Source organism: Corylus avellana, chromosome 2 (genome assembly GCF_965113065.1).
Source record: "Corylus avellana chromosome 2, dhCorAvel1.hap1.2, whole genome shotgun sequence".
Classification (NCBI taxonomy): domain Eukaryota; kingdom Viridiplantae; phylum Streptophyta; class Magnoliopsida; order Fagales; family Betulaceae; genus Corylus; species Corylus avellana.
Window position 1 is genome coordinate 42,368,340 of NC_142491.1, and position 70,356 is coordinate 42,438,695.

The window sequence follows — 70,356 nt, forward strand, 5'->3', positions numbered from 1 at the left end:
TTTTTTTAATAATTTTATCATTACCCTATATATATATATATATATATATATATATATATATATAATCATGCACGCCAATGTTATGTTTATGAGTCGTGATTCAGAGCACGCCGTGCAAATTTTTTTTTTTTTTAATATATTAATGAAAAAAAAAAATTGCGGGCGTGTTCGGCTATTTTACTTCACCCTATGTTTATTATTACCCTATATATATATATATATATATTAAGCACAAAACGAAAGGAAGACCTAGCTAGCTACCTACCCACTGAACACCTAACAAAGCAACCCTTCAAAGTCTCCGAAAAACAACACCTAATTCAACTTTGTTTGCTTGAGGGTTGAGGGGTTTGATATTTACACGTGCTTTATGCAATGAGCAGAAATTGTAGGCTACCTACCTCTACCTCTACCTCCTCAGCCCCCAAACGAGGCCTTATTAAAAGAATATGCAAATTGTGCTGGCGGCTTAAAACAAGAATATGCTCTTAAGAGAACTGTTGCGTACGACGGAAATTGACTTGATAATGATGACTTTCTAGGCTGTTATTAAACTGACTGTTTTTAGTAATTAGTTGAGTAGAGAAATTCATATAAATTATTATATATTTTAAGCCAATGATTAAGCTTGAATTAGTAATGACGCATTTATCTTAAACGTTACAAATTTACTGTTGTTAACGAACAGTGTGTATAACTAAGAAATCAAGGGCTTTATTCAGGCCAAAAAAAAAAAACTCAACCAATAAGAAGAAAAGAAATCCCAATAAAAGGGAAAATAGGGAAAGGAAAAAAAGTTATAAATATGCACTTTAAACGCACGGAAACAGGAGATTTTTACGTGTAAATAAATACACTTTAGAGATGAGATTGTGTGAATCTCAATGGATCCTTAACGAGATCGGAGAATTTTTTTAGACTATATATATATATAATTTTTTTTGGATTACACTTATCATATCAAAATTCTTGGATTATCATTATTTGACCGCAATTTTGCGAAGAAAAAAGCTTGGGCAAGTTGAGGCCCAGGAAAATTCAAGTGGGCTTAAGTCAATCAAACGAAACAAGGGCCTAAAGAGTGGGAGCTACACTTGTGTCATGTAGCTCTACATCAATGGGTTGAATTTGAATAGATGCGGCGGCACAATAAGTTAAACACAAGGGAAAATCATTTACCTTTTTTAATTATTAAACAATTTGTAATATCCGTCTAAACTTTTAATTTGTACCTAAATTATTATTAGGATTCTAATGTTTCTCTTTTGCGCCAAAAATTACAAAATTTTTCCTGTCCAAAAAAAAAAAAAAAACACTTAGAAAAACAATTAAAAAGACAAAGTTCAGAAAAGCCTCTTTTTTTTTTTTTTTTTTTTTTGTGTGTAAAAAGGACATTATTATCTCGACATTCCACAAATTAAATGTTCTCTCTTTTAAAGTAATTTCAAGCATGTGAAATTCTAGGTTTTTTTTTTTTTTTTTTTGACATGTCCACACAAGAGAGAAAAGAAAAATTCGAACTATTGACCTCCACTTCATTAGGCGTGGTTCTTGAGGACACGTGAAATTCTAGTTTAGTACTCCTCTAGTAACAAATTCTGATTCAAAAAATAACATTCCCTCAAATAAAATACTAGGTGAACGTGAACTGTCATCAAGAGGTAGCTCAATCAACTAGGACCACATCTAATGAAGCGGGGGTCACTAGTTCGAATCTCCCTCCCCCCTCTTGTGTGGACGTGTCAAAAAAAAAAAAAAAAAAAAAAAAAAATACTAGGTGAACTGCAAAATTCTTGTATGGGATCAATTTTCTGTACCTGACTTGGCCTAGTTCTAGTTTTTTTTTTTTTTTTTTTTTCTAGATAAATGGCCTAGTTCTTGTTGGAATTACATCCATTGACGGGTGTATTTGTAAGATTACTACTATCAAGATGGCATCTTAAGGTCCGCTAAATTTGAGGTTTCAAAAACGTGCATGCAATTTGAAAACATGATGTTTAGAACATTTCTTATGCTCTTAACCGCCACGAAAGTATGGATCTATGAATTTCAGAGTAACATCCAACTGGGTTTATTTGCTAATTTGATAGAACCTATATCAACGAATCAGGTTGTCAGTTGTTACAACATTTCTATTATGGCATGCTTGGCTTCCTTAAACTCTCATACAAGCTTTAAAGAATATGAATTTATTGAGACAATCAGCAATACACTGCACTTTCTAAGAGCTAAAAGAAAGTGACCGTAATTTAATAGATAGTAAAGTTCAATCAACAGAGAAATTAACTCACTCTAAATGTTGAGATAGCAATCCATCAAGATAGAAGTAAATACATACTAGCATAAGCCAGAAATATCTTAATAACTAGACACATAAGAGGAACTTAAAGCAGATCTACTCATCAGACTCCTGGTATTGCTTGAGAATCTCAGCACAGCCAGACAAGGCCTCGTCCTTCATGAAGCCCATTGCATTGGCAAAACGATTGTCGGATGCAATCCCGTTGTAGCGGGTGAGGATGACACGGGTGCGTTCACGCCCTGGGGACATTGCTGCACAGTCATGCTGAGGGCTGCTAACAAGCATAGCATCACAAAGCTGGTCCTCATGGTCCTCATTGATGAACATATTATAGGTTCCATACGAGTCGGTTGTTGCCTCCTTGCTGTATACGAGTTGCATTGTGTTCCTGTTTTTGCATTCCACTTTAACCCTGGCACCTGCAGAGCACATTAACAATGGAGAAGGATTGAAAATGAAATTCTCAAAATTTTAATCAAATAGTTTAAATTTTTTCAATAAAAGATCCTTAATTTTATCTTAAAAACCTGCAGCCAACCCTCTTTCATGTTATACCTGATACCATTTACTTGGATAAAAACGGCAGCAAACACGATTGTGGAATACAGGGCATCCTAAATATTCTATAAATATACAGAACCTCTTCCGATGAACAATAGGTTGTGGTCAATGTTGACACCACACTAATGACCACCTATGTCACTCAACCATATGTTATTACATCTACAAAATAGCCGGCAAATATGTTCTTTGACGATGTTAAAAACAAATTCTAAATCCCTTTTTGACTTTTCCCATGGCAACGAGCAATTCCACTCTTCAAAACAATTTCTTGAAGATCATTTCTAGATGTTACGGAGTCGGAGCGCAGCTTCCATAACGAATTAATTTATCATTTGTTGAAGACCCATTATACAAATTGCAATTTTTTATTTTGAATTATGTCGTTTGGTCTTGATTTTATTAAAACATTACTTTAGACATACTGCACACGCAATGTCGGGCATATGGTATCCATTTTTCTACCACCATGACAAACAAATATATGATTAAACATTCTCTAAGCACAGATCGTCGCTGAAATGAAACCATTACAGCATCTAACTACAAAACCAGTCAGATCCCGTCAATCATCCACCCAAAACAGCAACCAAAAAGAAACCCATCACAGAGACAAAGTCATAGTTCCTTAGATTCGCTAAGCAAATCTCAGATCTAACAAACAGGACCCATTTCATGATTTGAACCCTCCAACAAACTGAGAAAACTAAAAAAGGAGATAAATGTAGAGTGTTACCAGCGATGTAGGTAGTGGCCGAGGTCTCGAATCCGGCGCGGCAGGTGTCACAGTACACTCGCCCTTTCACTATAAAGGGGTTTCTCGCTGGGCGGCTGGCGCTAACCAACAGCGCGGGGAGGAGCACACACAGCGCAACTAACAACACCCTTCTAGCCATTCTTGCTTCTTCGCCTTTGGGTATTCCGGATTTCAGAGAGATTTAAGAGAATGCGAGTCTGAGAGGGAAGTGATGGGGAGATAAATGGGGAAAGTGTGAGAAGAGTGTAGTTGAGTAAAGTTGCGGAGAGATTTTAGGGGTGGCATCAAAAGCGCGTCAGAGATGGGTCGCTGTGTGAAGCGCGCACCGAAAACTGAAAATGTGTCGTTTCGTTGCTTTGCAATATCAGTAACGCACCACGTGATGATGGGTGGGGAGTTGGGGTGAGGTAGACGGAGATGGGGAGGACACGTAGGCGAGTGCAGAAAAGGTGCGGGGCGGACGGGTGTAGTGGAGACAACACGGCTTGTGATTGTATCATTTGTATGCAGCTGGCGGTGTCGGTGTCGGTGCTCACATGGGGGAATCGAGTGAAAGAGGTTGGAAAAGAAGTAAAGCAATCATCAATTGTCCTCCAGCCTATCTTTTTGCAGATTAATTAGAATACTGGGCGCCGTTTGCGCGTTAAAAAATAAATAAATAAAAGGCTTTGAAAAAGGGAAAAGCCCGGTTGGGACTTGGGAGAGAAAGCCCAAGTCAAGTAAATGTGTCGAAAATGAATGAATTAATTATTATTATTATTTTTAATAAAAGAAAAACAAACGGGCTTAGAATTCTGTAAAGAAGGCCTACTGAAATTTTGACTTGGGCTTTGGGTTAAAAATAAAATAAGGATCCATAATAGTTTTTGCATAGATCCGATGGGCTTACACATAATCCCTGATACTACTGTGCTATTTAGTATTTTCTATGCTTGTATTATGCATATTTACTTTGCTCGTTGGGGACAGGAATTCCTTTCGATCGACAAGGAATGGATTTGGACATATTATCCAAATTGTTAACTCCGGTTATAATACGTTGAAATTCAAATAATTATGTGGATTGGTATGAATTTGTGACAAATGCAAGTTTCGAGTATAGCTCATCTTATAATATTTCTAGCGTCTTTTTTATATAAGACTTTTTATTTATCTTTACAAAATTTGAACTTTCGAAATTTATTTATTAAAAGTGTTCCTAATAAAATTATTGGAGAAAAAAAAAAATAAATGTGATACATGATTGCTCGTCAAATGTTATAAAATATAGTATAGATATTGAAATTGTTCCATATTTCAAAGTTTTTTACACTACTGGCCTGTTTGGTTTGTGGAATAAACCATTGGAATTGAATGATTATTCCTATGGAATAGTCATTCTTTTGTTTGGTATGGATCTATTCCTAAGAATAATTATTCTCATGAAAATAATTAGTCTCATACACACAGGAATAGTTATTCCTCTCATTTTTTTAGAGGAACAGCTATTCCTTATAGAATTGAATAGATTTTTCAAAAAAAAATTCTTATAATTTTTTATTTTATTTTAAACTAAAAAATAATAATACGAAAATTAAAGGGGGTGACCAACCACCCCCACAAAAGAGGCGGGGGTGGTTGCACCACCCCCGGACGCCTTGCGGGACCACCCCCGAGGTGTCGTGGCATCTAGGGGTGGCTACAGCCACCCCTGATGCTCATTGGGGGTGGCCATAGTCAACCGCGGCCACCCCTGGAGCTCCTCTGGGGTGGGGTGGCCGCGGGCTCTGGGGGTGGTGTGACCACCCCCGGAACACTTTGTGGGTCCATCATGAAGCGACCACCCCCGGCCGGTTCTGTGGGTGGCCGACCACCCTTTTTTTAGATTTTTTTTTTTTCTAATATGAATTGAAAAAATAAAATAAAATAATGTGAAATTTTTTAGTAATTTTGATTCAATTCTAATTAGACCATTTGTATTATTATCAAAGTAAAGAATTTGAATAATTATTTCATTCCAACATCTTCTATTCCTAGTAATACCTATTCATTTTTCTAATAAAATACCCATTCCGCAAACCAAATAGAGTCTACAACTTGAGTACTGATTGGGAGCACGCGTAGTGCGTGGCACGCCCACGCGTGCTATATTACATTATCCCTACAACTTTATTCAAAAGTTGGAGTGAATAAATTGACAATCAACCCTAGAGGTGGCAAATTAGAAGAAGAAGAAGAAAAAAAAAAAAAAGGCCCTAGAGGACCGGAGGTGGCAGAGGGATGGGCGGCTGTAGCATTGGGTCCAACCTACGACATGTTTGAAAGTGAATAAATTGACAAACAACCCTATAAATCTTAGGGAAAATATAGGGTAAAAATCTTATATTTTTAAGATTTTAATTAATGGCTAAGCAATCAAATCAATGGCCTATAAATCTTATATTTTTTCAGATTTTTTCCTAAGATTTATACAAGAGTTAGAAAAATCTAATGCGCAGAGATTAAACTTTTCATTACATCAATGGACGTAAGAGTCTAGGTGCTGCATTGCATCATTTTTACACAACACAGAAGTCATAGCCTCCAAATTATACGATGCTTGTAACTTTGCTGGCTTCTTTCACGCCATTAACGGGCAATCTTTTCAACTTTTTTACCCCCTAGTGCTCCCCCCACTCTATTCGTTGCCCATGTGATGTGATACCCTTACACCTACTCAACTGTACAGCAAAGGGATAGAAGAAAGGAGTTCAATTCAACCTTTGATTCCTCTGATGTGAGTTGTCAGCAAATGTATTTTTTAACGGATTTATGAATGAATCTTCGGACAAATTAGCACTAGAGTTTGGGGTTAATTGCCTAAACATTTATATATTAGATAGGCAATCATGTGGTGTTTATCTTGGACCTCCACTTAGAAACAAAGAAGTGGGCGGCACTGGGTTTTCTCCACTAATTCCATAACCTTTTGTTTGTGGGGGTAGGGCTGCGGGAGTGCAACTCGAATTTCATTTTTTGATTTTAAATCTTACTTTTAGGTAAATGTCACTACCATCAATTGATGGTATATATATATTTTGAACAAAAATATGAAGATTTCATTGATTAAAGATATAAAGTTTTTAGCAAAAAACTCTTACAGTATAAAGCATAAAGTTCTGCCAAAATCATAGTCACATGCTATGAGAAAAAAAGTAATACTGGAGTGGACCGAAAGTTTAGGGATGTTCAATCGGTTATAACCGTCGGTTATTGACTATAACTGGTAACTGCAATCGACTTGGTTGGTTATCGGTTTTTAATAAGCGCAACCGCAACTACCTAGGCGGTTATCGGTTATTCAATCCAATAACCAACCGGTTATAACCATTTTTTTTTATTATTTATTTGGACTTTAGGTATTTTTGGCCTTTAATTGGCTATTTTTGGGCTTATTTTAATCATTTGAGGCCAAAATATTTCTAAAAAGATGAAAAACGAGAAAATGAGGGCACCGTGGAATGAGAGAATAAGGGATTGAGAGGCAGGGGGACTAGGAGAATAAGATGAAACCCTGTCCCTATGGGTTCATCTTATTCTCCCTCCAAAACGACGTAGTTTTGGATGTTTTATTTAATAGTTTATTAATATAAATATTTAATAGATATTTATATTATTATTATTATTATTATATAGTCGGTTATCCGTCATATCCGCTTTACCCTACTCCTAAAACAACTAACTGCAACCGCCTTAGCCGGTTAGCTGTTTTTAATAACCGACTACCAAATCGGTTAACGGTTATCGGTTGGCGGGTCGGTCGGTTATAACTGACCCGCTTGAACACCCCTAACTAACTGTAACAGATTTGATCAAAAAATAAGAATGTTTTGTTAAAAAAAAAAAAAATTGTAGTGAGTTTTTTATTTGAATATGAGTAAAAAATGATTGATGTGATGTAAAAAGTAAGAATATTACAATTAATTTTGAGATGAATTTTTGGATCTTTGGGTCCAGTCCCTTGACAAACATGCCCAGACTAAAAGTAAATGGTGAAGATGAAAACACAGCGTTGTGGTGGGGAGAGGAGGTAGAAGCTCTTCCCTCCTTCCTGACTTAGATATGGAAGGGGGGAGGTTTTTTAAATTTGAGGGGTTTAATAATTGACTGGAATCATTCCTTCTAGATTGATCAATTCAAACTGAAAACACAGAAAATGTGGAAAAATGCGGCCGGAGACCTTGCAAGCATTTCTTTTTATACATTATAATAAACATATTCTAGTATATGATTTTATTTTATGCCTTCTGGCATTGAATTTCCTGCATATTGTCTGTAATCATTCACATGATGTTTACGTTTTGTTGGCGGCCGGATAAGAAGACGAGAAAGAAAAAGCACAACTTGAGAGACTAATGGATTTGTCACTTGATTTATTGGAAACCAGAAGCCTTCGCTGTCTATACCACCCATATATACATACCCTTTTGCTCGCTTAATTTCCAGAAATCATTCTAGAACTATAATGCTATGGCTGGAGTCAGCTTTGATGTGGTGTTATTTGAACCAATAATTCGGTGGTATAATGAACAGATGCCTCTTGCCTTGACCAGTTAATTTAACTATTAAGAATTCCCGTACGCACCAATTATATCCACAAAATGTACGACTCTAATTGGTCAGAGTTTCTAGATTTTGACTTCTCTATATATTCTTTCATTGATCCTTATATATATATATATACGTCTTAAACACACAGAAGCCAGCATCTGGTATAAGAAACAGAGGAAAAGAAAACAAATGGGGATGAATTCAAGAATATTGCTACTAAGCATAGTTGTTGTTGTTTTTGGTATGTTACCTTTTTCTCATGGGAGGACAGATCCGAGCTTTCGGGTAAAAGCTGTTAATCTGGGAGGTTGGCTTGTTACAGAAGGATGGATTAAGCCTTCTCTCTTTGATGGCATTCCCAACAAGGATTTCTTGGTTTGTACATCAAAATGGTTGTCTTTTTTTACTCAAGTTTTTTTATTTTTACTTCTATTTATTTTTGGGATTTTGTCAGGATGGAACCGCACTTCAGTTCAAATCAGTAACAACTGGGAAATATCTCTGCGCTGAGAGTGGAGGAGGAAACATCATAGTTGCAAACAGAACATCTGCTTCAGGGTGGGAGACATTTAGAGTAAGTTAAAACGGTCAAAGGGTTGTGATTCTTGAGTGTAAAAAACGTTGTTTGATTTAACTGACATATGCTGTGTTCTTTGTTTTGTGTAGTTGTGGAGGATAAATGAGAGAACTTTCAATTTCAGGGTGTTTAATAAGCAGTTCGTGGGGCTGGGCAGCAATGGGAAGGGGATTAATGCAGTAGCTGTTTCAAGCACTCCTGGTGCTTCTGAGAGATTCGAGATTGTAAGAAAATCAGATGATTTGAGCCGTGTTCGTATCAAGGCACCCAATGGGTTCTTCCTGCAGGTAATTTCTACAATTTCTTCCTGAGTGTTAGAGGAAAAAAAAAAAAAACAAAAAAAAAAGGGAAGATTTTGATGATTATGAATTTGTGCAGGCGAAAACAGAGGAACTGGTGACTGCAGATTATGCAGGAAATAGCGGATGGGGAGACAATAATCCATCAGTTTTTGTTATCACCACTGCTGGAAAACTAGAGGGGGAATTTCAAGTCACCAATGGGTATGGCCCAAAAAAGGCCCCACAAGTTATGAGGGTAAGCACTTGAAAACGCACTCATGAACTGACACAAGTCTAATTGGCTCCCTTCTGTCTTTTCATATATTAAATGACATCAGAAGAACCTTTCCCTTCCATAAATGATAAAACTTCATCGTCATCCGTAGAATTATCAACCTTAAATGGTTTTTTTTTTTCACAAATGATGCCAGAAATCTCATTATTTGCCCATTTTTTTTGGTTGACATTGTCAAGAAGTAATGCCCACCAGCTTTAAAGCGGTCTACGGCTTCAAATGCTGCGGCCGCTGGCCTGCGTTTTGATAGTTTGACATCCCGGATTGGTTGACTTTTTAATTGACTTGTGTATTTTGACAATCCCGAAAGAATGGAACTGATCAAAGAGAGACTTTGAATATCTCCAGCTATTACTTTTTTATGTCAATGTTTGAAAATCAAAATAAGAAATTGATTGGAATACAACTCTTATTTTAATTCCCTTGCAAACTCAAAAGAATTAAGTAATAAAATCGATAGATAAATTTAATTATTTAATAACAAATTACAAATACATGTACTAATATGTCAAATGCTCTAGCTGCACTCATCAAAATAACATGGTGATTCCTTTCAATTTTCCACAAAATCCTATTTCTGCCATTGATTATGCCACACAAAACTTTATTACACATGTACATAATTCAGATTTGTGTGTGACAAATATAACGGTATGAATCTTAGGAGCATTGGAACACATTCATTGTAGAAGATGACTTCAAGTTCATATCAGCAAACGGATTAAATGCGGTGAGAATTCCTGTTGGTTGGTGGATCGCAAGCGATCCAAAGCCCCCAAAGCCCTATGTCGGCGGATCCTTGAAAGCACTGGACAATGCCTTCTTGTGGGCCAAGTATGTATAATCAAAAGTCCTCGACTAGAAATGCTAGGAGTATCAAATCTTTTACCTGCATCATTTCATCTTGTAAAAGATTTGGTACTCCTAATGTTTCTTCTCGACTAAACCATGTGGCTTTCCCTATCAAATTCTCAATTCCAAGAATTCTCAGTACCTAATTATACTATTATGTGTACAGGAAATATGGAGTAAAGGTTATAATTGACCTACATGCTGCTCCCGGGTCCCAAAATGGCTGGGAGCACAGCTCTTCCAGAGATGGCTCTCAGGAATGGGGCAAGACAGATGAAAATATTCAACAGACAGTTGCTGTCATAGACTTCCTGACTGCTAGGTATACAAAGAACCCAAGCCTTTATGCAGTTGAACTCATCAATGAGCCTCTGGCACCAGGAGCATCTCTTGAGAGCATAACCAAATACTACAAGGCCGGTTACGATGCTGTCCGCAAGCGCTCCCCCAAGACGTATGTGATCATGTCTAACCGGCTAGGACAAAGTGACGCGAGGGAGCTCTTCCCTCTTGCCAGTGGCTTGACAGGGTCGGTCATAGATTTCCATTATTACAACCTTTTCTCGAGTCGATTTGACAACTTGACCGTCCAACAGAACATTGATTACATCAACGTAAACAGGACCTCGGAGTTGAACCATGTCACTACATCAAATGGCCCCCTTACTTTTGTGGGTATGTTTGGAAACAAAAAAAAAAAAAAAAAAAAAAGCCTATACTATTCTTCAACTATTGTGAATGGGATATGGATTATGAGGTAATTGTCTTTTTTTGCAGGTGAATGGGTTGCTGAGTGGCAAGTTAATGGAGCAACAAAAGAGGAGTATCAACGATTTGCCAAGGCCCAGCTAAATGTTTATGGGAGAGCAACATTTGGATGGGCTTATTGGACCCTTAGAAATGTGAACAACCATTGGAGTTTGGAGTGGATGATCAAGAATGGTTACATCAACCTTTAGTCAGCATCAACTTGCTTATTTTACATTTTTGGATTTGCTCCTTAGCTTAGCCCTAGCTTTGACTATCTGGGGTCCTTTATTACTCATTTGTATTGTAATAAGTAATAAGATTGCTGCAGAAGGGTTTGAATTTCCAGTTTTATTATTTTTCAATAGAATCATAGAAACCATATGATAGCTTAAAGCAGGGGCACAAGTGGGATAGTCAATGCCATGATCTGGGAAATATTAACTGGATTGGTTGATGAGTTTAAAGATATTTTCAATATCTAGTCTCCCATTTAGCTCCTGAACAAATTGGTTACTGTTGGAGGGCCCGAGAGACATTGAAGCTCACCACAGAATGATGAGAGAAGTTTTGGTGCTTCCAATTATGGGCTTGCTTGATGTCTCTCCACCTACCATTTGCCCCACTGATGACACTCAAGCAACAAACTCAAGTTGAGTCCACGGGAAAGGAATTGGTAGTATATATACATATCCTTTATGAAGACATCATCAAGTTTTGCCCATGCTTATGCTGCTGGGAAACATCAATTATTTCTGCAGAAATTAAATTAAAATTAAAACCCAGCCCCCTTTTTCTTACTCGTCGTTCAACATCATAATGAGATCAAATTGCAAGAGTTGCCAACATCAGGAAAAATTCAAACCCTTTGACCCAACCAAGACCTCTTCGTCGACCGAGCTAGCCGGGTATCCGTTAAGTCGGATTTGGTGAATCAAATTTCACAAGACATTTTATTGTTACTTTAGAAAGTGTTATTCTAGAGTAACATTTTAGACTTCGAAAAACAAAATACGTCGTTTCGTTGGATAAACTTGTGAATTCATTGAGAGAGATGTAAAAGATCTTGCAGTACCAAAACACAGCTGATCACTCAAAGCCCGACCATATTATAAACACAAAAATTAGAAATGGGAAATATCATGATCCCCACACAAGACAGCCTTTGCTCCAATAGGTTGAGAAAATGAAGGGAGATTGGTAGGGTTGTGAGTGTGAGTGGTCATTGTAGTAGAAGCGACTTCTCTTCCCACTTGTAGTTGTGGGTATTTGAAGCTCCTAAGCAACCACTTTGCTTGTCATTTTATTGGGAAAATTATTGACAAGTAATTAAACAAGTTGCAGCATGTGGACATCTCATCTTCAAGTGAGCTGTTCACATGTGTAGATTCCAAAGCCCTAAAATGGACCGCTATTTACAAGGGGTCCCATTCAGGACTAATGAGGCCTCCTAAGTTCCAAGCTGTTGCTATTTTTGGCAATCATTATTGCGTATCAAGTGGGGCACATTAAAATTATAAATACAAAATTAGAATAAAAAATGGGGCACATAAAGCCCACTAGTATTATTATCCCTCAAAAGTATCACCCCAAAAAAATATATTTATATGATGGAGTAGAGGTTTCAACCTATCATTTGATTCCCAAATTTCTAAGATGATGGAAGCAAAACAATTAAAAATGAGAATAAAGAGCCAAAAAAACACAATAATATTATTTTGAAGTTAATAAAATGAGTTTTCATCAAATATAGCATATAGACTGGTCATTCCCATTCTTGATCCAGATGAAAGAGAGAATGGAAGATGACCTGTCAAAAATGCTTTCGAACATTAGGTTAGAAGCGACTCATCGAGCTATAATTTGCACTCTTAGAGACTTTATATAGCATATCGAGGAGAGTATATGGTTTACTTCAAATTGCATGGCAGTTCATCATGAATACCATACTTTGAATATATAAAAGAACACCATGCCACTTGGTGGAATATATGCAGATTTATGAGATTCTATAAGATTTTGTTCGCATCATGTACTGGTTTCTCTAATGGAGCTCATATCCCTGGGATTTACTTTTTGATTAGATATCTTCCAATGTCAGGTAGCTTCACCTAAGGCAAATGTAGCCGTACAGGTAAGGTTAGAGCATTATTCTTCCATAAAGTATGCCGACTTTAATTGTTTCTTTGTTGGCCTGAGAGAGGCACGAAGGACATGGAAAGTTGATGAAAAAACATAAAAGAATCACCTACATGCAACAAGATGCAATCTAGATGTGCTCACCCTAATACAGAAAAGTGTCCTAATCACCTCATAAGTGATATATATATATATATATATATATATATATATATATATTATCTTCGAGTTAAAAGCAAGTGTAGGCACTCGTAGTATGTGATCGTGTACTTGTACGAGGTAATTAAGTTCAGATTAATAAGTTAATATGGGATTCTGGTCGACAAGGTGGCTCGTGCATAGCAAGTATAAATTAAAGGTGTATTCTTCAACTTTTAACTTCTAAGATCACCCAGTCAAAACTGATCCACCAACTTTCAATGGAAACTTTCGTATTGAATGAAGTTTCATTGATTGGCTTTTTTTTTTTTTTTTTTGAAGTAAAGGGAGGTACAAACGAGTCGAGTTTAATCAGCCACAGTTAAAGTGGTTGATCAGTATAGTAACAGCGTACCAAAGACAGCACAACTAAAAAACATGAGAAGCTTTGAAAGATTTCTCAGTACTTTCTAAACTCTCATAACAGTAATTTAAAGAGGGCATTGACTGAAGCTGAAATGAAGTCACTGACAAACTATACCAATACAGTGTCCAAAAAACACCACATAATGATATGCAATCAAATATGAAGAACACGGCAAAAAAAAAAAAAAAAAACCATATTTATAGTGTTTTCAAATACCCATTTCATAATTATTTTCTTCCCAAGTAATCTATAATTATTACCCAAAAAAATCAAGGATAATGAGTACCATACTATAAAATTACCCAAGTGGCATGGTGTTCTTTTATATATTCAAAGTATGGTATTCATGATGCTGATTTTCAAAGACCCATTTCACTATAAAATTTTAATCAAGTTGGAAAAAGACTAGTCAACAAGCAATATTATTAGTCGATGCTGATGGTAGAAAAAGAGAAAAATAAAATAAAAAACAACAAATTAAGAAGGCTGCCGTTGAAATCTAAGTGGTGACAATCGATCGACAAGGGACCACAACCTTTTCCCAATCAATGTCTATATATATGCATGTATGATAACTATAGGCCCGTTTGGTTTTTGATACAGCTTTTTTCACGTTAATAAAAACAGAAAATGGTGTAAATATAATATGTTATCAAATACAAAATTGTTTTATGATAATAGGCCAAATTCTCACTACTGGCCAAGTTTTTCAACTTCAATCCAATTTACGATTGGTGCCAACAAATGATCATTACCTAAGAAATTAAATAGTATATATATTATTATTGTTAAAGTAATAATTAAGTGATTAAATTTACTTCTTCTTAATTTGAGCCCACACGTAAGAGGGAGTGTTAAAGTAATAATTAAGTGATTAAATTTATCTCTTTCTATAAGCTTAAGCTTGTGAGACAACTGGTAGTTTAAGAATTACATAATCAATATATCGTACCAATCAAAATCATGACCAAATATATATATTTTCATTTCAAGAATTCTCTCTCTTAATTAAGAAACATCTCGCAATGTTAATATATACATATATATGACCGTAGTAATTAATTTTTATAATAATTTAAATCAATTTTTAAATTAATCATTATTCAAAATATATATTTTAAAAAAATTAAAATTAATTAGATGTGTCATATCAGCTTTGTTGAATAATATTAAGGATTTGGACGTGCATGGAAGTCATTATCCTTGATTTTTTTGGGTAATAATTATAGATTACTTGGGAAGAAAAATGATTATGAAATGGGTGTTTGAAAATTTCCAAATAGTGAATTAGATTATAGTGCAAGTGGGCAGACCAGGGGGTTGAGCCTGGCCTGTGAATAATTGATGCACATAGTGGACGCAAGCTCTGAGAGAGACTCCTCACAACGACCAAACCCACTTGTCCTCTTCCTTAAATTGACAGCCTTCAGCCGGAAATACGTTTCTTACCAAAATCACTTTACAGTTTGTAGGAGATAGGAGAGGATCAGCTAAATCACTTTTACCAAAATAATTATTTTTAAAAAAATTAAACAGGTTTGAATTTTATCATCTTCACATTTATTATTTTAAAGAGAGAGAAATTCAATATCTCTCTTAATTGTGATAAAATGTTAATTAAGATAATTACTAAACTTTTCAGAACTCAATCATAGAGTTATCTTAAGGAATCAGAAGACCCTGATTCGTTTAATCTCAATAATTATCCATGATATATATACAAGAGATATCTTATTATACGGATCAATAATTTGTTTTGTTGACTAAAGTGTACGTTAGATACTGTTAGGCCATATATATGCATCAGATATTACATTTACAAAAAGAAGTTTTCTTCTTTATTTTTCCAATTGACTAAAAGAAAATTATGATCATCATATTGCTTAGCAAATAATAATAATAATAATAATAAATTATGCAAAATGTCATGTACATATCAATTTCTCTTATGAGAGACCAGAACCTTGTTATATATAAACTAAATTTTTATCTCACAACGTCACAACCATCTTTTGGATCAATCCTTATTAAATAAAAAATAAAAAATTTAAGGGTTGGACGTTTGGAATCTTGAGATTGTCACGTCAAGATAAAAATATAATATATATAGCATGTATCTGAATAATATTCATTTATCCTACCAAACCTTGTTTTGTTTCACATCATATACTTTTGATTATACAATAAGTAGGAATATTAATTACTAAACTTGAAGGTAATTGGTTAAATTAAATGATACATATTTATTGCAAAAACTAATTAATTATAATTATTATTATTTTGAGTAGATAATAACTAATTAATTATGAGTAATGTACTTCACACTTAATTATCACACGTATTTTAAATGCTTACCAAAAAAATAAAAGAAAATCTACTTAAAATACATTAAAGAGTAGCATTATTCATTAACTATTAATTATAATTTTCTACTAGTAATTATAATGAAAACAGAAGATTGTAAATGCTGTAGCTTTGGGAACTTTTGAATGAGTGACCAGTGTACCCCGCTGCCAATGGAGACTCGAGAGTATCCAAAGCTCCCATTCACCACAAAAAAAAAGGTTAAAGAAAGAAAAACAACAAAAATGGGAAAGGATGACGTGGAGAGATTTCTTATTGCATGCGAAATCACTCACCGCTCACCAGCTTCAAATCGACGGTCCACATTTACTCCTCGATTTCTGGCTCCTCTTTTATATATATATCCTTTCCAAACACCAGTTGGTCCTTCCACTTTCTCCTCTCCCCTGATTCTCATTTTTCTCACAGCCTTTTAGAGGAGACTTGGGGAGTATCTGGCAGAGGGAGTAGCAGCAGAAGATCAGAGAAAGATGATGCTGGGGAAGAGGCCACGCGTCCCAATGAAAAGAACGACGAGCATGTCGGAGATCACCTTTGATCTTAACGCCAACGTCGACACTGCTGTCCCACCGTCCGATCCTCATAACCAGAACCCCTTCAGCCGCCAGAATCAGCCTGGTGGTGGGGTTGATGGGTTAGGTCATCAGCGGTTCCTTCAGGCCATGGTCTCACCCAAAAACCATAGGCGCACTTCAGCTGATTTTTCCGAGACCACCACGGCTCCTCACTTCTTGAGGTCTTGCTCCCTCTGCAAACGCCGCCTTGTTCCTGGTCGTGACATCTACATGTATAGGTAATTCTCTTCATGTCTTTTTTTGGGTTCTTAGTTTCTTTAATTCTGTTTTTCTTTCCTTAAATGGGTTCTTTCCAATTTTACAATCAGAATTTCTGTTTAGGAATTAAGAACTTTTCATAATTTGTCGGGATTTTCTGTTGATCGTGTTATATCAATATTAAGTAACTGTTTTTATATTACGGCTTTAGAGGTTAATTAGCATATGTTAATTGATCCAAGCATAAAAGTTGCGCATCTATTAATTAACAATTTCCTTTTCCTTTTCTAGGGGTGACAGTGCTTTCTGCAGTCTAGAGTGCCGGCAGCAACAGATGAACAGAGACGAGAGAATGGACAACTGTTCATTGGCTTCCAAGAGAGAAGGCTCCGGCTCTTCCACCGCCGGCGCAGCCCAAGTCCCCAGCAAAGGCGAGACTGTTGCGGCCTTGTAGCCCTTCATCGACCTTCCACAACCCTTGCCTCTAACATTTTATATATAAAAAGCTAGAACTAGAATTATGAATATGTCTTTGGGTTGGAGCAGGGGAGTGCAGATATATGTTTTTTTTTTGTGGTGGTATATGGTGGGTGTGGAGTTTTGGGCTGGAGCTGTTATTTTTGTTTGGATCCAAACGTATACAACCATTAGCCTGTAATTCTTCTTAGTTTAATTTCTTCCCGTCCTGTTTTGCTTCTGCTATGAGCTCTTTCAATGGATTAATTATGGAAGAAATTTGCGTATTTTCACGACTTCGATCGATCGAGTCTCTCTTTTACGTGAATGATGATGCTTTCTTTTCTTCTTCATTTTGGTGAGAAAATATCGATGGCCATCCATGTTTGGGTGGGCTGGTAGTATTGGTTTCTAAGAGATTCCCATCGTTTTCTCATGTCACCACCTGCCTTTTGGTTTTATTCATGAGATGCCAATATGGGGAGGGCGAAGAAAATAAATGATGCAACAAATATTTTCAAAATACTTTAATTTCCTACATCGAGTAATCATACATGTCTCACAAATATCTCATAAATATTTCACAAATTTAATATTACTGAATATATTTAGTAATTTTTAGATCAGTCCATATTACAAAATACAAAATTGGCCCTTTTAATTAGTTTTGATGTGTACCAAATATCTCACTGGGTTTTCAAAAGTGATAAAATTAATCTTTTCGTCTATTTATGTTAGTGAGCCGTTTGCTTAATGTTAAAAAACAAAAGTCAATTGGTCTAATCACGTCTCCATCTGGTCCTTGGAACCGCGTTAGATCCGCCAAGTCATCAAAACAAATTGCACACACTACACAGCCAAATTCCACACCATCCTCACACCAAAAAACCACCTTCTTTCAAACCTATGAAAATTTCCATCGATATTCGACGAAGTGCAGCAATTGCTTCTAACCCATAAAAACCACCGTTGTTCGAGCGTGCAATGGCATAGTGCTTTCTTTGTTCGAATACGAAGGGTTTGTTTGATATCTTTAACCGTTTATGTTTGAGTATCTTGCATATATATGACAAACATCACACTAATAGAAGTGGTCCAAGTGGACGGAATGGTTGATTTTACACTATCAAAAAGACACGAATTAATTTTACTTATTTGATATACACTAAAAGCACACCGACCAATTTTATATTTAACCCTTTTTTTAAAAAAAATTTTTTTGAATACCCTATTAATGTGAATATTAAGACATAAAGAATTAAAGAGAAAATATAGATTTTTAAAGATAATAAATATTACGATACTAAACTTTAAATAATTTAATTTAAAAATAATAATTAGTATTTTATGAAATTTTATTGTAAAATAATTATTGTAAATTTTTTATTATCTGTTGGTAAATAAAAATGGTAAAAAAAATGTTTACAAACCAGGAGAGAGAGAAACAAAATTGAATAGGGTTAAGAAAGAAATGAGAAATGTTAAGGGTCAATAAGTTTATCATATTTAATCCATATTTTCTTACAATCAATCATTAGATTTGTAGACTTGTGTATATCTCACATAAGCAAATGATGGACCTCATAAATTCAATGGTTGATTGTAAGAGAATATGGGGTAAATATGGAGAACTGAGTAATTTTAAGAGGCATACTTATATCCTACTTATGTCCTATTAAGAATGATGTGGCTATTAAAATTATCATTGGGCTTGTGATTGATCATTATTAAGTTTTGATCTAAAGTGATTTTAATAGTCACATCATTCTTAGTAGGACACAAGTAAGACACAAATAGGCCATTTAGAATTACTCATGGAGAACTTATTAAACCCTATGAGTAATTCTAGAAGGCCTACTTATGCCTTACTTGTATCCTATTAAAAATAATGTGATTATTAAAATCACTATTCGATTTATGATTAATCATTATTAAATCTTGATCAAATGATAATTTTAATAATCACATAATTTTAATATGACACAAATAAAATAAAAATAAGACTTCTAAAATTACTGATAGTAGTTCTCGAGAAGAAATAGGGATCACAGGGTGAAGAAGGAATCCGTCGGCCGTGGCCTAGTCATCTTTGCATAGAATGGGTCCCACTTCCCACAATGCAAGAAAAAGAAATGCCAAAAAGATTCATTTATTATTAGTTTATTTTTTTCTTTTTCTTTTTTTAATTATTTGGTAAGCTATTCGGGTGCTTGGTACGTTGGGACCACTGATATGAAACCAAGGCCAAGGGCCCCACTCTTTTTGTCACGCAGGCCCACCGGTTGGCTTGGCTCCACATGATTATGATTTATTTTGTGATATGACTCTCGGTGCGCGAGTGGAGTGAAGGAGATCTCTCCGTGTATTCGCGGTACTTTGAAACGTGTATGTGAATGAGTGGGCGACAACGAGGTTTGAGCTCTATGGCCCCTATAGTTCCCCACTTTCTGTGGGGACCAGAAGACAGCTGTTTAACGTGGCGCAAGAGCCAAGAGGCCCGGCATGCTTTACCAGATCTTTCATAGCCATTGATGTTCTATATTATATATAGATTACAGCTCGAATATTTTCCTTCAAAATTATGTGCAATTTTTTTTTACTGAAGTTAATTCTTTCTTAAAAATGTTGTGTTTGAAATTAGTTTTTATATTGTCTATAAAATCATGTTGAAAAATTAAGGAATACGTGTTGAAAAATGTTATGAGTCAATTTTTTTTTTTATATTTGATTCATATTCTTTTACAATCAATTATTAGATTTGTGGACTTATGTAAATAAATCACACATAAGTCAATTATGGACCCTATAAATCTAATGGTTGATCTATTGAATTTATAGAAGAATATGAGTCAAATATGAAAAACTTATTAACTCCTAGTATTTCTCAATACGTGGTACAAATTCCTCTGGATTTTGTGTAATGAGATTTTTTTTTTTTCGAAAGGGAAAAATTATAATAAAGTAAAAAACGAAGACGACATAGCCGCCCTTAAAATAATTGGGAACAAATAAATTACTTGGCCCACCAAAAGAGTTGGTACCATTAAAGAAGGCGATAAATATAGGCAAAGTTTCATAAACAGAACATTTTATGGATCAACAGGAAGTAGGAATGGACATAACTATCTCGAGACCCTTCAATCACATCTAGATCCTCAAAGCAAGAGATACAAACAGACCAGCATGACCCTCAAAATACCCTTCAACCATACTCTAACCCATGTTAGGAAAACAACATGACCATTGGTAGTCATTTGAGAGGAATGTAATTCTATCAAAAAAATTACAAAAGGCCAGCACAAAAAATACATAGAATAGACAATGAGATTGTGAGAGAATATTTGAGTCTTACTTATTCGACAAGTATTTAGACAGTTTGAACAAATGGAATCGAACTGTCTAAACACCTAGTCAAGTAGAGTGGGATCCCAATGCCCTCTCATATAAGACCATCATTTTACACATGCAATAAGCAATTTCATTGGACCCGATCCTCTCAACACTTGCCATTTTTGCTGATTGGGTATTTTGCCACACTAATCAAATTCTGGCTTCGAGTAAATTAAAAACTCTAAGGTGAAAAAGTAAGCTCCATAATTTTTAGCTAACTAATGTCTCCTAGACACATGTTCTGACTTTTGATTATTGATTTTTTTTTCCCCTTAATGTTGATGTAATGTTAATCAAATTCCAATTTTCAATAAAAATCGTAAGTGAAAGATAAAAAATAAAACTATTTTGTTAAACATGAACCAAACTCGACACGCGGAGATGCATACAATGTAGTAGGAATAGAATAATTAAGCTCAATATATATATATATATATGTGTGTGTGTGTGTGAATTTAAAATAGTATAATATGGACACATATAGTATAATCTCATTATTCTCAACCACATACAATATACCTTCCGTGATTTATTTTGGACAACTGTAGGGACGGTACTAACGGGGTTCCAATAATGAAAAATGTCTTCCACGTAATTTTCATTTGTTTTCTATTGCCTTGTTCACATAAAACAATTTGTCCTTAGGCATATGGCCTAAAGCATGCCAACTTGTACTCATAATGTTTTTAATTATTTATTTATTTGTTGCTTTTCAATGTTTTATGTTTGTTAATCACTTTGTTTTTAATCTTTTGCTTTATTTTCTCACGTCAAAAACATTAACAAACAACTTAAAACACAAAATATTATTCAAACATAAAAAGTATTGTTTTCATGGATCTTTACGTTACATTAACAAACATATTCTCAATATGTGCACCAATGTAGGCGTAAAATGCATGCGCAAGCTTACGCCTACAAATTTACAAGGATAAATGTTATGAGTATCAAGTCTTTACCGAGAAATAAATGTCAAAATGATGTGAAACTTATTTACAGATACCCGTTTGATCATCTTTAGTAAAAAAGATTTAATACCCTTTATCATTTCTCATCTGTAGTGTAGATACTTAGATTGATATACGTGGAAGCCATGAGATCGATGAGATGATCATCAATTGGAAAATGGAGGGGTAGCTTTTGGATTTGCTTTCAAGGGGTTGCAGTGGGGTGCTACAGCCAACGGGTGCCAACAAATTGCACATTCCAGTTTGCCGAGCATCAGGAAACCATAGGAACGATAATGGGTTAAGACCTGTCTGTACTCATAATCCATCAAAACTACTTTTTCTTTTCTTTTCCCAAAGAGCCCTGAAAGTTACTTTATTCATTTCTTACATTAAATAAAGAAAAGAAAACAATCTTTATATATATATATATATATATATATATAATATCAAAACTAATTAATTAAAGGCAATTTGGGCTAGTGGGCGTGTGTCTGAATCAAATGCTAATAAATAAATAAATTAAACTTTAGTGTTGAGATCAACGGTAGCTTTTCAATGAAGAAAATATCAGGTGTACGTACCTTGTCGCTGACTCCACAGATTCTTAATATATTATTATATATACCATGGCGACATAAACCTTGAACAGTTGAACTTCATCAATGTTTTTTTTTTTTTTTTAATTTTTTTTTTGTCTACCCTACTTGCAGCTGTCTTGCACTTAAACCTCTATATATCATTGAAAAATATTGTAATTATGTGTCTTTCCTATTCGGGATTAGGGTTTTTTTTTTCTTCTATATATATTTTATACCTATTTAAGCTTAAATAATTAAGCTACTACCAATCACTAGACGATGAGGATCACAATACATCATTCAATGGAGGCTTCAATAATGGCAAGGTTCCATTATTGTCTTTCGATGCTTAAACCGAGTTATTTGGCGAATAGTTTTTAAGGAGTAATTTAATCGGCTGAAGATTACGCCTTATAAAACGAATGACCGAAGGCAATGACGAAGTTGGAGGGTGGTCAATGTAGGCCATGGCCCCACAACACAAGGAGAAAAAAAAATTGTAAGGTAAATTTTTTTTTTGCCTATTGGTCCCTACCCACTAAATTTTTTGCCCCTTGACCCTTACCCATACCAAACTCTGCCTCCGTCTGTAACTGGATATTACTAATTCGATTTTCTTCTTCCTTTTCCTTTTCCTTTGTACAAACATGTTAACCAAAAAAAGAAGAAGTTATTCGACGATTTTAACAACAGTAGTACTTTAGCAAAGAGATCTCTCGTGGTTCCACTTTTGATGTAGACCAAGCTGGCTAATTACAAGAACAGCACCAACTAATGTTTGTCTTTTGTCTTAATGCAACCACTAATTTGTTCATCTTTTGGCTAAAAACAGGAACTAATAATGAATGCTCGTGGCCTACCTACATGTTTAAAACATTTCTTTCCTGATATTAAAAATGTCATTGAGTATCCGTGATCATGCTTTTCACATCAAGTGAGGTGGAATGAGAGTACCATTTAGCAAAACACAGGTCTGTTATATATATATATATATAAATCACGGAGTTTTTGATATTATATAATATTAAGAGAAATACTATATATTATATTTTCATATCTGGGTTGGCGTTATAGCTAGTATCGATAAGCCCTTAAATATTTTGTTTATTAAACAAATGTTGACATACAGAAATAAGGATGCAAAATATATAATCGAAATTTATCCATTGTTTAATACCAAAGATGGCAATGAAAATATTAAAAAAAGCATCAAACTCATATAATGACAGCCAATGAATCCATTAGGAGACAATACAGTGAGAAGAGGTAGATTAATATTTGATTAGCAGATGGGCTTAATTAAACAGTTGCAACTTGAATAAAATATTAATCTAGTTCAAGGCCAGCCATTGATCCAGCCACCTGGAGGGCAAAAACGTCACAGACACACTACTACGTCAAGTTCCATTATAGATCATATATATGTCAGCAAAATTGATTTATTTTGAATAAAACCCACTTCTCGATCCACTACGTGGGTCTATTATTTCTTCAAAGGAATTCACGATTTGCACCCCCGAACTAATTTTAATTAATTTTTAATAGTCTGTATTCTCAAGTAATATTGAAAACAAAACTTGAAATTAGGGCTGATAAAATAGGTACCTGTTTATCCTATGTATGCAATTATTTTTTATGACGCCTAGATGAATCTTATTATAAAAAAACATGCATAAAATAACGGGTCATATCAAGTACTGTTCTGCCAGCCCTACTTGAAATGGTAGGGCCCATTGGGCCTTGTCAATGACAATCGTTTTATGAATTAGGATTCTCTCTAGTTAGTTATATATATTTGAATTATGTGAAGAATATTTTTTATCCTTAAAAAATAAATATAACTAACTAAATTTGAATTAAAGAGGATTATGGTCTCCGTTTTATAGCTTTACACTTAAAGCACCGCATTTGCTAGAACCACTGGTTTTATTTTTTTGGATACGGCCCACCTTCTTCTCGCCTTTCATTTCGACCAGAAAAACCTTCAAAAGGGTAAGGGAAAAGCTTCTCTTTTACAGTACTCCCCACGTCACTATTTCTTTTTTGATCAACATCAGAATCCATTTGTTAATGTGAGGAGGTCACCTATACTTTGGTTCCTTATATTGGAGTTCGGGTTGGGTTGAAGGGCTTATGAGGGTCATATTTTTATTTGCATCCTCTATTTTGGTGTATGTATCGTTTTATGTGGCTTTTTTCTTTGCTTTTGTTCAAAATATAAAAGACCAAGTCGTTTGTAGTCCATTTGAGAATATTTATGGACCTATTTCTAATTTTTCTGGTTTTAGTTTTAACACCGTTTATTTCGCTTTGATTTGTTATTGAGAGTTCACCCTTCTTCAATTTTTGTTTCTTTTGTCACCCTTCTCCATTTTCATATAATGTATTAAAAAAAAAACCCTATACTTTGGCCCAAGATGAAAAGAGGCTTCTATATAATTTTCTCGATGAATACTACACTTCTTAAAAAAAAATAATAATAATAAAAATTTGCTCCCCAAATAATGTGTCACAGTCCCATGAGATGGTAACACATTTTTCAAAATAATAAATTGCATAAGATTGTGACACGGGGAGCAAATTTTGGAAATTTTTTTTGAGAAAGTGTAACAATTCTCAATTTTATTTTATTTATTTTTTTGGTCCTGGTAGTTACTTGGATTTTGGGCTTCAAAAATTATATTATAGGAAACCTGCAAAATGTTCAGAAGGTAAATAATGGGCCTGAACGACCAGGGCCGAGGGACAAAGATGAATTCTGCTTTGTTGTCCTCCGTCGCCGACGTAAAACAAGTTGTAAGCCTTCGGTTGTCAAACTGAGATATGCAAAACTAACAATAAGGCTAGCACCCAACTTCCGTCTAATTTTTTTACGAAAATCAAATTATGGCACCCATAATGAAAATTATATAAGTATAAATATGTTAAAAATAATAAAATAATAAATTTTTTTTAAAAAAAAACTGTAGCATGCAGTTATCGATTTTAAATGAGATTTACGTGAGAAACACGTGCAGTTAAACATGCCAGCCACCTAGGTAAAAGCGAGACTACATTTTTATTGATTTATTTGATTGTGTTATTTGAATAATTTTAAATATAAACAAATCCCTTAAATTAAGTAAACAAATCATACTTTATAACAGAAAATTTCTATCCGTATCTTAACAGGACAAAACAGAAAAATAACAAATTAGTGATATGATCACTAGATTTCTTTTTTAAAAGGTGAATAATTTGACTGTATAGACTAAATTGTTTTTTTTTTTTTTTTTTGCATACTTCGGGAACTTTTAAGTTCATTTTAATACCACAAAAAGTTAATTGTAAATCAGGTAAACCATAAGGACTAATTTTTCATTTTTCCCATGTTTAAATTTACAAGGAGATTGGAGATTGTTGGTAATCTTTGCTAAATTAAATGAGTATCAATGTATTAAATAAATTAAAAAAATTCTTTTTTTTTTTTGGTTAAATACTTAATACCCCCTGGGGTTTGGAAACTTTATTTTTATCCTCCTGGGGTTTCATTTTTATCACCGGACTTCCCGGGGTTTAGATAAAGGACCAAGTTAGTCTATCCGTTAGTTGACCATTATGACTGACATGTGTACCAATCAGATGTTGACACGTGGCACCTATTTAATTTTTTTTTCTTTTTTTAAAAAAAAGAAAAAAAATTAGGGGTGGTTCTTGGGCACTACCCCCTAGGAGCCCAAGGGGGTGGCCGAGCCACCCCTAGTGGGTACTGGGGGTGGTTTCGGCCACCCCCTGGTGCCCAAGGGGTGGCCGAGCCACCCCTATTCGGCCAGATGGAGGTGGCCTGAGGCCACCCCCAAATGGCCAAGAGCCACCCCCAATTTTTTTCCTTTTTTAATTTTTATTTTTTACCCCCAAATGGCCAAGAGCCACTCCCAATTTTTTTCCTTTTTTAATTTTTATTTTTTACCCCCAAATGGCCAAGAGTCACCCCCAATTTTTTATTTTTTATTTTTTTTAAAAAAATTAAATATGTGCCACGTGTCAACATCTGATTGGTCCACGTGTCAGTCCTAACGGTCAACTAACGGATGAACTAACTTGGTCCTTTATCTAAACCCCATGAAGGTCCTGTGATAAAAATGAAACCTCAGAGGGGTAAAAATAAAGTTTTCGAACCCCAAAGAGGTATTAAGTATTTAACTTTTTTTTCTTTTTTTTTTTAATAAAAAAAGAGATTTACAGTTAAAACTCAATAGTGTTAAATTATAAAATTGTAATTCGACGGGGAGAGATAAAAAAAGGTTGAACACCTTTATTTTTTAATTTCCTCGAATATTTTATTTAACCCTTGAGATAGCAGTCTCTTTTGACCTATTATTATCACAATATTCATGCTATTGAGCATGTAACTTAATACTCATACAAATTTGGTGAAGCTCAATTCTTGTGACTGTACTTACATTTATGGCCCTATAAGATTCGGTGACAAAGCAAGACATTTTCATTCTTTTTTTTTCTTCTTCTTTATTTAATCCCTTAAATTAAATAAACAAATCACATTTTATAACAGAAAATTTCTATCCATATATATATATATAAAGAAATCTAGTGATATCACTATTTTGTTATTTTTCTGTTTTATATTGTGTTGGTTAAGATACGGATAGAAATTTTCTGTTATAAAATGTGATTTGTTTACTTAATTTAAGGGATTAAATAAAGAAAGAAAGAAAGAAAAAAAAAATGAAAATGTCTTGCTTTGTCACCGAATCGTTTAGGGCCATAAATGTAAGTACAGTCACAAGAATTGAGCTTCATTAAATTTGTATGAGTATTACGTTACATGCTCAATAGCATGAATATTGTGATAATAATAGGCCAAAAGAGACTGTTATCTCAAGGGTTAAATAAAATATTCGAGAAAAATTAAAAAATAAAGGTGTTCAACCTTAATTTTTTCTTCTCTCCCCGTCCAATTACAATTTTATAACTTGATGTATGCTTGATTAATTTAACACTATCGAGTTTTAACTGTAAATCTCTCTCTCTCTCTCTCTCTTAATAAAAAAAAATAGAATTTTTTAATTTATTTAATACATTGATACTCATTTAATTTAGCAAAGATTCCTTGTAAATTTAAATATAGGAAAAAATGAAAAATTAGTTATTGTGGTTTACCTAATTTACAATTAACTCCTTGTAGTATCAAAATGATCGAACTCAAAGGTCCCCGAAGTATGCAAAAAAAATAATTTAGTCCTTACTGTCAAATTTAGTACACTAATTTAACAAATTTTGTTAGTGTTACACTAACTTAAATATGACAAATATCATAATTTTATTGATTATAACATTTCATGTTATCATAATCTGTTAAGTCAGTGAACAGAATTTGACCGTAAGGACTAAAATATTTTTTTGGCATACCTTAAGGACCTTTGAATTCATTTTAATATATACTACAAAGAGTTAATTGCAAATCAAGTAAACTAGAAGGACTGATTTTACATTTTTTCCTTTCAACATTTAAACATAAACGTCTATATAAAGGTAAATTTAAACAGAATGATATCTAAAAGATAAACTGGCATTGAAAAAACTTTCAATATTTCTCTAGTTTTCCTTCACCACCATCAACAGAGATGACAAGAAAATTAATTATAGCTTGTATCTTCTTTAGATTTCTTATTATTGCCAAATTTAACATTGTGTCTTCAGTTTCAATGTCATCATCGTCACCTGCTTCGGATTGCAATAGTTTGACGTATGATATAGTGGATTGTGCACCTTTCCTGCTGAGCGATGAGAGTGAGAAAACAATGCCAGACAATTCATGTTGCTCAGGGTTTGAAACGGTGCTAAAAACAAATACCAAGTGCATTTGTGAAGCCATGAAGAGCAGCGCTCATCAGTTTGGCATCCATCTCAATATGAAGCAGATGATGGCTCTTCCTTCTGCTTGTGGGTTGGCTACTGATTCTCCCTTAAGTCATTGTGACAGTGAGGATTTAATTCATCTCTCTAATTAAGCTCGATCTCATTTTTCATAACTATATTGTTAATTCGAATTTACAAGTATTTGATTAATTGTTGAACGTTAATGGGTTGTATGGATTAATTTATTTGTTGCATGCAGTTTCAGTGCTAAATGATCATGAGGCAGCAGCTCTTGGTATGTTTTAATTGTGTTCCCCGCAATTTCTTATATATATTACGTTTAAATTTTCTTTCACCAATTAATAATTTACATTTTTGCAATGTCATGCAGCTTATAACCCTCCTCCTCCAAAACCAGCCCCAAAGATTGCTCTTCAGAAAGCATTTCCACCAAACAGTGCTCTACAAGAACTTTCACCAAAGAGTGCTCTACAAGAACTTTCACCAGAGAGTTCTCTACAAAAACTTTCACCAAAGAGTTCTCTACAAGAACTTTCACAAGAGAGTTATCTACAAGAACTTTCACCAAAGAGTTCTCTACAAGAATTGTCACCAAAAAGTGCACTACAAGAAATGTCACCAACAAGTACTAGTGCTTGGCCAAAACCTTCACCACCAAGTTCTAAGGTTCAAGCTTCTGCATCCTCAAACAAAATTGGAGCCGAATCCGTTCTTCTCATTAGTATTCTTGTTGCTTCATTCTCTTGTATCGTAATTTAGGATTTGGTTCTAATTTTTTATTTTATTATTATTTTATCTTGTTATCTCTCGTAGAAGAGTAGGTTTACGTTATATGTTCAAGTTCTGTTCTTGCGTTGCAGATAGGATTTGGTTCTGATTTTTGTGTTATTATTATTTGGTTATGTTGTTGCTGGCCTATTGTGATGGCTTCACAATTACTTCTTTCTTCCATTGGGCGTGGCTATACGGTCATTTTGTTTTAAAAATAAAATAAAATAAAATGAGTCAGCTTTACTCAGGCAGTTGTGGGCTTAGATCATCTTATTGACTTGGGTCGGCCCATGGAAGATATACCAACCTTTAACTAACGGCAAATGGGTGATGGCCACCCAGGCCTCCACTTGGTTCCAAAGAAATCATGAAGAAGCTTGAAGAATGTAGCCGATGAAGTTGACTAAGAAGATTTAATGGCAGCACGTTTTGGGCCCACTTTGTTTTTTGTGGCGGCTTTGACTTTTTACAAAGATCTTTTCATCACAATATTTAGATATCTTGGCGGTTCATTTGTAATGCGCAGCTATAAAGTATGTTTTTAAAATTTTTAAAAATTATTAAAAGACTTAGAAAAATGGATGGGTAGCCAAAGCCACCCCTTTTGAAGTGGCTGGACACCTATCAACTCTTTTTGGCAATAGAGTGGTAAACTACCCCGAAGGGATTGATTGAGGTAGTTGATCACCTCATACGTACAAGTGTACAACCCTATATTACCGTTAGAGCAATAAATTGGGAGGCCGATCACCCCAAATGAGGCCACCCTCAAACATTGTTTTGGGTAGCCGACCAATTCATCAACAATTTTTGAGTGGTTAGTCATCTCATTGACTATTTTAGGGTAGTTAGTCATCATATTCGTTGTTTTTAAGATGGTGATTAGTGGTCGACCATCCTCATTAACTATTTTGAAAATTGACAATTCTTAGGGGTGATCATGTAGTTGCGGTTAGCAGTTAGTGGTTAAAACCGCTAACCGCAACCGCTTAAGTGGTTAGTATGTTTTACTAACCACTTCCGCTAACCATTAGACAGTTAATCGCATTTTTGTGCTTTGTTTGGGCTTTCTTTTGGGCCGAATTTGAGAATTAGACATTTTTTGGGCTCACTTTAAATGTTTTTTTTTCACCTTTTTTTTAAATTATTTTTTTAAAATTTTTCTGGTCCAATTTTCAATTTTGGGCTTATTTTCCTTTTTGGCATCAAAATATGCACTATTTAACAAGTATTTAGGTGCGATATACCACATTGGGCTTGCTCCAAAATGAGCCCATATAAAAAAAATAATAATAATAATTAAAAAAAAAAATTGAAGGATACCTAAAAAACCTAAATGCTATCAGCAAAAAAATTAAATAATAATAATAATAATAATAATAATAAAAACATAGTTATATGAAAATCATCAGGATGATCAAATTCCTAATGCAAAGTAATACAATTATGAAAATCAAGGAAAACCCAGTTGTTAAAAAGCCTTAGAGTAGATATCCCAAACAAGAAATACAAACATAAACATATTCAATACACCATAATAAAAATATAATATTATATTAAAAAAGCGGATAGTGCAGTTAGTGGTTAATAAAAGCCGCATGAACACCCCTAACCATTCTCGTTAGTTTCTTCAAGTAACTGGATGCTCTCCAGCACAAATATTTTCTTTAGGTAACTGGATACTTTCCAGTTCAAATTTAAATATAACTAACTAAATATTCTTTTATTTAAATAAATTTGAGAGGATCATAATTCCTTCTTTAGGGGCGTTTGACCATGGCAATTGCAACCAATAAGGGTGGTCGATCACCCTAATAATTGTTTTGGGGTGGCTGACCACTCCCATTGGTTGCATTAAGGTGGTCAATCACTCATTATATATATATATATATTCTTTTCCTTTATTCTTTATTCATTTCTCTCTTTTTTCTTTTTTCTTTTTTCTTTTCTCTTTTATTTATTTTTTAATTTTTTCTTCCTAATTATTTTTAGGGTTAATAACTTTTTTGGTACTTAGGTTTTAATGTTTTTATTTTCCCCCTAGGTTTTAAAACATGACAAATCTAGTACTTCACATATGGGAAAAGACATAATCACCATCTCCGTTAATTTTCGTCAGTCCCCCACTAACGGAAGTCCACGTCATTGCCACGAAATCATGTTATATCGCGACACATGTCCACCATTAATTTTTTTTTTTTTTTTTTTAAAAAAACTAAACGGTAAATCCACATCAGTATAACATTAAACAAAAAGTGAAAAAATTTGACATTTTCCCCCTTTATCCCATTTTTCTTGTTCGTCATCGGCCTAGGGTTCAGACTAACCAGTTTTTCCCCAAATTTCCTGCTATTGCGATTTAGGGTTGTTCGATTCTCGTGTCGGTCCAAGTTTGGCTTTCGATTGGAAGTAGTCTGGGTTTGAGTTTGAGTTTGGGTGTAGGTTTAGGTAGTATCGGATTTGTGTATCTGCGTTTGGGTTGGAGTTTGTGAATTATCGTGGGTGGAGTGGGTCGATTTTGGGCAGGAAATCGACCTTGCGGACGTGGTTTGGGCTATTGTTTGAGTATTTGTTGAATCGCAATGGGTGGCCTGATTTGAGCACGTTGGCAGAGACCTTGTACGCGGGAAGAGTAAAATGAGAGCACCTCGGAGAAATTGGAGAGCTGGAGGTATGTACTTTTGCATAATGTTAGAGAATGATACTTTTGCTTTGCTAAACTAAATCCCTGACCAGTGAGGTGTTTTTTTTAATACTATTTAGCATATGTAATTGTGAAGTTGCATTCACTTTTATGGCTGCCTATTTTTTCAGTTGTCGTTTAGTGTAGTGCTTTTTTCACATTGGAAACTGGTTGTTGTGTTGGTTGTCAATGGGCTATTGTTTGAGTTTATCTGCTTTTGAAGATTTCTTTATTGTTATGGGGTTGTTTGGTGGGTAGGGGCCAATGTGCATGGTAGATGGAGTTGGTACGTAGGTATGTATGTGTCTCACATGACCAATATTTTGATCATGCAGGATCACCACTGACAAGATAGATTGATCTCGTTATTCATCATCATGGTTCATTTTGTAGACCATGTATGGAGTATGTAGGGGGGAAGTGACGAATTTTTCTGATTTAGATATTTCTGTGTTAGGCTACTCAGATACTACAACCCTAATGGAAGTGTACCTTAGTTATCAGTATGGTAAGGTGCCTCCTCTCTATTACAAGGGTGATGATAATGACGAAATTTGTGGATTTACGAGGAGAAATCATTTCCAAGAGATGTTTAGGGTGATTGAGTATGAGTTGAAAAACTTTCATGTATTTGTAGATCATGGAGATGCATAAGTTGGTGAAAAAGAAGGAGATGTACATTTTAAAGATGGAGTTGGAGAAGTTGAATAAAAAAAAATGAAGTTGGAGAAGTTGAAGAAAATACAAATGGAGTTGTAGAAGAAGATGGAGTTCTAGTTGGTGAACATAGTTGGGCCATTGTTTGAAATTCTAAATAGTGAAAAAGATGGAGTTTGAGATGTTGAAGAAAAAACTAATGGAGTTGTAGAAAAAGATGGAGTTCGAGCTGATGAACATAGTTGGGCTATTGTTGAAGTTCTAGATGGTTGTAGAAATAGTTATAAAGAAGAAGGATATGAAGATGGATTTGTGTATTATGGGGATAATAATGGGTATGAAGAGGTGCTTATGAAGGAGATAAAAATGGAGAAAGTTAGGCAAACTGTCAAGGAGATAAAATTAAAATTAAAAAAAAAAAAAAAAATCAAACACAAAAGAAGCAGCAAAAAAAGGTTGAGCAAATTGCCAAGGAGAAGATGCAGTCCACGGCCAAGCAGTCCACAGCCAGGCAGTCCAAAACCAAGCAGTCAAAATCCAGGCAGTCTACACACAGGCAGCCTCCATGTCATGGAGATGAAGAAGATGAAAATGATGAAGTAGAGATTTCTCTTCCATTAAGTGATTTTGAAGTGACTAATGGAGGGGAGGAGGACATTTATGTCAGAAAAAAGAAAGAAATTCTAAAGGCGGCTAGGGAGGTTGCATCGAAGTGGTTTCAGTCATGGGGTGTATCATCATCAGCTGATAAGGAGGTTAACACTGGAAATGGTAAATTCAAACAACCGAATGAAGAGGGTGTGTGGAAAGTCCAGAATTGTGCAGCTTAGAAAGTGAAGATGAGGATGATGAAGGTACAACCAAAAGAAAAAGAAGGAAATATCTAGAATGACATGGATTGAATGACCTTCAAGCGAAGGTAAAAATATTTGTAGGACAGTTATTTGCAAACCCATCGGAGTTTAAAGAGGTACTACATCTGGATGCAGTACAGAATTCATTCGATTACACAGACATGCATAACGAGAAACAGCGCGTTTCAACCTATTGTAAGAAAAAATGTGGATGGAGAGTATATGCGTCATGGAAGAGTAGTACAAAATACTTTCAAATCAATACATTATTTAATGTTCATAACTGTGGTAGTCATTACTACAATAAAAGAGCATCAATCAAGTGGGCAGCACACCGATACATTAATAGCTTCAGAGATCAAGCTAATTGGAAGGCAAGTACTTTGAAAGTGGCGATTCGAAGGGATTACAATGTAGAGATGACTTTGCTTGCTTGCCACCATGCCAAAAGAATGGCATTGAAGTTGTTAACTGGGTCACATGATGAGCAGTACAAACTTACAAGAGTATATTGTAGTGCAATACGTAAGTGGAACCTTGGTAACTCAGCTTACATACAAAGAGATATGGTATTCTTCCAAAGGATGTATGTTTTCGTAGCTGCTTGTAAGTAGGGTTTCTTGGCTGGATGTAGGCTGATGATATGTGTGGACGTCTGCTTTATGAAAGGTCAGCATAGTGGGCAGCTATATGTTGCCATTGCACGGGGTGGGAATGATGACATCTTCCCAATAGCATATGCTATATGTGAGACTGAAAGTAGAGATATATGGACATGGTTTTTAAACACTTTGTTGGAGGATACTGAGAATTCAAGGGAGCACACATGGTTATTTATGTCTGACAGACAAAAGGTAATAACCTAACATCCTAATTGAATAAATATTATTCATTTATGAGAACATTAATATTTAACATGTGTTAATTAAATTGTGATCTTCTTACACAGGGATTGATGGAAGCCATAGAGTATCTGATGCATGATGTTTAGCACAGGTTATGTGTTAAACATTTGCATGTGAACTTCAAGAACAAGGGTTACAAGTGCAAGGCATACAAGGATACTTTGTGGGGTACAGCTCGAGCAGCAAATGCAAATCAATTAAAGTACTACATGTTTGTGATAAAAGGAATGAATACTGCAGCTCATGCTTACATCAAGAAGGTGAACCCAAAGATGTGGTCAAGATATGCTTTCAAGGAGTACAGTTGCAATGACATACTTCTGAATAATACAGATGAGGGTTTCAATGCATGGGTATTTGAAGCTGGAGATCAATCCACTCTTACTGGCATGGAGATGATAAGACGATAACTGATGAATTGGATTATCCAAAAAATAAATGGTGCAGCAATGTCAACCAATGCTATTTGCCCTAAGATTGTGAAAAAGTTAGATAGGAACAAGTCAAAGGCTCGGAATTACATCTTCCACTGAAGTAACGACTTGACATTTGAGGTTGACCACAATCATGATGCTAGGAGGGTTGTCAATCTGAAATCAGAAACCTGTGGATGTGCTCGCTGGCAGTTGAATGGGATTCTATACCCTCATGCTTGTTGTGCAATTTACGCAAATAGAAAAACTCCCGAGAAGTATGTAAGTCAATAGTACTAAATGGATACATATAAGAAGTCATACACATATAGTATTGAGTTGATGTCTAGCCCTAAAGATTGGGCTATTCCCAATGATGAAGAACCCACACTTCCACTATTACTCAAAAAACAACGAGGTAGGCCGAAAAAGGTGAGAACAAGAGGAACTGATGAAAACGAGCATGATGAAAGTGTTAAGGTTAGTCGAAAGGGGTATGATGTACGGTGTGGAAACTACAATCAGCTAGGCCACAACGCTAAGGGTTGCACCCAACCACATAATCCAAATAGGAAGATATGGCCAAAGAAGGTTAAGAAGACAAAGCCGAACATTGACACTGAGGTGAGTTTGTACATAATATTTTAGGGTAGTTTGACATTTGATATTTTTAATGTTTTCCATATTATTATTTTTTTTTAATGGGAAAATGTATAACAAATCCTTGAGTCAACCCTTCAAAATTTTAATATCCTTCAGTTTTTTTTTTTTTTTTTCGAAAATTTAGTTCTTGACTCAATTGAAAGGACAATAAAATCTCTGCCGTTACAATTTTTTAACAGATGTTTGGAAAACTTAAAATGCACCGTTTTACTCCATTAAAATATTAAATTTTTATTAATTTAATTTAAAAAATTAAATCTAAAAAAAAAAAATTGAAGGTGGCCAGGGGTGGCAGCCACCACCCAACCCCTATGGGGTGGCTTGCGGCCACCCCATGGGTAGCTTGGGGTGGCCTACGGGTGGTTTGGGGTGGCCCCCTAACCTCATGGGGGTGGCCGTAAGCCACCCCAGGGGTGGGTGGTGGCCAGGGGTGGCGTTGAATTTTTTTTTTTTTTAGATTTAATTTTTTTAATTAAATTAATAAAAAATTAATATTTTAATTGAGTAAAATGGTGCGTTTTTAGTTTCCCAAACGTCTGTTAAAAAATTTTAACGGCAGAGATTTTATTGTCCTTTCAATTGAGTCAGGGATTAAATTTTCGGAAAAAAAAAACTTAAGGATATTAAAATTTTGAAGGGTTGACTCAAGTATTTGTTATACATTTTCTCTTTTTTTATTATATGGTATGACAATGAGGTACCTCACAGACAACTCATCCAACTGACATACCCCAACAAGCTGCCATCCTAAGTGGACAAAGTAAGAGTTCCATCAAAATGGAAAGTAGAAGGTCAGCTAGGCTACAATTAATGGTGATTTCCTCAAGTTTGTTTGTTGTGTAGTAGATTGGACTGTCATATAAGGCTAATTTGTGTGCATAGTGTTAATTGTATTTCCTATGTTGATGCAGATTAGGCCATCACAGCTAGTGGGGCAACACCAACCTCATCCACAGCCAACACAATTCAGGGCAACACAATAGAGATTTTATGAATATGACAATTGTGTAATTTTTGTACAAAATAAGTGATGTCCAACATGTTAAAACTTTTTTAGCACAAATATGCCCCACTATAGTTTTTTGTGACAATGTGGGTTAATGGACGTTTGTACCATAGTTGTTTTGTTGGAATTTATGGTATATTTGGATGTTTGATGTTGGAATGTACATGATATGGTCCAGATTCTAAACGTACTTATTTAGTTGGAATGTACATGATATGGTCCAACTTGGTTAATAGACTAATAAAAGTACTTCTCTAGTTGGAATTTATGGCATATTTGAATTTTTTTTGTTGGCCATTTATTTTTTGTTGTTTGTATTGGATGGAGTACATGTACAGTTGTGACAATTGTGACAATTATGCATTAGGACATATTTGTGGAAAAATTATATATTTTCAACTCTTTTTGTAGGTATGCAAAATGGTCCAAATTGGTATACCAACATATTGTACAATATTAACAAAACATTTAGTTGATTAGTGCAATAACACACAAGTCTATAACTAATCACTTACATAAATACAACATTACAAAACACTCATTTATTTAGTGCAATCATGTCAATCAACACTATTATCAACCATAACAACAATAAACCAAACATGAAAAATTTCTCTCTTGCCTTATACATATCTTTCTCATTTTCTACATAGGCAGATATTTTTAATTGTCTATCATCATCATTCTCTAGCTGATTTACCCTTGCAATGTACTCATCACGTTCAGTTTGAAGGTCATCATGTTCAATCTCAAGGTCTTTCACCATTGCCAAAAGATGAACATTTTCATTATCACTACAAAAATAACAATTTTTTTTTTACTAGAGATTTCTGACGTTTTCTAGTGTCTGACCCGTCAGAAAAATTTTCTGACGGGTCGTTTCTGACGGGTGTCGATTGTCAGAAGCGTTGGTGTCAGGAAAAAAATTTTCCTGACGCGTCAGTGGGTAGAACGTTAGAAAATTCTAACGTTTTACTGTCTCACATGTCAGAAAATTTTCTGACGTGGTAGTTCTGACGCACATCATAAAATTAAAAAATTAAATAAAAAATTATTATTATTATTATTATTTTCTATATTTTTTTTTTCAATTAAAAAATTTATTAATTTAAATTATTTTTTATTTTGTAATTTATCTACACCGGTGGTGCAGAGAAACGGTGTAGAGATACGAATTTCTCTGCACCGCTCGACCAAGAAAAAAGTTTGGAGAAAATTTTTTCGTTTCTGCACTGTGGGCTCTCTTCTTTTCTCAATTTTTTCTTTCTCTCTCTTCTTTTCTCCGGCCAGGTCTCACTTTTCTCCATCTTCTTCTTCTCTTCTCTTCTCCTTTTTTTTTTTTTTTTTTTTTTTTTTTTTTCTTCTGCTTCGATCTCTTCTTCTTCTCTTCTCCCTTTCTTTTTCTTCTTCTTCTTCTGTTTCTTCCATCTGCCGTGGAGAGAGGAGAGAGAGAGTGTGTAGGGAAAATGAATGAGGAGGGAAGAATAAAAAGAGGAAAAAAGTTAGAGGGAAAATAAGAAGAGAAAAAAATTTCAAAAAAAAGGGCGGACTCTTTTTATTTTTTATTTTTTTCTAATGCACCAAACTAGTGCGTCAGAAATTTATGACGCGCCAATTTGGTGCGTCAGAATTTTCTGACGTGCTAAAAAATAGTACGTCAAAAAATTCTGACGCATCAAATTGGTGCGTCAGAAAATTCTGACGCACCATACTAGTGCGTCAGAAAAGATTTTCTGACGTGACAAAAATAATGTACTGTTTGCCACGTCAGAAAATACCAATTTTTTTGTAGTGTCTCCTACTCTTTTATCTTAGCCAACAATGCATGAATAACTTTCATACCCCTTTTACAAACTGGTTTGTCCATCCATTTGAAAAATCGACATGCTACTTTTCTCTACATATACATAAAATATCAATCAAACCAGTACACACACCTTCTAGATGGTTATTAACACTTCAAGTTTGAAAAATTTCATGTGTTTGATGTAAAACATGTCTAGATTTGTAGTGCAATGAAACTACTCACGTTAGAATCATAGGTACCACAATCCCAAAATCTTCTTGCAGGGTTTTCTGAAGTCCAGGATATCTTCAAAGGTGTAGGTAACGAGCAATAACAAACCCAGGATATCTGATTACAGTCCATGGAAGTAGACCAAAATCCAGATGATGACTTCATCTGCCGCTCCTAAGGAAAATAGCATGAACCCTAGCTTAATTTGGGTACCGTAATCACCAAAAAAAAACAAACATGAAATTTGGTTTAAGTATGAGTAGATACCTTATCCAAGTCGAGAGAAGATTCATTTCCTTTCCTTTTCATTTTCTTCTCCGCGCCTTCTAGTGTGAGTTCTCACTGTCAACGAATGGAAAGCAGATCGAGATCCCTTGCACATGTGTCCGCAAACCAGATTGAAGCTCAATTTGGGGACAAACAACTTAAGCTCGATTCTAGGGTTTAGGTCATTTGGGGATAATTGGGTGTGTAGCTTTGGGTTGAAGAAGAAGAAGAAAAGGAACGGAAGGAACGACAGCTCAACATTCCCGTACCTATGCGTGAGTCTGATTTTAGATTGATTCGAGTGATAACGAAGAACTGACTGTGGAGCTCGTGGTTTAAGGTTCATGCGATTTAGGGGTAAATGGAGAAGGAAGCTTCGGTTTGAAGAAGAAGGAGATCAAATTTTATTTTATTTTTCACTTTTTGTTTAATGTTATACCGACGTGGATTTATAGTTTTGTTTAGTTTTTTAATTTAATGGTGGACACGTGTTGCGATATAACGTGATTACGTGGCGATGACGTGGGCTTCCGTCAGTGGGGGACTGATGGAAATTAATGCAGGTGGTGATTCCGTCTTTTCCCATATGTAAGGTACTAGATTTGTCATGTTTTAAAACTTAAAAAAAAAAAAAAAAAAAAAAAAAAACATTAAAACCCAGACAAAAAAAAAGTTATTAACCCTTATTTTTAAATCCAAGTTAGTCCACTAATTGAAATCTATTTCCATAAATGTCCACATGCTTCTTTAAATTCCTCTAAAATTATTATATTGCCCATAAAATATTATAATATGGTCCTAATTTCAAAGAGTAATTCTATAACCCACATTTTAATTTACAGCTATCTTATAACGCTAACGTAACAGTTTCAACTAACCTTTGAATGAATCATTGTTTTTTTTTTTTAAAAAAAATCAACGGTTAGTGAAACTACTATATTATTATTGTGAGATAAAAATGTGTTATATAACATTATTCAATTTCCAAATTAAAATTTGAGGTTCTACAATCTCTGCCTCAAATTGACTTGGTTGCAAGCCTTGTTGCTTCGGTACTAACCTTCAATCCATCATATTGATGTGAGTATTGAGTTTGACTCTTCTATCACACATTCCATGTAAGTTATATGGGCTCTTTGTGCAAACATTCACATTGAATGTTGTTACCATAAAAAAAACTCACTACAAACATATGAAACTCACAAGTATGGGTAGAATTAGCCTTTGGAGTTTTGGGGGCAAAATTAAAAAAATATAGGGGTAAAATTTTAAAGATTTTTTTTTTGGCACTACATGGTCTCTTGGGGGGTTGGACCCCCCAAAGGGACCATGTAGTTCCGCCCTGCTCACAAGCAGAAATGCAGTGGCCTCTCTAGCAGCATTATGTATTTTACCTAATGAAAAAGTACAACTTCTTACTTTATTTTTTTATTTTTTTTACAACTTCTTACTTTAACTATTGCTTTTTCATTACACACTTTAACAGATTCTGATTCTCTATGATATTGTCTACTTGCTTTAAAATATTATTTCTCATTATTTTTTTATTATATTATTACCAACACTTAATTAAAGAGAAAAACAAACATGTATATAGAAATCATTCATAAAAACAAAAATAAACACGTATGAGGAACATTCATCACACATGCAGTACTAATTTCATATTAAAAAAAACATAAATATAGGCATATTAGGGTTAGATAATAACCCAATAGAGTAGGGACACATGAACATTAAAAAAAGAAGCTTTGATCTGTACAAAGACATAACGAAAAAAATAATAATAATAATAACGAAAAAAAACTTTAATATGTACAAATGAAATGGAGGATCCTCCGTACTCAACAAACCTAACGAAAAAAGAAAATGATAACTTGACAAAGAGTCAAAGAAAAACCTGTCCCACAAAAGAAAAAAATTTGTATAGAGGAGCCAAAAGATATTTGCAGAAGAAAACAAATAAACCATAAAGAATCATTTTGTTTGGGGCAAAAAAATTTTGTATTTGGGAGAGAGACGTAGCAGATGTGAAGAGGTGTTTAAAAGAAATAAAAGATGTTGAGTGAAAAGAGGTGAAATAAAGAAACAATAAACAAAAGAAAAGTAAACAATATTTTATTCATCTAGTGTCCTACAGTGAATGAGTAATAGTAGGGTCCATCTTTTTATTCTCCTAAAGCTGATGTGGCTTTTAAAATCACCATTAAATTTTAAATGAATCATACTTGAATTTTGATCTGATGGTGATTTTGAAAGTCACATCAGCTTTAGGAGGATAAAAATATGATTCTTAGCATTATTCAAAGTACCAAATTGCTATTCACTGTAGCAATATAGCTATTTTGACAACCTACACTGTTAGAGTTAAAAAAAAGAGCAATAACAACTAAATGTAGCTCCCCCCCCAAAAAAAAAAAAAAAAAAAAAACTAAATGTAGCTAATATTACTCTTTTAGTTAAGTTGCTGGAGATGCTCTGATTATATTCTTCAAATTTGAAAGGATTGCACCTTAAATTTACTCTCCATCCGATTTTTATTTTTCCCATCCTTCATTTTAAAGGATATATTATATGAAGGATCATGGTTCATCCTTTATATCATATTTTATTGATTTATCTTTTCTTTAACCTAATAAAAAACTAAATTCATCCAATCTCTCTATGATTTCCCATTATGTGGGACCTATTCTCCAAAATAAAGGAAGAATGAAAAACTAGTCATTAATGTAAATAGAGACTGTTTTTCAAAATTGGTTGTTTAAATTAAAAAAAGTGAAATTATTCTTCAAATTTTGAAGAAATTTATTTAAAATCTATTGCGAATGCTCTTACCAATGTTTAATGTGCATAAATTCCACTTTTGGTATCAGTCAATAAAGATTAAGGCAAGAGCGATACAAGGGGGACGACATTGACCTGGAGTAATTAGAGAATCTCTAGCTTTTGATGATTTCTTGGCATTTTGGCTGGAATTTGGAAATGCATATATGGTATAAATTTCCTACAAGAACAAAGCATTAGTTAGGGAAGAACGCATTAAAAAAGAAAGAAAGAAAGACAAAACACCAGTCAATTAATCATAAAAAAACGTAGTTAGTGTGTAATACAATATTCCATTCACAAAGAAGAATGATATAAACATGATTCTCTCTTGATTTTTATCAATCTAACAAATCTAAAGGTTGATTATAGGTGATAGACAAGTGAATGATTTCTATTATTTTCTTTTTATTTAATATTACATGTTGATCATTCTTAGAAATCTTTATTGATCATCATTTAATTCCATATTTTTTATTTCTTAATTAGACGTTGATTATTGTTTATCTTTCTTTATTTACATCACTTGAAAAACAAAATAACAAAAGACATTTATAAGGAATATTAGATTTTGACCTGGATTTAGCTTAGGTACTGTAAATAGAAAATTATAGTAGTTTTTTAAGGGTTCAAATTTAATTTCACTTGCTCTATTTTTCTTATGGAACACTTGAAATTAAATCTGGACCCTTAAAAAAAACTACAAGCTGTAAATTTTATTTATTTATTTTTTTTACAGCCTACTAAAAGTTCATCTTACAGCACCTTTAAGGTAATTAACGCTTTTGCGATTATTAATTAAAAAAAACATTACTTTTAAAGGTCTTTATTTTGCGGCTACTTTTCAAATGTTAGTTTTTAGAAGGTTTAACTTTTGAGAAAAGAGTCTTCTAATTTCATTTAATGGTAAAGATTTAAAGTTGATAAATCTAACGGTGTATATGATATTCCATTATTAACAATTTTTTAAAAGATGTGCCAACATTAATTGCTAAATTTTGAAGGTTTTTGGGCGCTTTAATTGCCTAACCTTCTAGTAAGTTCTACTCATAATGAATCAATTGATTTTGTAAAAGTCTCATACACATTACTAAAATAGATTACAATTCTTATTAATGTTGAAGAAGATTCAAATGAACATATAAAGACTCATTTGTATCATCTCTCAATGCAATATACGTAGAAAAAGTGTGTTTCTTTGTTGGTATTAGAGAAATCCATGATGCCTTCAACGTATAGAGTTGGATTGCTTTGTAATGGGGGGAGTGGCACTTTAGTGAAGCCCCTACATCGACTGAGGTATTTCAGAGGATGTTCTTCTGTGGTGACACGAAATGTCTTGCAAAGAACAAGATATCCATGCTTTAGGTAAGTCATGTGTAGGTTATGTCTGTTTCTTGGTTTTTTTGTAATTTTACTTTGTTCATCTTCGCTCGTCTATATATATATATTTTTGAATTTGTTTTCTAAACTATGTAACCAATATTGATCCAAATCCAGCAATTTTCCGTTGCTAGTAATTCAAGTAAAAAAAATATAAAAAAGTTTATATGCTGCCTTTTTGTTTCGTTAAGTAGGCTGTTTGAGTAGATGGGTTATATAGAAGCTCTTTTATATTTGCTGTCTGAATTGTTAACAATTTGAACGACAAAATGATTAGAAATATCGATTCGGATGATATCCAATTAATTATATTAGAATTGTATTTTTGTTTTTTTCAACTGAATATTATCCGGTTTGGGATCCTAATTCGATTCTTTTGTTAGGATATGAAATGTGTGTGTTTTGTTGAGCCCAAAAAAGCTGACTTTTCTTAAGCCACTTTGCCAAAACTCTGAAAGGGACCCCAATTCCTTGCATCATCCAATGGAAGCCATCTTATATGACTGGTGTAAAACATTCAACGTGGGTCTTGCAGAATTCTTTCCTTTTCATTAATAAAATAAAAATGTTAAAAATGAGGGCATAGCAAAGGTGAGGCTGGCGCTCATAAACCTAACCTCCAACCATAACCCAACCCCAACCAAAATTTAATGTCCCTCTGTTTCCTTATTTAATCATAACTCCACCTACTCATCCCATCCCAATCAATAAATGATTTATTGTGCCCAAACAACACCTACTACTTCGACCAACAAAGCTGAAAAGTTTAGTATCATTTTCGCTAATTTGACTGAAATAATATTCAGTTCGTTATATTAAAATGATATTTTTATTTTTTTAAAAAGTAAAAAGACAAAAATATCTTTGAAATATAACTAGGTTGATACTCTCCGGTTAAAATGAAGTAGAGATGATCCGGTTCCTCTTTTAAAATAGAAAAACTGTTTGACATTTTCCCATTAAAATATAGAATGTAAGTGTGGTTTATAGTAATTATTTATTTATTTATAATAAAAACAAGTGAGGGAAGAGAGGTAGAGCTTGATACGTGACTCGTCTAATAAGGAGGAGGAAGGGTTGGTCGACTACACCAGCCAAACACACGGTCAAGCCCACACCAACCCCCCTAGAAAATTGATACATTCCCGATAATGAGTGGTTTTTTTGCATTTTGTTATTGTTTTGGGGAGTGCCCGAATTGGGATTTTAAGAGTCACAGAAAGAGGGAAAAAGGACTACCTTTGAGTCTTTCGTCTGAGAGAGAGAGAGTGGGTAGCTGGGAACTACTACAGGGAGAAATGACAAGAGGGGTGTGGCGGGGGCAGTGGAAGTGGGCAGGTGCCACGTGCACTTCTCATTCTCATTAAAGTCGTTAGAACTCCAGCCTTGTCCAAAACCAAACCTACCCCCTTCTGCTATTCCTTGGGTCACTAATGCATGATCAAATTTAAACGTTCAAACCCAACAATTCCCAGCCGGTGTTTGTTCACAATTCTGTTTCTTCACTCGCGATGCTTCATACCCAGAAGGCAAATTGAATAAATTTGATCCCAGCTCCTGTTTTACTTTTTTCAGAGGTCTGTGACCCCGTTTCTTCTTTGTTTCCTGTACGAATTTGCAGGTGATTAGTTGTATTTGTATATTTCTTGTCTAATTTGGGTTTTTTTTTTTTTTAAATATTAGTGTTTGGGCAGAGGAAGGTAGGTGGTTATAGTTTGGAATTGGTTGTGGACCTTTGGAGGTTGTTGTTGTTGTCATTTTTTTTTTTTTTTTTTTGTGGGGACTTAATTTGGTGCGATTTTTGGAATCTAATTTCTACCTTTTTGAGGTTTTTATGATGTTGGGAAGACGTGTTCTGTCTTTTGGATAGTGCCCTTTTCGCTGCAATTGATGTTTATTCGATTCTATATCTGAGGAACTGTAGTCTTAGGCTGTGTTTGGTTGCTCATAAGTGGAACCAGATTTTACACTTCATGGACCTATGGATTTTGGGATTGAACGTAACCTTTTTGCGTTTTAAGTTTACTGAAACAGCTAACAGTGAAAGGAGGAGTATCTATTGCAAAGAATTGGAAACTCCATTTCACTCCAATTATCTGCAACCAAACGCAACCTTAGTTCTCATATGTGTATTTGTTTATGCTAATCTCTGCTGTTAAATTGGACTTAGTTTATAATGTTTTGACTTGGTTTATGTTTGGTCACTTGAGTTTAATTTTCTGAAAGAATCATGAAAATATGGAAGGACTTGTTATGATTGGTGTAGCTTTCTTCAAAATTTATCTGCATAAGTTTGTTGAAGAATAAAGTGAGAAACTCAACTTATTTGTTGAACTTTCGGTCCCCTGAACCGTTGCTAAATATAATCTCTGGCAGGGCAGCATGTCTGAATCTCAAAGGAGTTCCGCGACGGCCAGTGTAGGGCGTGGGGACGGCTACATAAATGGGGTGGTTTCTATTAGGAGTGCTGCTACAATATCTGCAGTCGATGAGTTCTGCTATGCTCTTGGAGGAAAGAGGCCAATCCATAGTATTTTAATTGCAAACAATGGAATGGCGGCAGTCAAATTTATGCGTAGTGTTAGGACATGGGCTTATGAAACATTTGGAACAGAGAAGGCAATCCTGTTGGTGGCCATGGCTACTCCAGAGGACATGAGAATCAATGCAGAACATATTAGAATTGCTGATAAGTTTGTGGAAGTTCCTGGTGGGACAAATAATAATAACTATGCCAATGTGCAGCTCATTGTAGAGGTGTGAATCATAAACCCTGGCTTCCCTGAAAATTACAGTTAGTTAAATAATTCACGAACTAATATTAACCTTTTATTTTTTTCCTGATAAATTGTAATTCTTCATTACCCAGTTGGCAGAGATAACTCATGTTGATGCAGTTTGGCCTGGTTGGGGCCATGCATCTGAGATCCCTGAGCTGCCTGATGCATTGGATGCAAAGGGAATCATATTTCTTGGGCCTCCAGCTACATCTATGGCAGCACTGGGAGATAAGATTGGTTCATCATTGATTGCTCAAGCGGCAGAAGTCCCCACCCTTCCATGGAGTGGCTCTCATGTAAACCTACATACTCTTGAAATTGTACTATATTATTTATTTGCAGGGTAATTACACATCTAATATCCAAAGTTTCGGTCTTCCAGGTGAAAATTCCACCAGAAAGTTGTTTGGTCACAATTCCAGATGACATATACAGGGAAGCATGTGTTTATACAACAGAGGAAGCAATTGCGAGCTGCCAGGTTGTAGGTTACCCTGCAATGATTAAGGCATCTTGGGGTGGTGGTGGTAAAGGCATAAGAAAGGTTTGCTTCATGCATGACAATATTGCAGTTTTTTAACAAGCTATGAAAATACTTGTAGCTAATTTTATGACAATTTCCGATTACTTTGCAATAGTAATTCATATCCTATATAGCGAAGTATATAAAAAATGCTGGTGTAAGTAAAACTAGTTAGTTACATATCATGTCAAGGAACTTGCTTGGACCATTTATGTACCCTAAACAGAGGAGCTGAAGTTGATGATATTGTCTTATGAACTTTCTAGGTTCATAATGATGATGAAGTTAGGGCATTATTCAAGCAAGTTCAAGGTGAAGTTCCAGGCTCTCCCATATTCATAATGAAGGTTGCTTCACAGGTTAGATCACCTACTGGTTTTCAATATAATTGCCAGAGCTGCTGACATCTAGATTATATTCTGACAATCCATTTGGTGATTTGTTATTAGAGCCGGCATTTAGAAGTCCAGTTACTCTGTGATCAGTATGGAAATGTTGCAGCTTTGCATAGTCGTGATTGCAGTGTTCAAAGGCGGCATCAGAAGGTAAGATCCATTGTCATATGGTATTTTCAGACATCAGTTATTCAGTAGCTTCATTATTACCAGTGTACTCTTTTCATGAATTAGTATCACTTTTTCTTTCTCTTCATATTTTCTTGATTTTTTATTTATTTATTTATTTTGCGGCATCATCTCCCTCATGGATCTAACTTGCGCATCTATGTTAAACAGATTATTGAGGAGGGTCCAATCACTGTAGCTCCTCTAGAGACAGTGAAAAAGCTCGAGCAGGCCGCTAGAAGGTTAGCTAAATCTGTAAACTATGTTGGAGCAGCTACTGTGGAGTATCTCTACAGTATGGAGTCTGGCGAGTACTATTTCTTAGAGCTCAACCCCCGGTTGCAGGTTTGTGATATTTGTTCTAATCTGAATCCTGGTCCATGCAATGCTGAGTTGTCATTCTCATACATTCTTTATATGGATCTTTTGAGTTTGTCCATGGAGTGCCATTTTATAACAGATCAGTGGTGCGTAGACCTGAAGTAGATATAGAGGCACTTGTGCCTTCTGGTAATTAGGAAATGATTTGAAATTTTTTTGTGTGCTAACACACAATTTAGGCTGAACAACCTCTTACAAAGAATTAAGCTCCTTATATAAGTCTAGTTTCTCAAGAGTAACTTAACGTCTTATAAATTAATCCCAATGTAGGTGGAGCATCCTGTCACCGAATGGATAGCTGAAATCAATCTACCGGCAGCCCAAGTTGCAGTTGGGATGGGTATCCCTCTCTGGCAGATTCCTGGTATGATCCATATTCAGAGTTTCTTGAACCTCTTTTTGTTGATCATCAACTTTAAGTTTTTCACCTTCTGTGTGTATGTGCCTTATTTAATTAGAGATACGGCGATTTTACGGAATGGAATATGGTGGAGGATATGATGCTTGGAGGAAAACATCAGCTCTTGCCACCCCATTCGATTTTGACAAGGCACAATCTACAAGGCCAAAAGGTCACTGTGTAGCTGTGCGTGTAACAAGTGAGGACCCAGATGATGGTTTTAAGCCTACAAGTGGGAAAGTACAGGTCAGCCACCAAGGTTCATAGCAGTCACACTTTTGGTGTTTCTTTCCTTACATTAAAAGCCTGTATTAATTTATACACTTTGCACAGGAACTGAGTTTTAAAAGCAAGCCAAATGTGTGGGCATACTTCTCTGTTAAGGTAAATTATTGTTTTCTAATTGTTTGTGGACTTAACTTCACAGTCTCCGGCTGAATTGTGATTGACATTGTGATTTGCAGTCAGGAGGAGGAATTCATGAATTCTCAGATTCTCAGTTTGGTAAGCGTGAACTACTGAATACTGCAAATATATGATAACTTGGATTGTGTAAATAATCAAAATATGATAGACAAAAATGTCTGCTCGAGCAACTTTAGTTTTTTTTTTAAGTCCACTATGTTGGGTAAGTTTATTACAATCCTCGGATCTTGAGTAGCTTTAGAAGATTTTCAAAACCTGTTTTACGAAGGACCTGCTGAAAGTGTTTCCCCATATAACTTTTAATGCTGTTCATTGATTGATTAATCTTATAATTTCTGTATGAATCAACGTTATTATTAATGGAGATATTCATTTGTGTTGTACATTTGTAATTCTTAACAGCGGCTATTCTCATGATCATAACTATTCCAATGCATGTATCATTGCTTGTCATTTTGTGTATTGCTAAAATCCTTGAGTCACATCTCAGGACATGTTTTCGCATTTGGAGAGTCCAGAGCTATAGCTATTGCAAATATGGTGCTTGGTCTAAAGGAGATTCAAATTCGGGGAGAGATTCGTACCAATGTTGATTATACGATTGATCTTTTGCATGTAAAATTCTCACTCGTTGACTACCCAATCCTATCCATCCTTGGAAAAAAAGAAAGAAATAAATGCAAACTAAGAGTGGTGCAAATGGTGTACAGGCTTCAGATTACAGAGAAAATAAAATCCACACCGGCTGGTTGGATAGTAGAATTGCAATGAGAGTTAGAGCAGAAAGGCCTCCCTGGTATCTCTCCGTTGTTGGAGGGGCTCTGTTTGTAAGCACAACCATGTTCTATTTTATTTTATTTTATTTTTATTATTTTTTTAATTTCTAGAGGTATTATGAACTAGAATTACTTTACTTATGTTTTCTACCATTTCCAACTCAGAAAGCATCTGCTAGCAGTGCAGCTGTTGTTTCAGATTATGTTGGTTATCTTGAAAAGGGGCAAATCCCACCCAAGGTAATAAATTAAATAATAACCTATGTTGGTTCCTAATTATAGCGTCATGTTAAATTAATTCTTATCAATGTGAATATTTGTAAATCCTTGTTGCAGCATATATCCCTTGTCCACTCTCAAGTGTCCTTGAACATTGAAGGAAGCAAATATACAGTATGTGTTTCAATGATGTCAATACAGTGTAAAGGGCTTCATTGCTGAGTGTCAAGAATTTTGCAGGCTTTTGGTTCATAGGGTTGATAAATATGTTTCACTAACCCATGTTGGAAAACTGTTTCTAGATTGACATGATTAGGGGGGGACCAGGAAGCTATAGGTTGAGGCTGAACGAGTCAGAGATGGAAACAGAGATACATACTTTACGTGATGGGGGTTTATTGATGCAGGCAAGCTTTACTTTTGAACATTTTTGACTTATTGCTACATGGATCGTTGTTATCTTGCTTGTAGCTGCTTATGTTTAGATTGTATACATGGGTGTGCTCAGAAAAATCAGGGTGGATCCTAATAGCTGGGCTTTGAAACATATATTTATAGTTTCTTTTGCACAAATATGTTCCTGTAATTTATCAGTTTCTATAAATTTGTACATGTCATGTAAATTTGTTTTGGACTTGGCAAGGTTTCTAAAATGCATCCGTACATCACAGCAGACAATAGGCTAGACAGGTTTTCATGATTGAGTATAATCTTAGGGTAACAAGGTTTCTCTTGATTGAAGCGGTACTGTATTTGAAGATCTATGGTTCTTGCGTGAATAATTGACAATGGCATTTACCTGATAGAACTTGTCTAGATAGGAGTGATACCACGTATCCAGTTCAATGTTGAACCCATCAATATCTTGAAGACAAAATGTCTTTCTTGTGAGCCAAAACCTATTCTCTTATTCTAGTATTCTTTGTGGTGAACGAAGATTGTTTCATAACAAGCTAAGAAGATTGTTTGTGTAAATCATTATCTAATGTCAGTGTGGTTCCTTTCTAGCTTTTTAATTCGTAACTGTGTGCGTGACTGTGACCGGTAGCTTCAATTTTTGTAACAGTTGGATGGAAACAGTCATGTCATATATGCAGAGGAAGAAGCAGCTGGAACTCGTCTTCTCATTGATGGAAGGACTTGCTTACTTCAGGTGCCCATGATTCTCTTCTTCCTTCATGTGTTATGTTTCTAATCTCTTTCCCCATCATGATGAGATAAATTGATAATCTTTGTTTATATCCAGAATGATCACGATCCATCCAAGTTGGTAGCAGAGACACCATGCAAGCTGCTGAGGTATCTGGTTTTGGATGGTTGTCATGTTGATGCTGACACACCGTATGCAGAGGTTGAAGTTATGAAGATGTGTATGCCTCTTCTTTCACCAGCTTCTGGAGTTATCCACTTTAAAATGTCAGAAGGTCAAGCAATGCAGGTAAACTATGTCCAACACAAGAAGTATGTAATAATCAATTCAGACAGAAGTTAAATAAGCTACCTATTTTGTAGGCTGGTGAACTCATAGCTAGGCTTGATCTGGATGATCCTTCGGCTGTAAGAAAAGCGGAACCTTTCCATGGAAGCTTCCCAGTCCTGGGGCCCCCAACTGCAATTTCTGGGAAAGTTCATCAGAAATGTGCTGCAAGTTTAAATGCAGCCCAAATGATTATTGCAGGTTATGAGCACAACATAGATGAAGTAAGCACTTCCCCCCCCCCCCCCCCCCCCTTTTTCCATCATGATTTAGAGAGAGCTTGAACAATATTCTGAATCCATAATTAGTTCCTACATGCTTTGAATTCTGAGCTTTGGCCCGATATATGTGGGAATAATCTGTAATCTAATTTCGTAGGCTGTTATCGCTACTTATCTCTACAGACTGATATTACAAATAATATGACTGTCTCAGGTAGTGCAAAACTTGCTCAACTGCCTTGATAGTCCTCAACTCCCTTTCCTTCAATGGCAAGAGTGCTTGTCTGTTCTGCAAAGCCGCCTCCCAAAAGATCTCAAGAGTGGGGTAATAAATATCTTCTAGGTCTCCTCTCCAGTTTTATTCTCACATGGTGACTGTAAAATAATATTGCAATCTGAGTCATCTTCACCTATGTAAATTTATCAGTTGGAATCAAAATTTAAGGAGTTCGAGGGGATCTCAAGCTCCCAGAATGTTGATTTCCCTGCCAAAATATTACGGGGCGTTCTTGAAGTGAGTTTTCTATTTTAAAATCCTCATTTTAAGTTCATTTTCTTTTCCATGAATTATAACACTAAGGTTATTTGCTTCTTTTGCTGCAGGCCCATCTATCCTCCTGTCCTGATAAAGAAAAAGGAGCGCAAGAAAGGCTTGTTGAACCTTTGATGAGTCTTGTTAAGTCTTATGAGGGTGGAAGAGAGAGTCATGCCCGTGTTATTGTTCAGTCGCTTTTTGAAGGGTATTTGTCTGTTGAAGAATTATTCAGTGACAACATCCGGGTAAGTTTGTCAGCTTGGGACACAAATTGTTCTTCAATGTTAACATGATAATGCATTTATCTTTTGCTGGATATTTGGGACATCTAACACCAATCTTATATGGCCTGCTGTAAATATTCCTGGTTCGATTGAAGCATTTGAATTTGAATTTCAATGCTTCTAGTTGTGTTCTTCCTCTGCTCTTCAAGAGCCTGCATTTATTATGGGTCATGTCCCAACTTGAATTGTCTGATTGTATTCTGGTTTTCCGTCTATATGTGGAACTCCTCAATTGGTGTCTCCCTATAGTATATCACATCTCCTAGATTAACCAAAACAATGCTCTTCGACAATTTATAATACAATGTTATTAGTTTCTCTCTCTCTCTCTCTATTTTTTTTTTGTCTATCCATCAATCTGTAACCTTATATTTATTTTCTCTCTCTTGTGTTCACAACTTTATTTCGTGTTATCTTGAAACCTTTCTAAAGTTTGATTGAGGCACAATAGTTAAATTTTGTTTGAAGACTGATCCATGTACTTCAAGCCTTTTCCTTCAGCCCTTAACTAATAATTCATTCCTATAAAGCCGAAAAGTGTCAGGAACTTTTGGTGTGATTCCTCAAACTTGAACGTTATTTCATTATTTGCTAATCAGAAGTTTCATTTGTAACTGTCTTGTCCAGGCTGATGTAATTGAACGTCTTCGACTTCAATATAACAAAGATCTTTTGAAGGTTGTGGACATTGTACTTTCTCATCAGGTAGTAATTATAAGATGCTCAGCTGGCTTACCTTGTTTATTTTAGAATTACATAAAATTATTTGTGAGAGTACTACATTGCATTTGTTTTCTTGCAGGGTGTCAGGAGTAAAAATAAGCTGATATTGCAACTCATGGAACAACTGGTTTATCCTAATCCAGCTGCGTATAGAGATATACTAATCCGATTCTCTGCACTAAACCATACAAATTATTCTGAGGTTGGGCTTTTCATATGGTTACTCAAGCATGAAAAATTAACTTTTTTAGATTTGGTTCTCCATTCTTCACCATTTTAGATTATAAAGAATCAGTTCTTAGTGCGCCTTGGGGAGAGGGTTTGTTGTTTTTCTCCTCTTGTTTTATCTTCTCCTTTAGTTTGCTGCGATAGGTGTTAATTTCCAATTTCTAAAGTAATTTCTTTTAACATTTGAATGAAGTCCTAATACCCCATTTGTTTATGCAGTTGGCACTCAAGGCAAGTCAACTGCTGGAACAAACTAAACTGAGTGAGCTTCGTTCCAGCATCGCCAGAAGTCTTTCTGAACTAGAGATGTTTACCGAGGATGGTGAAAGTATGGATACTCCCAAAAGGAAAATTGCCATTAATGAAAGAATGGAGGATCTTGTGAGTGCTCCTTTGGCAGTTGAAGATGCCCTTGTTGGTCTCTTTGATCACAGTGATCACACCCTTCAAAGACGGGTTGTGGAGACTTATGTTCGTAGGCTGTACCAGGTATGATTCAAGCTCTTGTAACTTGCTGCTGATTTTTAGTTTGTTTTTTTCAATGATTTCCTTGTTTAACTCTGTCTATCTGTCATCAGCCCTATCTTGTGAAGGGGAGTGTAAGGATGCAGTGGCACAGATCTGGTCTAATTGCTTCATGGGAGTTTTTAGAGGGGCATATTGAGAGAAAGAATGGGACGGAATTTCAAATGTCTGAAAAACCAGTGCTTGAGAATCATAGTGAGAGAAAATGGGGAGCCATGGTTATTATCAAGTCACTTCAATTCCTTCCATCAATTATCAATGCTGCACTGAGAGAAACACCCCATAACCATCAAGAAACAGTTTCAAATGGATCAGTAGAACCAGCTAGCTTTGGTAATATGATGCATATTTCGCTGGTGGGCATCAACAATCAGATGAGTTTACTTCAGGATAGGTAGTGTGACACTCTTTGTACTCACATTAAAATCTGTTACCTTAAATGATAAATAGTAATTTATTTGTGTACATTGAAGCTGAAAGTTTATTTTGGATTTATGGGCTTCCATTACTGAGTATTAGGTCGAAATCTGGTAAGATCCCATTGAATTTGAGTTGAATTCGTCGTATATAAACTATTTGGATAACTAGCAGTTGCTTGGATTTTTTCACCTTCCGTTTCCCTCTTATCTCGTTCTTTCCCATTCATCCTCTTTATTCTTTCATTCTTTCTTTATGTCAAACATGCGCTAGGTAGACATAATTTTGGATTTTCAGTCTATAGATTAGAACCTTAAGTTATAACAATACCCTTTCTTAACCAGAATTATCCTTTGATGCTTTACAGTGGTGATGAAGATCAGGCTCAAGAGAGAATTAACAAGTTAGCCAAAATACTTAAAGAGCAAGAAGTAGGTTCTAGCCTAAGCACTGCTGGTGTTGGGGTAATAAGCTGTATCATACAGAGGGATGAAGGGCGAGCCCCTATGAGGCACTCCTTCCACTGGTCAGCAGAAAATTTCTATTACGAGGAGGAGCCTCTATTGCGTCATCTGGAGCCTCCATTATCCATTTACCTTGAATTGGTTAGTTACTATATAGTTCAGCCCTCTGTATATGCTTAAAAATTAAAGAGAAGACACAATTCCACATTCACCTTTGGTCTGATAAATCATCACATTTGTTTCAATGCAGGACAAGCTTAAAGGCTATGAAAATATACATTATACCCCATCTCGGGACCGTCAATGGCACTTGTACAATGTTGTCGACAAGCCACTGCCTATCCCAAGGATGTTCCTCAGAACACTTGTAAGACAGTCCACATCAAATGAAGGACTTACAGCATATCAGCGTCTCGAGGCTGAAATAACACGTATCCAATGGGCTATGTCTTTTACTTCACGAAGCATTTTAAGGTCCTTAATGGCTGCAATGGAGGAGTTGGAACTTAATGCACACAATACTAAAGTCAAATCTGACCATGCCCATATGTACCTTTATATTGTACGCGAGCAGCAAATAGACGATCTTGTGCCTTACCCAAAGTAACTATATCTATCTTCTCGTTCATTGTCTTTTCTTCTAGAATAAGATTTTGAACTTCCTTTCTGGAGTCTTACAATTAAGATATTGTTGCCAGGAGAGTTGACATAGCTGCTGAGCAAGAAGAAAGTGCTGTTGACGCGATCTTGAAGGAACTGGCACATGAAATTCACGTGTCTGTTGGTGTTAGAATGCATAGATTAGGTGTTTGTGAGTGGGAAGTGAAGCTTTGGATGACATCTTCTGGACAGGCGAATGGTGCCTGGAGGGTTGTGGTAACAAATGTGACTGGTCACACCTGCACTGTACATGTAAGTATGTACTATCATTTACAGTTTTTAAGACGAGATTCCACCCAGCCAAAACTTTTTCAATGCCAAGTATATAGAGGTTGGTTCCCAAAAGTAGACTGGCAGCTGACCCATATGGGTATAGGTGATGGTTGAACTCAGGTGTCCATGATCCTTAAGTTTAAAGTAACTCTCATCAACTAGTACTATTCTGGTGTGAACTTCTTGGAGTAATTCATCGAATTGCTTTGATCTAAAATAATAACATCCACTTCATTACTGATGGATCAATTATCTATAAGCTATTAAATTGTAATTGATGAAGAGATCTATGGTTGGCATTACTAGTAAGAATTTTAGAAGCCCATACGTTGGTTTGTATGATCTTATGTAACATACTGAGGATGCCTTAGCAACTGAGTGTTACTGATGTACAACATTTGCAATTTATGTTTGTCACAGTAAACCTGGTTACAAACCCAGCATTCACAGTATTTAGATTTAATATCCTGATTTAATTTAATATTTAGTAAGTTATAAAATCCTATGTTAATTTAATATCCTGATTTAACGAGTTGCTCTAAATTGTCATTATGTTACTGTTTGATACAATATTTAGATATATCGAGAACTAGAGGATACCAGCACACGCAAAGTGGTCTACCATTCACTCTCTGGTGTGGGTCCTCTGCATGGTGTACCAGTGAATGCACAGTATCAGCCTTTGGGAGTGCTTGATAGGAAACGTCTTGTGGCCAGGAGAAGCAACACCACATACTGCTATGATTTTCCACTGGTGAGCACTCTGCCATTAATGTATTACAAATTTGGTGTCTTTGTCCTCTCTCTCTTGCTCCTTATTGCAATGATATAGAGAAGCAGCTCAGATATGTATACCTGAGGAAATGTTACTTGCAGGCATTCAAGACGGCCTTGGAACAGTCGTGGGCTTTCCAGTATCCAGGTATCAAGAAACCCAAGGATGAAGTTCTACTTAAAGTCACAGAGCTCAAATTTGCAGACCAAAGAGGTGCCTGGGGTACTCCTCTTGTTCCTGTGGAGCGGACGCCTGCCCTCAACGATGTTGGCATGGTAGCCTGGTTCATGGAAATGTCTACTCCTGAGTTCCCTTCTGGAAGGACGATTCTGGTGGTAACAAATGATGTCACCTTCAAAGCTGGTTCTTTTGGCCCAAGAGAGGATGCATTCTTTCTTGCAGTAACTGATCTTGCTTGCACTAAGAAACTCCCATTAATTTACTTGGCAGCAAACTCTGGTGCCCGTATTGGGGTAGCTGATGAAGTCAAAGCCTGCTTTAAAGTTGGTTGGTCTGATGAATCAAGCCCAGAGCGTGGTTTTCAATATGTATATCTAACCCCCGAGGATTATGCTCGGATTGGATCTTCTGTAATAGCACATGAAATGAAGTTGGTGAGTGGGGAAACCAGATGGGTTATAGATACAATTGTGGGGAAGGACGACGGCTTGGGGGTTGAGAACTTAACTGGAAGTGGGGCCATTGCTGGTGCATATTCAAGGGCATACAAGGAAACGTTTACCTTAACATATGTGACTGGCAGGACTGTTGGTATAGGTGCTTATTTAGCTCGGCTTGGGATGCGGTGCATACAGAGGCTTGATCAGCCCATAATTCTAACTGGTTTCTCTGCACTAAACAAGCTTCTTGGCCGGGAAGTATACAGCTCCCACATGCAACTTGGTGGACCTAAAATTATGGCAACTAATGGGGTTGTTCATCTAACAGTTTTAGATGATCTTGAAGGTATATCAGCTATCTTGAAGTGGCTAAGCTATATTCCTGCCTATATAGGTGGTGCACTTCCCATTCTTAGTCCCTCAGATCCTCCGGAAAGGCCTGTTGCATACCTCCCTGAAAACTCATGTGATCCTCGTGGTGCTATTTGTGGCACTTTGGATGATGGTGGAAAGTGGATGGGCGGCCTTTTTGATAAGGACAGCTTTGTTGAGACACTAGAAGGCTGGGCAAGAACAGTTGTTACAGGAAGGGCAAAGCTTGGAGGAATACCTGTAGGAATAGTTGCCGTTGAGACACAGACGGTCATGCAAGTTATACCAGCTGACCCAGGCCAGCTTGATTCACATGAGAGGGTTGTCCCTCAGGCTGGGCAGGTATGGTTTCCTGATTCTGCGACTAAGACGGCCCAAGCTTTATTGGATTTTAACAGAGAAGAGCTCCCACTTTTCATTCTTGCCAACTGGAGAGGCTTTTCAGGTGGGCAGAGGGATCTTTTTGAAGGAATCCTTCAGGCTGGATCAACCATTGTTGAGAATCTTAGAACGTACAAGCAGCCTGTTTTTGTATACATCCCAATGATGGGTGAGCTCCGTGGCGGGGCATGGGTGGTTGTGGATAGTCGGATCAATTCAAATCATATTGAAATGTATGCTGATCGAACAGCTAAAGGTAATGTCCTTGAGCCAGAAGGAATGATCGAGATCAAGTTTAGAACAAAGGAGCTGCTAGAGTGCATGGGTAGACTCGATCAACAGCTGATCAATCTGAGGGCAAAACTTCAGGAAGCCAGGAGTAGTGGGAACCATGGGATGGTTGAATCTTTGCAGCAGCAGATACGAACCCGTGAGAAGCAGCTTCTGCCTTTGTACACCCAGATAGCCACCAAATTTGCTGAGCTACATGACACTTCCCTGAGGATGGCTGCAAAAGGGGTCATTAGAGAAGTTGTGGACTGGGCTAACTCTCGTCCTTTCTTCTACCGGAGATTGCGAAGGAGAATTGCTGAAGAGTCGCTGATCAAGACTGTAACAAATGCTTCTGGTGACCAACTGTCGCATCAATCTGCAATGGACTTGATCAAGAACTGGTTTTTGGACTCTAATATTGCTGAAGGAAGAGAAGAGGCTTGGGTAGATGATGAAGCTTTCTTTAGGTGGAAGGATAATCAAAGCAATTATGTGGATAAACTAAAGCAGCTGCAGGTCCAGAAGGTATTGCTTCAATTAACAAGTATTGGGGACTCAATATCAGATTTGCAAGCCCTGCCTCAAGGTCTTGCTGCACTTCTAAGCAAGGTAAGCCATTAAATAAAACACTTGTTGTTCCCAAAGCATTCTTGTTTGTATCACAAGGAAACTGAGGTGATAATTTGATTCCAATGCAGGTGGAGCCAACGATACGTGCGCCATTAATTGATGAACTTCGCAAGGTGCTTGGATGAAAAATTTGTGCTTCACAGGTGATTTTGATCTCAGAATTTGCTTGTGCTGTTGCTGCCTGAATCAGTTAATCTTGATAACTTGAGGTATTGTGATTGTCACCCTTCAAAGGTAGGAGCTCCTTGTCCTGGTTAGGGTTCAAAGTGTCAATTTTTCTATTCTTTCTAGTTGATGTAGCTATAAGCAGGTTCATTTGTTTACTGCATGGCTGATCTACCTTATTAGCTAATATTTAAATAATTTTGTAACTGTCTTATTAATTAGTCTGTATATGAAATTATGAAGGCAATTTCTTAAGGACTTTTCTTTTTTAAAAAAATGATGATCACACTTTCAAAAATCTTATTGGGTTCATTGATTCTTGACTCATCTTTCCGAGTCGGGCATTTCGTCAAGATTCTGGACCTCTCGCGCTCAAGTGCAGCCCAAGTTGAGCTCACTTTTCTGGGCTGAGTTAAGCCCTATTTTTATCAAAGCTTAAGCTGAGTTTGGGCCAGCGAGAATCGTAAGAGTTTTTTGCTGTATATCCCTTAAAACACATAGGAGTGCGATCCTTTCCATTTGAAGTGAAATGTAGAAAAAATATATATTTTACTGTGCATAATGTTATGTTATTACACAATAACATATTTACCGTGTGACAACATATACAACAGTGGATCCGTCCTTGTGCGAGTAAAACAAAGGGGTTTCACAAATTCCGGCTACAACATTTTCCATATCTAATAGATGGCGTTTATAATACTCTTAATGGCCACCATGCAGCCTCATTGAATAGAAAATATGCTATGCCGAGCAAGAATCCATCTTTATTTTCCAACTAAAAAAGAGAATTCAAAATTTTTTTCCCGTTGAACATTACTACTTCATCTTGTGCTTCAGTTTCTCTTTCTTCTCTCTTTCCTTTCTCTTCAATTCTTCGTGTTTCTTCTTTTCCTTCTCTTTTTTCTTCTTCATCTCCTCTTGTGCCTGTTTCTTCTTCTCCTTATCTTTCTCTTCTCTCCTCTTCCTCTTCCTTCCTCTCACTCTCTTCTCTTTTTCTTTTCTCCTTCTCTTTGGCCTGCTTTGCTTTCTTTCTCTTCCCCTTCTCCTTCAATTCTTCCCTGGTTAGTTCTCTTCTGAGTTTGAAGCACATTTTGGCTTACGAATCTTTAACTCTCTGAAAAACGAATCAAATTTAAAGTGGATTTGATGTTGGATTTGAGTGGAAAAACCGTCTTATTGTTGATATCTAACATCCAATTAATTAATCTTTTGTCATTACCTACCGCTTGCCGTCCTGAAACAGGTGTCGGTTGCACCCCCATTGTTTATTTTTGCAATATTAGTATGATGATCCTTCATATTGGAGTAGAGTCCACACCCTTTGAATTTGTGATTTGGCCAGATATTAATTGGAGAATATCCAATTACCCAAAAAAGCCCCTTGTAATATATGACCTCTTGTACGTGTATGGTTGGTTGTATGCATATTTCAAGGTGCAATAGACAAAAGTTCAAAACCTCTCTGTGCTCAGCACATACCCAATCATATGGTTGGTGCTATTCAAACATCTATAATTGTTATAATCTGTGTAAGCATTTAGATGGCTATCAGTCACCATCAGTGAAGATCTTATATGCTATCAGACACCCGAAATTATTTTTAGAAAAAAAAAAAAAACCAAAAACAAAATTTCGTATCTCAGATCATGTTTCACATATAGGGCAGGGGGATGTGAGGGGCCTGATGGGGCCCTCCCTTGCTCAGACAGGGAGACCTCTCTACCAAATTTTCTGCAATTTCCTTGCCCCCTTACTCTTTGGACAGGAGGTTGCAAAGAAAATCCCCATCCGCTATCTCTATTTACCAATACAGAACTTGCCAAATATGTTGGACAAAACTTCTTCAGAGATGTCTTCTCCACTAATCTGCCCAAGGGCCAATGCAGCATCTCTCAAATCAATCGTCCAAAAGTCAAGAGGCAGTTCCTCCTCTATTGATGATTTCAACCTTGAAAGAGCTTCCTTGGTCCAAACAAGCTGCTCGCATTGCCTCTGATGTATTACCAACAATATGACATGGATCAATCAGAAATTAACCAGACCATGAATTGAATCAAATACTCAATACTGATCAACTCTTCTACCTTTGGCCACAGCTGACAGCTCCACATATGGACTAAAAGTAAAGAAAAATGGAAGTTGGTGGGTGGGGTTTCAGGTTTTGAATTCACATACATAGGAATAGGTAGCTAACCTGGTTCACAGACCATCTGCGTCCTCCTGCAGGAATCTTGTTGAGACCCACAATTTCTGATATTGCAGACTCCAAATCATGTATTCCTTCGCTGGTAATAGCACATGTAAAAACATACTTGGTGAAAGAATTGCAATCCCTATCAACCCATTTGGTTCGAGCAGATGGAGCAGAGTCTATTTTATTAATTACAAGAATCATAGGGGAGGAAGATCCAATTGATTTCTGCAGTTCAAAAAAGAAATCATTAACATTATAAACTCTTGACACAAGTTAATTAATTGGACATGATGATATAAAATGAATAGAACAACATGAGTTTGAACTATCAACTACCAAGGACAAATATCTCAATTGACATGTAAAATTGAGAGATGAGTTGCTGGTAATACCTTATTAGATTGAATCCTATCAAGAAGTTTGGTGTCTTCGGAAGTCCAACCATCAAGAGCGCTTACTGTCATGATAATTACATCAGCACCCATAGCAACTGCTTCAGATCTCTCTACACCTGTTTAAGAAAATGGTCATGGAAATGTGAGTACCAATTGATAGAAGTAGATCTAAACCATTAAGCAATAACTGAAGATGTGACTGAATAGGACGACTTCATACACACACATGCCCACAAGTCATTTACTCACTCAAAGAACACTTACCCAACTGGTCCATTATTCCAATCCCCAAATATTTTTTTTCTTAATTAATCACAATAGTTTTGAAGACCATTAGTATTGAATTTTTTGGTCAGAGAAAACAGACAAGTTTTATGGCGTATCTGAATGCTCCATCAAGTGGAACCAATTCATCATGTTTGAATGACAAGTGGAATGAGCATGTTTCTTTGAATAATAGAATGTCCTTATATTAAAAAATACTAAAAGAAATAAACATTCAATGGAAGATCTTAAATATACAATTAACCCATCACAACTCCATTGTAGAACACAACGGCTTACTTCACTTTCCCTAGGTTGTTCAAAGCCTCATTATTAAGTGAAAAACATGGTAACCGGAAACAACTCAAATTTGTAAAAATCTACTTGAATAACTTGTTTGTGAGGTTCCTCTAGACCTCCTACCTACTCTTACTTTGATAGTCAATTTAAGGAGCATTAAAATGTCATCTAAAGTTACACAAGGCAGGAAGTCTTACCTATTTTCTCCACAATGTCATCAGTCTCCCTAATGCCGGCTGTATCAAGAAGGGTCACAGGAATACCGCGAACTGCAACACTTGCTTCAACCACATCCCGAGTGGTTCCAGCAATTTCTGTAACTATTGCTCTCTCACTCTGCATGCTAAAATTAAAACCTGGCAGTCAATTAGTTCTCAATTTTCTGCTATTATGTAAAGATAAAAACAAAAGAACAAATTGAAGACACGCGAAGTTGAACAAAATCTTCATATATATCAAATATGTCTTTTTCTTTTTTTTGGCTTGTCTTTCACAAGGTAGATCTTGTTTCTACTATCAATATATTGACAAGTTATCACCGCCCCAAAATAAATTTCACGAGTCTACTTTTTTTTTTTTATATTATAAGTAAACGAAATTTAGCGCAAAGCGAAAGGGCACAACTCAAGTATACAAGAAGCATATAGGAGAAACACCTAACCAGAAAAAGAAAAAACTTTGATGAGATCACAAGAAACCATGTATATAAATTTGCTAGGTACTAGCCATATTATAAGTAATCCAAAGGAGTGGTACTACTAAATTATTATATGCTTCTGTTAGGGAGAGAAAGAGAGAGAGAGAGGGAGAGAGAGAAGAAGAAAAAAACAGAAATAGCCAAGATAAATTGACTCTCTAGATATGGATGCTGAATAACTCAAAACATTGACAAATCAAATATAAATTCATATGAAATTTGATGCCGATTAAAAATGGTTGCAACATACTTTGCTCCATGCATTAAGAAGGCTTGATTTCCCAACATTTGGACGTCCAACAATTGCTATCTGTAAGAATTTGAATCAGAACATCACTATCAATAGGCTGCAAGAAACACTGATTACCAAAGACGCCTGTATCCATAATATTAACACAGAGGTAGAGGAGAAAAAGAAAAGGAAAATAAAAACAAAAGAAGAATAAATGAGATTTATGCATAGCTGAGCAAAATCCACTAAATGTGGGATACTCGTATAGCCCCCATATACAACCATCTAACTCAAGAGCACTACGTCACTGTAATGATGTAGTATGGTTATGAGAGAACATAACTAATTGATCATGATTTCGAAGACATATTGGTCGTAAATTCAGTAATAAAAAACCATAAGAAAGAAATAGATATACAGGCATCTTAGAATCTCAAGGAAATAGAATATTATTGCTTGAATATGTGTTTCGGCATGTCTGTGTGTGTGAAGATATATCAATCAGCCAGGAAGGTTGCTTCAAGATATTGGGAAATAATTAATATAAGTTTTTTTTTTTTCCAATACACCGGATAGATGGAAGGATCTATGTCCATCCCCAACTCCCTTCTCTATACATGTAGCTATACAAAACCAGATTGTACCTGTAAACCAGATTGCAGAAGCTTGTCATAATTGGCTGTCTCCAGTGCATTTTCAACATCCTGTGACATGGCATGTATTTTAGCCATAATTAGGTTCAGATCTAGTGGTGGCATCTCATCATCGAAATCTAAGCGAGCTTCAATTTCAGTAAGCAGCTCGATGCACTGTGTTCTTAGTGATTTCACCAGTGAAGAGAAGCCTCCCTGTCAAAGGAAAGATGGTATTTCAACGCTGCTTACCATGCAGTCAACTAACACTTCAATAATAACAATAACACAGTGTTTCGATATCAGCATTTCCTGGTAACTTAGAATAAAGGTAGCATAAACACTTCTTGAAAAAAAGAAAAAGAAAGGCCAATGAAAACTGAGTCATGAAAAGAAGACATACCTGAATTCCAGCTAGTGCTGCATCTGCAGCAGCCACAGACTTGGCTGAAATCAGCTTTCCAACATTTTCTGCTTGGGAGAGGTCTAAGCGGCCATTCAGGAAGGCGCGGAGAGTAAATTCTCCTAAAAGACAGAAAGAAGAACTTAGTATTCATGTAATTCTCCCTCCCTCCCACACCTCAAATATTTACGTGCATGAACTTATATATAAAAGTATACCCAATCTATGTGCACAAGGATGTGCATGTGCTATGCACACATGTACGAGTTCCATCAGGGAGGGGGGAAAAGCAGAGAGAGAGAAAGGGGGGGGGGGGGGGGGGGAATAATTTTCTCATAATTTTATTCCATCAAAATTTGCCGTCATTGGAGTTCAAGAGACGCTTAAATAGACTAACAGACTAAATCCTAGAGCAACACCCATTTATTGACTTACCTAAATGGCTATTAATTACATAAGAAAAACCCACCAGAAAAAGTTAATAAGTTCCAAGTGCCAATGTTTATCAGCTTTGGCACAGTCCAGAAACCATGCACAAAGGACACCACTCAGTCTGTTAGTCAAATACTAGTCCAAGTCACCTTTAAAAAATAAGATATCTCATAGCAGATTCCATATGAAGCAACCTTTACACGTAAACATATCCATATACTCTATAATTAATCAAATTCCTCTTTATCAATTTGTCTTCTACTTAAACAGTAAAGCATAACCATTCTAGTTTTTTTTTTAATAGCAATGAAAAAACTGACCTGGCTCTGCAAGCCTTGCTCCAGCTGCTAGACAAGCTCTCAACACACGATTCAGACACACTTCACTCCCATGACATTGAAGTTCAACCACATCTTCACGAGTGTAAGATCTTGGGGCCAACATTGGTACTGCCAAAACCTAGTAAATAAAAAAAGAAAAAAGACAAAAAGAAGCAGAGAGTAACAAACAGCCACTCAGAATATATGTATATATTCCATGACACAATACCAGATACGAAGCAAGTTTCGAAGCCAAACTGACTTTTTTTTAAAAAAAATTATTATTATTCTTAGAGCCCAACTGAAATTCAACTCAACCATACACATTGTGCCCATTTTTTGTAGCTTAAACAATAGCAACCTCAAATTTCAATTCCATAATTCAAGCCAAACTTCCTACTGAACATATTGATTAAATAATCAAATTCACTCTTTCTCATCCGTTTGGCTTGTAGGTATGAAGTTCTAAACCTAACTCCCAATCTACATTCAACTTACGTCAAGTATTTCAAGTGTTCGACCCATTTACCAAGTGAGAATCTGAGCCCATGCTAAAGGGAATGTTATTAACTGATTAAATCAGCGGTTTGCGATGAGTGATCACTTCCAACACAGCCAAGTTCAATCACTCAAATCACAAAAGTACAATGGTGATGACTGATGAAGATAAAAGACTAAATACCTCGTCGACCACGTTCCCATGAGGGTCCGAAACGACGCCGTACTCGACGACATGACTGGCAGGCCGCCACGAAGACGAGCCGCCATTAAGGCTTTTCCTCTTCTTTGTCCTCGCTGGACGGAACACGCGGCCGACGATAGCCACCGCAGAGGGACCCGACAGCCGAACGATCCCGACGGCAGCAGGCGGACCACCCAGCGAAGTCACAATGGCCGCAATGGTAGCGCTCGTATTCTCGACCGGCTGGGCACCGCCTGCGCCCACCAAGAAGCGCTCGTCTTTGCCCAGAACCAGCGTGGGGTCTTTGGGGGTCGCATGGGGTTTTACTGGGGCTTTGCGGGAGAGAGTGGAGAGGAGGAGAGAAATGGGTTTGGGAGTTGTGGGGTGTGGGAGTGAGAGTGAGAGCAAAGCAGCTATGGCTGGTGGTGTTGGTCTCAAGGAGTAGGACTGGGTGAAGAGGCGATAGCGGAAGCGGAGTGAAGGGAGAAGAGCCATTGGGTCGCGCCCGCCCGCCGGTGTTAGTTGTGGTGCTGCGGTGGGGATAATATTCTCATTCAGATTAAAACACGCACGCAAAATGATACACGTGTCAATAATGTCAACTTGATCTAATCTAGTGGATCTATGCCAGCCCATGACCCAACCTGCAATCAAGCCCATGGTTTTCAATCCAATTTGAGCCTAGTCAGCCCGATCCAAGCCAAGTTAGACTTGGCCTTCAGCCAATTCACAGTACAACCCAAGTCCTCAATTAGAAAATAATAATAATAATAAATAAATAAATAGTCCTCAACCTTAGTCCATCCTAGAGACCATTGGTTGTCGTCCTACGCTTCTGGCCACCTTCCACCACCTCTGGTTGTCATCCTTCATCCTCCATCAACCTTTACGGTTTGCCAACCATTTTTCACCTCCGACCATTTTCCTTTGCTACTGGCTACTCGATTTAGCTCAAACGAACGAACTTGCCTTGAGTCAAGCTGTCAAGTCGGCTCAATTAAAATTCAAACTTTTATCCTGAGTTTGAGAGAATGTTAAAATGTAGATGATTTTCTTACCATATTATCACAATCTCCACACATTTGGTAACATATCTCAGCTTCCCATTGCATGTATACTCTATAAATACACCATATTGTTACACAAATATGTACAAGATCTATGGTAACAATATAGTTTTATTGTGCACTATACAGTGGTCAGTGGAGGTAGACCTCTAAAGTCAACCGAACCATCTCAAATAATTATTCTTCTTAGCTTTCTTCTCAAAATGTGCTTACGCATATCCCTCTCATATTTTATTTTATATTATATTTTAACAGTATATAAAATGCCATCTCAACTTAACACACATGATATCCCTCAAACAATTAAGAAACAAAAAAAAAGCTGGTAGAGAAAGGAGATCGACCTGGGAGCTGGTCCCCCTTCCCCCCTGGTCCCTGCCGGATATAAAGTCAATACTATCTTCTAAGAATAAGCGCAGAAAATTAAAAAGGGATCCAGAATTAAGAATAATATCGGGTGCTAATGCTATCAACCTAGCTAATACTTTACGTTTGGAATTTTATAGTGGCAACTTGTCCATAATATGAATGAATCTGGCTTCCTTTGCAGCCACGTGCATTCAGGAAACGAGAAGAACAATATTGAATCCTCTTGTCCTAACGTCCGTTAAAGTACTGTAACGACGACACGACAGGACCATGACACTGGAATTTACTATGTACTATGAAAAAGCTTGTTAATTTATGAACCAACATGAGAGTATCCAATAAATATATATATATATATAAACCCTGCACAACCTTATCCGTTGTCGGGGTGCATGCAAGATTGTGCACCTTTTATATTTTTGTAAAGACTTTTTGTTCGTCAATGTTAGTGTGGGATTAGGATCTCCCAGCAGCTGCTCCGCTGAAACTTTTATAATTCTCCAATCCTCTCTCCCACCACACGCTAATCAACTGAACCTATTCGATCGCCAACCCTTTTTTAGAGATCTTGTCATCCTCCCAGCTTTCCATTAAACACATGCATATATCTCATCTCATTTAATTTCATCTCTCTCAGACAACAATATTCACATTCCATTTTTACATACATATATAGCTTCTTCGGCCAACAATTTCTTTCAGAAATTGTCCTTGCCATTCATATTTGCAAATTTGGACTCGCTGGCAGATCGAAAAAGCTGTTCAACAAGAACATATATATATATACGTACTTCTGGTAAGCTGTTTTAATTTGACTCAAGTCATAGCACATACATTTTTAGTGTTAATTGTTTCTGAGGATGCTGTCAAATACAATGTAGATTATCCTTATCCTTTGTCCTTGTCATCCTGGCATATATGAACGGGGAAGGAAGCCGTTGAACATTCAAATTAAGATAAAGTATATATATATATATTTGCATAATCGACTTGACATTTCTGGTCTAAATTAGAGTCGTGTTGTTACTCTTCCGAGGCATAAATGCCATTTTTTGTCAATTTCAGATAGTGTAGTCGAATAACGTACGGATGCAACAAACACAAAACATCATAAGATATGTGTTTGGATGCAAACAAGAAGCAGACAATATATATGGTACTGTTTGGCTAGGTTACATCTCAACTACTACCAAAAACTGCTTTCTTAATTGGTTTTTTGGGGTGAATTCCATTTGTTTTTCCTTACCCTTCAATTATTCACCACCACTCAGGCACACCTCCTCCTCAATTGTCGGTCGCCGCTTAGCTATCCATCTGCCCTCTCCCTCACACGTGTACCCCACATGCCATTGTGGCGCGTGGGTTACATGTGCCGTTGCTCCTTTTGATCTCCTTGGCCTGTAGCATATTTCCTCCATTACAACACATACATCTTGCTCTCTTTTGTAAAGCCATTTTGATCTACTAGAAATTTTAGATTGAGATCTAGACTTTAAAAATATGCGATCTTTATTAATAGTTTTCTACCTCACAGTCGTAGATGGAGTCTCCTCGATCTTCCACTATACAACTTACCTCTTATTCTCCCCAACTAGCTCCCTCATAAGCTGGGTGAAAAGCTAATTAGTTGAGATGAATTTCCTTTGTTGATACCCACCTCGCCAATTGTCTTCTCTGCCTTCAAGAATCCTATAGCTCGAGAGCCATGACTAGATTGTTATCAAGATTATATATATATAGTTTTTAATCTTTTGTATTTTGGACTTTGTAATTTTCTATTTTTGTATATACTTGTATTTTTGTTTTTACTCATCTATAAAAATAAATAAATAAACATAATATTATTCTCCACCCAAAAATCTTTAATTAATAAAAGGAGAAACGCTAGCTTCATCCAGAAAATTATGAGAAAGAAAGGAAATCTGTATGATAAATTTCTTTAAAATATTAAAGTGATAAAGTTTGGTTTTAGTTGGGTTAGGTGTGTTTCCAGTTTCCACTGGGGGCATGGACTGGAGTCGTCGTGTCACAGCCGTGACATGGCTGTCATGGTGGCAGCTTGGGTTTGCCAAACACCCTTGCTGACCACCATGCCCTGGCATGAGGGAGGCATGCTTTGGGCTAAGATGAAGGTTGGATTTGTTCCAGCCCTGCTGATTGTTTGGTTGGGCGATGGCCCATGCATTGTCAAGGTGCTTGGGCATGCTACTGATGGCCCAAGAGCTGCTGTGGGGCGCATGGGTGCTGGGATGGCTTGTGTGAGTGGGCTGGGCGTGGCCCAGGCCCTTTGTATGCTTGTCTGTCTGACCATGGTGCTGTATGCTGCTGAGAGGGGCCACATGGCGCCCAAGATGTCCTTGAGAAATGCTGGAGAAGTGCCTGCAGGCAGTGGCCACGTGGTGGCACTGCCCTGTCCAAGTTATGGTGCTGTTTGACTAAGGCATGGTGTGGCTTGCTGCACCAGCCACATGGCGCCCCTGCCTTGCCTTGCTGGAGAGAACCTGCTATGCCATGGTTCAATGATGACCTTGCAGTGGAGCTGGGATGCTAGAACAAGCTTGAGTGTGGCAGTGGGCTTGTGTGGGGCGCTGGCCAAGCCCATTGCCTGATGATGGCCTGCTACAGTGGGCAGCATGGTGTTCTACCATGCTTGCAAGTGTGCCTGCAAGGGCTGCCTTGGGGCAGCAAGCAAAGCAAGGGCAGTGGGCGAATTCAAATGGACCAGGGAGCACGATCCAGGTGGCAAGTTGCTGCTGGAAGTGACCTTGTTGCACCATGCTGTGGGCTGCAGCCAGGTGGCAGCCCACAGCAGCAAAGCTCTCCCTCCTGGTGGCTATAAGAGGGCTGCTGGGGCTCTCATTCAAAGCAAGCTGGAAGCTACATTGTGAAGGAGTCTTGTGAGGGAGCTGCTGTGAGGAAACATGAGTGCATGTGATTTCCTATTGTAAGCCTTGGTGGCCGAGTTCATATTGTGGCTAAGGGTTCCATTGTGTTGTAAGGGCCCTGGTCATTGTCTTTGTACATTCGGTTTGGTTGAGTGTAAAAGTTGGGAGGTGTTGCTCCTGTAAAATTCTGTTGTGTTGTGATTACCCTTCCCTAACCTCTGTTGGTGTGTTGGCTGCCTTGGCACTGCTTGGTGCTTTGCTAAGGGCCATCACGTGGCTTGTTTGGTGCGAAAAATTTGCCCCGTGACAATTGGTATCAGAGCACGGTTGGGGTCATGGCAGGTGGCTCTACACAAGACTTGCGGGAAAGAGTAGCCAGGCTTGAAGCCTTGCTAGGTGTTCCTGCGGAGGAGTCCTCCTCCACTACTATTATGGAGCAGTTGGCTGCTGCTCAGAAGTCTATCTCAGACTTGCAGTCGTCCCTTGATGCCCATAGTGCAAGGGCCTTGCAACGGTTGGAAGAAAGAGCTGAGGAGCAAGCTGACCTTGCAGCTCACCGGTTTGAAGGTATGGGTGAAGAGATCGAGTCCATGCAAGATGATATCAAAGGGTTTTCAGCCCGCTTTGATGCTGATTTAGACATTCTCAAAAGGGCTATTCGTGGCTTACCTACTGGTGGGGAGGCCACGGCCAAGCTGAAGGTTCCAGAACCTAAGCCCTTTGGGGGTGCTAGAAGTGCTAAGGAGTTGGAAAACTTCCTATGGGATATGGAGCAGTATTTTCGGGCTGCTCGTATTCCAGAAACAGAACGTGTCACCATCACCACCATGTATCTGGATGGCGATGCAAAGCTATGGTGGCGTACCAGGGAAGATGACGATTCTGGTAGGCCAAAGATCACCAACTGGGAAGCACTTCGAAAGGAGCTGAGAGATCAGTTTCTTCCTTGCAACACTGCATGGGTTGCAAGGGACTCCCTCAAGAAGTTGAAGCACACAACCTCAGTAAGGGAGTATGTGAAACAGTTTAGTTCTTTGATGCTGGATATCAGAGACATGTCGGAGGCCGACAAACTATACAATTTCACATCAGGATTACAAGTGTGGGCTCAACTTGAGCTAAGAAGGCAGGGGGTACGTGACCTCCCATCTGCCATGGCTGCTGCTGATGCCTTGGTTGATTTTCGACAGAGCAAAGAAGATGGGGAGAAACCTAAACCTAAGTCGAAAGACAAGGGTAAGAAGAAGATGGGCAATGAGAAGCCCAAGTTCAAGGGGAAAACCGAGAAGGGCAAGGGCAGGGTTGTTGACAAACCGCAGCCCAACAAGAACAATCTTGGTTGCTTCATATGCAATGGTCCCCATAGGGCAAGGGATTGCCCAAAGAAGGAGAAGCTGAATGCTCTAGTCACAGAGGAAGGTCCAGAAGCTGGGGGTGGGGAATTTCAAGCTCGAATGAACCCCCTCCAGATGCGGTTGAATGCTCTAAAGGCAGAACCATCTACTGTGCTAATGTATGTTCCTGTGGAGGCCAACTCCTCAAAGTCCATGGCCATGCTAGACACAGGGGCTACACACAACTTCGTGGCAGCACGCATGATAACTAGGTTGGGGCTAAAGCTGAGCAAGTGCCCAAGCAAGCTGAAGGCAGTGAACTCAGAAGCCCAGCCAGTGGTGGGTATTGCTCATGCAGTCTCCTTGAAGGTCGGAGAGTGGACAGGAGAGGTAAACTTTCTTGTGGTTCCCTTGGATGATTTTGACATTATTCTTGGAAATGAGTTCTTTGTGCTGGCTGAGGCAGCACCCATGCCCTTTTTGAGGGGAATGTTGATCATGGACAAGGCACACCCTTGCTATGTGAAGGCCATTAAGGAGGCACCACCTCCCCATGGCAGTAGTAAGGATGGTGCCCT

The 70,356-nt window shown here is 36.5% G+C and overlaps 6 protein-coding genes across 10 annotated transcripts; 4 read left to right on the forward strand and 2 right to left on the reverse strand.

Annotated features, from left to right (window-relative positions):
- Positions 1-2,229: 2,229 nt before the first annotated feature.
- LOC132183939 (Pollen Ole e 1 allergen and extensin family protein) lies at positions 2,230-3,948 on the reverse strand. Its single transcript, XM_059597413.2, has 2 exons — positions 3,600-3,948; positions 2,230-2,721 (listed from the first exon to the last, which is right to left on the reverse strand). Exons 1-2 carry the CDS (start codon positions 3,757-3,759, stop codon positions 2,396-2,398), a joined length of 486 nt encoding a protein of 161 aa, XP_059453396.1. The 5' UTR covers positions 3,760-3,948; the 3' UTR covers positions 2,230-2,395.
- A 4,403-nt stretch (positions 3,949-8,351) lies between these two features.
- Positions 8,352-11,337, forward strand: LOC132166085 (putative glucan 1,3-beta-glucosidase A). The gene is made up of 7 exons (XM_059576844.1): positions 8,352-8,564; positions 8,644-8,763; positions 8,856-9,053; positions 9,145-9,303; positions 10,007-10,176; positions 10,361-10,869; positions 10,972-11,337. Exons 1-7 carry the CDS (start codon positions 8,379-8,381, stop codon positions 11,151-11,153), a joined length of 1,524 nt encoding a protein of 507 aa, XP_059432827.1. The 5' UTR covers positions 8,352-8,378; the 3' UTR covers positions 11,154-11,337.
- Positions 11,338-16,365: 5,028 nt separating this feature from the next.
- LOC132191733 (FCS-Like Zinc finger 5) lies at positions 16,366-17,538 on the forward strand. Its single transcript, XM_059606825.2, has 2 exons — positions 16,366-16,802; positions 17,074-17,538. The coding sequence occupies exons 1-2, from the start codon at positions 16,480-16,482 to the stop codon at positions 17,234-17,236; spliced, it is 486 nt and encodes a 161-aa protein (XP_059462808.1). The 5' UTR covers positions 16,366-16,479; the 3' UTR covers positions 17,237-17,538.
- Positions 17,539-32,626: 15,088 nt separating this feature from the next.
- On the forward strand, positions 32,627-34,316 carry LOC132170816 (uncharacterized). Its single transcript, XM_088512801.1, has 4 exons — positions 32,627-32,918; positions 33,083-33,607; positions 33,671-33,855; positions 34,032-34,316. Exons 1-4 carry the CDS (start codon positions 32,627-32,629, stop codon positions 34,314-34,316), a joined length of 1,287 nt encoding a protein of 428 aa, XP_088368927.1.
- A 9,602-nt stretch (positions 34,317-43,918) lies between these two features.
- Positions 43,919-57,830, forward strand: LOC132175998 (acetyl-CoA carboxylase 1). 4 transcript variants are annotated; one of them, XM_059588109.2, is made up of 32 exons: positions 43,919-44,099; positions 44,855-45,235; positions 45,348-45,554; positions 45,641-45,802; positions 46,048-46,140; positions 46,231-46,326; positions 46,516-46,689; positions 46,996-47,089; positions 47,184-47,371; positions 47,459-47,509; positions 47,590-47,629; positions 48,042-48,166; positions 48,262-48,378; positions 48,493-48,567; positions 48,664-48,720; positions 48,849-48,953; positions 49,613-49,699; positions 49,793-49,984; positions 50,059-50,247; positions 50,459-50,569; positions 50,672-50,758; positions 50,848-51,024; positions 51,691-51,768; positions 51,866-51,988; positions 52,234-52,503; positions 52,593-52,933; positions 53,324-53,561; positions 53,671-54,023; positions 54,119-54,332; positions 54,931-55,107; positions 55,230-57,383; positions 57,473-57,830. In XM_059588109.2, the coding sequence occupies exons 2-32, from the start codon at positions 44,861-44,863 to the stop codon at positions 57,527-57,529; spliced, it is 6,807 nt and encodes a 2,268-aa protein (XP_059444092.1). In that variant the 5' UTR covers positions 43,919-44,099; positions 44,855-44,860; the 3' UTR covers positions 57,530-57,830. The 4 variants fall into 4 exon arrangements, with proteins under 4 accessions (XP_059444092.1, XP_059444108.1, XP_059444085.1 ...); XM_059588125.2 differs by having other exon boundaries at positions 44,860-45,235; XM_059588102.2 differs by having other exon boundaries at positions 43,919-44,055.
- Positions 57,831-58,959: 1,129 nt separating this feature from the next.
- LOC132167934 (tRNA modification GTPase) lies at positions 58,960-64,649 on the reverse strand. Of its 2 annotated transcripts, none has more exons than XM_059578981.2 (9): positions 64,124-64,649; positions 63,442-63,580; positions 62,690-62,811; positions 62,299-62,502; positions 61,673-61,732; positions 60,923-61,061; positions 60,159-60,277; positions 59,767-59,991; positions 58,960-59,564 (listed from the first exon to the last, which is right to left on the reverse strand). In XM_059578981.2, exons 1-9 carry the CDS (start codon positions 64,616-64,618, stop codon positions 59,370-59,372), a joined length of 1,698 nt encoding a protein of 565 aa, XP_059434964.2. In that variant the 5' UTR covers positions 64,619-64,649; the 3' UTR covers positions 58,960-59,369. The 2 variants fall into 2 exon arrangements, with proteins under 2 accessions (XP_059434964.2, XP_088369778.1); XM_088513652.1 differs by lacking the exon at positions 58,960-59,564 and adding an exon at positions 59,571-59,688.
- Positions 64,650-70,356: the final 5,707 nt, after the last annotated feature.

What these genes read in the sequence shown, in the direction of transcription:
- LOC132183939 (XM_059597413.2), bottom strand. Translation starts at nt 3,759, where the DNA reads ATGGCTAGAAGGGTGTTGTTAGTTGCGCTGTGTGTGCTCCTCCCCGCG. An exon ending in GGCCACTACCTACATCGCTG is followed by an intron (nt 2,722 to 3,599) that starts GTAACACTCTAC and finishes TGTGCTCTGCAG; the next exon opens with GTGCCAGGGTTAAAGTGGAA.
- LOC132166085 (XM_059576844.1), top strand. Translation starts at nt 8,379, where the DNA reads ATGGGGATGAATTCAAGAATATTGCTACTAAGCATAGTTGTTGTTGTT. An exon ending in TTCCCAACAAGGATTTCTTG is followed by an intron (nt 8,565 to 8,643) that starts GTTTGTACATCA and finishes GGATTTTGTCAG; the next exon opens with GATGGAACCGCACTTCAGTT. An exon ending in AGGCCCCACAAGTTATGAGG is followed by an intron (nt 9,304 to 10,006) that starts GTAAGCACTTGA and finishes TATGAATCTTAG; the next exon opens with GAGCATTGGAACACATTCAT.
- LOC132191733 (XM_059606825.2), top strand. Translation starts at nt 16,480, where the DNA reads ATGATGCTGGGGAAGAGGCCACGCGTCCCAATGAAAAGAACGACGAGC. An exon ending in CGTGACATCTACATGTATAG is followed by an intron (nt 16,803 to 17,073) that starts GTAATTCTCTTC and finishes TTCCTTTTCTAG; the next exon opens with GGGTGACAGTGCTTTCTGCA.
- LOC132170816 (XM_088512801.1), top strand. Translation starts at nt 32,627, where the DNA reads ATGCAGTCCACGGCCAAGCAGTCCACAGCCAGGCAGTCCAAAACCAAG. An exon ending in GTATGTTTTCGTAGCTGCTT is followed by an intron (nt 33,608 to 33,670) that starts GTAAGTAGGGTT and finishes GCTTTATGAAAG; the next exon opens with GTCAGCATAGTGGGCAGCTA. An exon ending in TTATGTCTGACAGACAAAAG is followed by an intron (nt 33,856 to 34,031) that starts GTAATAACCTAA and finishes GTGAACTTCAAG; the next exon opens with AACAAGGGTTACAAGTGCAA.
- LOC132175998 (XM_059588109.2), top strand. Translation starts at nt 44,861, where the DNA reads ATGTCTGAATCTCAAAGGAGTTCCGCGACGGCCAGTGTAGGGCGTGGG. An exon ending in TTCAAAGGCGGCATCAGAAG is followed by an intron (nt 46,327 to 46,515) that starts GTAAGATCCATT and finishes TATGTTAAACAG; the next exon opens with ATTATTGAGGAGGGTCCAAT. An exon ending in ACCATACAAATTATTCTGAG is followed by an intron (nt 51,989 to 52,233) that starts GTTGGGCTTTTC and finishes TTGTTTATGCAG; the next exon opens with TTGGCACTCAAGGCAAGTCA.
- LOC132167934 (XM_059578981.2), bottom strand. Translation starts at nt 64,618, where the DNA reads ATGGCTCTTCTCCCTTCACTCCGCTTCCGCTATCGCCTCTTCACCCAG. An exon ending in AGCAAGGCTTGCAGAGCCAG is followed by an intron (nt 62,812 to 63,441) that starts GTCAGTTTTTTC and finishes TCTGTCTTTTAG; the next exon opens with GAGAATTTACTCTCCGCGCC. An exon ending in GCAGATGGTCTGTGAACCAG is followed by an intron (nt 59,565 to 59,766) that starts GTTAGCTACCTA and finishes GTAATACATCAG; the next exon opens with AGGCAATGCGAGCAGCTTGT.